Genomic DNA, 58,023 nt, shown 5'->3' on the forward strand with positions numbered 1-58,023 from the left:
AATTAGAACAACCATTACAAGTAAAACACAACTTCATGTAAAACAATTAGAATCAGTGAAGCATTACTCCTTGTGAAATAATTAATGCAACTAGAACAATTATTTCGTACAAAATAACAATTTCACACAAATGACAGTGAAAGTAATCTGAAATAGGTGGTAGAATTCATGGGTTACTTTCATATTGAGATGTTCCGGAGAGTTTGACTTGGTGGCTTAGATATGGAGGTAGTTAAGAGGTCTTCTTCTTAACCTTTTTTTGAAGTGTAAGTGTTTCACCCTCCTACCTTATTCTCGTATAGCTTTTTTCTTGTACTTGTTCACGTACAGCTTCTTCTTTTGTACCTGTTTATATACAGCTTTTTCTCTTGTACCTGTTCATATACAGCTTCTTGTTTTGTACGTATTCACGTACAACTCTTATTTATTAGCTCCTGCTCGAGAACAAGTCTTATTAAATATAATTACTTTAACAGTCACATAATAAGTTCCTAACAATTACTCAACATTAACTCTTAGTAACGGTTACGTAACATTAAAACTCTTTTTAATGATATTATTCATTACGGGTATTAAAGCCTTTTCTTGTAACCGTTACTTTTGACAATATATATAAAGCCTTCACGATTCAAAAAATGAGACTTTTTCAGAAAGACCTAACTCTCACTCAAAGCTTCTATCTCTAGCCTATTCTTACTCAGAACTCCTATTGTCTTCTTCCTGTCGCGACATTTAGTACTTTAAGAACTATTCCAATCTTCCTCTGTCACCTTTTGTACATCTCTTACTTGTTTGCAACGCTTCATTTTCTTATCACAAAAACCCCATCTACACATGTTATGTATAAAAATATGTTATACGCCATGTTAAAAAAAATATATTGTTGTTATACGTCATGTATAAAAACATGTTACACATTATAATTAAAAAAAGCTATTACACGCCATGTTGAAAAAAAATATTATTGTTACACGTCATGTACAAAAATATGTTACATGCCATGTTGAAAAAAATATTATTGTTACATGTCATGTTCAAAAAAATTTTGTTATACTTTAATGTCTAAAACGTTGTTGTTACTTACGAATCAAAACTTCAAATCCTTTCAACTCTCTTTATTTTTTATTTTTATAATTTGGCATCGATTAAAGTGTTTGTAACATATTTTCATAAATCAAAACACAAATTTTTTTATCTGAAACACCTATTTCGATTAAAAATTTTAAAAATTACCTTTAAAACTCTATGTTTATAAATTTCAAAATTTTGAATTTATTAGTATCTAAGTACCGAATTGATCAAATTAAAAACTATTTCAAACATCTGTGATCATTATATTATTTTAGCTTCATAAAAAATACTTAAAAATCAAATTCTCCAAATAACTACTTATTTCAAGCACATCAAAGTCATCGTTTCGCATCTTGAAAGTATGGGAGAAAGAGATTGGGAACATAATAAACGAATGTTGAAAAGAGAAATCGATAAAATTAGATAGAGTTGAATAGTGAGAGAAAAAAATCAAAAGCACAGATGAGAAGAAATTGTTATGAATGATTTAATTTTTTTTAAAATAATTTCAAGAGTATTTTTATTAAGTGATGATTAAATATAATTAAAAATAATTAAATTTATTTTAATAATTATTTTAAAATACCTTTATCAATCAATGAAGGTTATTCTTAACAGTTTCTTTTAATTTAAACTTTGAAATTAACTAGCCAGCCAGCCTATGACATTGGAAAAATATGGGAGACATTGGGTTTGTTTGGTTTGTGTCAAACCCAACTCTTAGACAATCAAGTGATCAATAAGTGTCAAAAAATGAAAAGGAGTAAATATTTCCAGGGGGAAGATATTTTTCATTAATGAAGAATAGTAACCGTGGGGGCAGCCGGAGGAGCACGAGGGTGACTTTGCGTATTGAGGCCTCCCTACCGACAATGGACAGCTTAACAGCCTCTTAGGCTTCTGTCAAGGCAGCAAGGGTTTAGCAGCATGCAAAAAGTTGTTCCTGAGATTTGAAATTTCATTGCATGAATTTTGGTGTTTGTATCTCCTATCCAAGTGGGTGACTTGACTTTTTCACTGTGTCCAGTGTACAAGGCAACGCCGAGAGATAGATAATACGAACAGGGTAGTACCCTGGAGAACCCGCCTGGCTTTCTGAGAAAAACGTGATTGATGTGATGGCCGTAGCCCTGAATTCATACATCATACAATAATTTCGCAACCCTTTTTTTCTTCTTCTTCATTTTCTTTTCGTTCGATAGTACATGAAATTTTCACTTCAAAGTTGACATGGTAACTTGAAAACTGTGCGTGGGGTTTGGTTCCATATCAGATTGAGATGACAAACTAAACTTCTCCTTTGTTGATCAGCTTTTTCCTGTACATATCCAATCATTGTCTGCACCAAAATGCGAATTTGTGGAGCCAAATGCATCTGCTAACGCATCAGCACTCAAGCCTCGTTAGAAATTTCTGCATGAATTATCTCAACCCATTGCCTTCCGGACAAGTTTCATTAAATGGCTTGAATTGAATCCTGAACAGCTTATCTCGTTGCCCTGAACGGATAAGCTGTCCTGATCATGATTAATCAACCTAATGATCATGCTAAACTGTTATAATTTCATATTTTCTTCCTTCTTGCCAATTTCCGTGCCCTTTTTTTTTTAACCGCAGGAGCCAATAGAAACTTCTTCGAGCGTCAGCAGGCCGTCACTTACACGACAAACAATTTCAGTGAAGTTGTGCAATTCTTATCTTCGAAAAATCATCGAGGAACTTTTGATTTGCTTGTAACGACAGGACAGGAAAGGTCTAGATCAAAGGGGGGGGGGGGTTTGTAATAAATAATCAGACCCCGTTTCTTGGTTTAAGCAAATGGGTTTTGGCATCCAAATCAAAACTGTTCCGGATTAAGGACAAATCCCAATTTACGGCACTCATCTCAGCCACAGACCTTCCTGATGGATGAGATAAGGTCTGCACCCTATGGATGAAAACATGGAATGCTTTCTTGTTAGAGCCTTTCGATCTTTTTTTTTTTTTTTTTGCTGACTGAAAACAACCATAAAACATGACATATAGAGGCAATACAAGTCTCTTTTAAAAGAGATAAAAATGTCTTTTTAGACAACAAACAGAAAATAAAGCCCCCTTTGTCCAAATTTATAGCCCCCATAACATCAGATGCTGATATTTCAACCCATGGCCTGGCCTAGCCTGTATCTCTAACTCCGTTCCAAGAGTTCAGCTATTCGATTTTCGACCACATTTCTGAGGATTTTTGCATGCAAGGAAGGAAGTTTTTTAATTTTTGGAAGAGTGCGGGGGAGGAGGGACATGCGACGGATGATATTAAACATTTGTCAAAGAATCAGAACAAAGTCCAATTTCAGACACCGACATCTGAATCTGGACTAGCATTAAAGAGAGGCTGTCATTAATATGACTGCTCGGAAATGGCATTTGACCTGTTTTCTTGAGGCAAAATGTGGGACCTCATATGCTCAAAATGCATTAAACTTCGACGCTGCAATATTGTCTCTGGCAAACACCGTTGATGGATTATATTGCAAGAAAATAGCAATGCCATGTTTAAAGTCTGTCACACATTCCACCACCTCTATGATACCGTTAAGGTTAAATTTCCAAAATTATCAAGCAAACTGAATTGCCTGACTTTTCCAATGTAAACTGTACAAGTAAGCGCATTCTAAGAACTATTCCATATAAAAAAACAAAGGTCATTCTAGCACAAGGTCTAATGACATCATCCAGAAGAAATTTGCCAGATTAATGATCATTATACAAATAATATATGGCCTGCCAAGTGACTGAATGACTGGCCTAATACAAACAACACCATTATTGACACATGCGGCTTCCACATGATCAACTGTGATTTTATGTACAAATAGATATCCATCTCTTCGGCCAAAAATAGATATCAAGAAGAAAAGTATGGTCTACTCTTCATCGTTTTCAGAATCAGGATTTCCATACACAACAGAGAAATAGAAACCCACTGTTTTAAGTGTGAGGCCTGGAAACCTGTGAGAACTACTGGGCCGCAGGTCTATCTTGATAAAAGGCCACTTCATGGCTTGCGCAGCTTCACACTCTTCCCATCCATCTCCAATTGCACAAAAACGGACATTTGGATTGTTAAAGCGTTCCTTGATCCACTCGAAACATTGCAGTTTCCCGACATCCCATGAGCTGTAAACTGAAGAAACAACTGATTTGTTAGTACCTCCTAGTTCGATTCTTTTCCTCTTTGCGATAAATGATGAGCTTACTAAAGAAAATCAGATTAGAAGCAACATGGGATCGATACAGTCTATATGAAAGGGAACAGGAAGGATGGTCTGGCTGCTTGATTTATCTATATTTACTGCAATTGTGGCAGGAGTCCAAGATTCCAATTCCACATTAACATATAATAAGATATTACACTCCTCGAATCATGCTAACAAAGATATCTATGCTGTGAGATCAATTGAGGGTAAGAGAAAATACAGTTTTTTTTTTTAAAAAAAAAGGAAAAAGAAGTTTGTTAAATGTCAACAACACTACCCTTATGATTGTCTAGTTGATGACTTCAACATTAATAATTAATTATAATGACAATATTTATTATAAAGATACCACTTGCTATGTGGAAAGCATGCATAGGCAGGCAGAATGCAGTAATAATGCCAATTAAAGTAGAGGCTGATCCTAACAGTTTCAACACAGAGTATGAAAACATTATAGTTCACTTCAAGTGAATAGAAGGGAGATAAAATCAGATTACGCACCATTTTCGTATGATATCAAACTGTCAAGTCGAAAAAGTAAACATTTAACAAGGCTAGGTATCAATGACCCAGAAGTCACCAAAACATTTATGTGTCTGGATCCCGTCTCATTAGAGTTGACAATTCCACCAGAAGCAGGAAGACAAAAGGTAGCATCCTCATTTCCAGATATACACTGCTCCAAGATTTCCCGTGCTATATTTGGAAAATGAAAAAAATAAATACTAAGCAACGTAAGCGATGCAAAAGAAAATATGAGAACTTTAGCTCAAAATGCAAGTAAATTCTTATATTAGAGTGAAACCTTAAGCTTCAAATGCAGATCCAATGAGAAGGACAACTCTCAGCCATGCATGACTCTTAAGAGGTAACCTCTTATTTGGTGAGTTTTGAGCCCAACCAAGAATGCCCTAAAAATCGAAAATGGCAAATAACTAAACACCTAAGGGAAGGCATACCTAAATTTTTCTGTTTCACATATCCCATCTAAATTGCATCTTTATTCAAAATGCTCAAGCAGATAGCCTACGAGATTGAGCTAACACCAGAAAAAGAATACCTACTGGTCAGATCAAACATTTAAAATGACCACATCTAATTGAAAAAAAAAATTCAGTAAAGATGTCTACGCTCAGGCATTCTTTAATTTATATTATCTCTACATAGACCTTGTGCTGATGATAAATAGGATTTATCTCTTACAAGATTGTAGTTTCTAGCACAAGGTTATATTCAGTCCAATTCAAAGGCAGGAAGGTTCCAGAACGTTCAATGAATATTTTTTTTTTGGTTTTTTACTAAATTAATTTTTTTTTGCAAAAGAGGTCCTATGACTGTTTCTGAAATTACTATGCACAATGACATTATGCCATTTTTTCACTTTTTTTTTTTGTCAAGACATTGCAATATTTCTCAGGGAAAAAATGCCAATAACAGCAGCAACAATTTATTAAGCATGTCGGACACAACCCAAATAAAAATGTCAGCTTTAGTCAAGGACAAAAGATGATTCTAGTTTTCCTTCCATTATACGTTTTTTCTAAAGGCATAAAGTGAATCTATTCGAATTTCATTAATTGTCATTAAATATTTCAATTTCCCTTTTTCATTTCAAAACTTTCTTGAAAACACCAAAATATGAGAAACAGTCCATAATCTGGATCGGCAATTAACCAAATGGCAGCTGGCAAAGAAAACAACAGAATGCCTCAGCAGACATATCATGGTCAGAGAATATACCTGAGGAAAGCCACCTATCTGTGTATTCATCAGTCATATTGTACAATGCATCCCAGAGATCCATCATCTCTTGGTCAAAAATATTGTGTAAACCCTGAAATGATAGAGAAAGGAGGACTCTCTCAAAAAATTAAACTTTGGTTTCTACATCTAAGATGCATTTTGCATTTTTCATTCTTACTTAGCCTTTGAGGAGAAACAAAAAAGAAATCACAATCAAGGGTGACCATTTAAAAACAAAGCTCTCTAAGGTAAGATACAAAGATGAAGTTTATACTGACGAATAAAGATAATAAGTTGTCTTTGTTTTTTTGTTTTTTTTTTTCTCAAATAATAAGTTGTCTATTCATTGAAGGAAAGTGGATGCGTTGGGAAAATAAGAGAGAATAGAGTGCCAGATTCCCACAATTTGAGCACAATTTTTCCTTTTATATAAATAATATATCTCAGATAAGGAACCAGCAGCTAATGGGTACCTCCATGAGATTTCTTTTTGCCATTTATATACCTTCTTCATTAAACAATAAGTTATACAAGTTTAGCTCCATCCAATGTAAACCAAAAGCTGCAGATTAAGCCAATATTATATTTTCTATAACAGTTTACCTCTAAATTCCAACTAACTCAGCACAGTGGTGCTTTTTTGTAGCTAAACACCTAACTCCATGCATAGGTTTGACAATAACTATGGCAAGGCAACTATAAACAGTGGGTGTTGGAGCATGCAATGCAAAATGCTGCAGATTTTGAATAAATGACAATGAGAAAACATGAAAACCACGCAACTAATTGGGCACACAATTTATATCACGCTTGAGAACATCAATTTCAAAACCTGTTTATACTTATTGGCTATAACTCGGTGTCTGTATGCTAGTTTCTTTTTGTTGAGATCATCATGTGGTGGGCCAAAACCATCTTGCTTAAAATCATAATCGGACAGATCCTGCCCATCATCATATTTGCTCAAGGCCTCGAGAAAAGGCTTATTGCAGTTTTCAGTCTGCATCACGAAACACATTCAAGATAGAGATATAAGACTGTAAAACTTGGGATATCTAAGTGGAAAAGAATGTAACATTAAAGAGGGTAAATGAGCAGAAGAACCAGCGTACTTGCTCATAAAAGAAAAAATCATCAGAAATTTGAAGAATATGTTTCTCCCACATCTTTCCAATTTCAACACCCTTCTGAGCATCTTTTACACCGCTGAAGGCCTCGGCGTATGTCCCATTCAACAAAGACTTGAGAAGTATAAGGGTTTCATCCATGTCCCATACATAAACATTTGTTATCTGATTCATATCTAGTAATCAGAAACCAAACAAAAAAAAATTAAATTGCATTCACAATTCTGTCAGTCCATAGTAAGAAATAAACATAGAAACTCATTGAATAAGGTAAACTATATTGATTGTTTAAACGTAACATAACTCGATTTGCCTTCTTTTTTTTTTATCATTACAGAAAAAGAAGAACAAGGTCAACGTCTCAAGGAAAATGGTAGCAGTGAAAATAAAAAAGACAGAAATGACCCAAAAATAGAAAAACTCAAAGGGTAAAGAGGATTTTCAGTTTACCTTCCTGGGTCAGTGAGTTCAATGGCAAAGATGAAGCAGAGAGAGTGTGTTGAGAGCTGCTGTGAAAAAATATTCCCGGTTCGAATAGATTTTCCCAGAATAAAACCGAAAAAGGGTAATAATGGCGTCGTTTCTGGCCCACGATGTTAAAATGGGTTGGGCCAGTGGCCCAGATTTAGCTGGTAATTATTCCATTACAAAAAGCATAATTTAACGCTGTGTTTGGAATGCTCGGCGAAATGGTTTTTAACATTTTTTTCATATTTAGAAGGAGAAAAATATAATCATAAATGTAAAATTTTTTTGAATCAATGAAATTAAATCTAATCCATTGATTTAGGAAGATTATCTTAAAATGGCATCTAATCACCATAAATTTTAGTTAATTTTTATAAATAAATAATTAAAAGTAATAAAAATTGTTTCATTTAAACATTACAAAAACAGTGCTTAAATAAATGTATCAATGGAATATTATAAAAATACATGGAAAGTTGAGGTATAAACTAATCCTAACTCCACTGAAAATTTATCCTCGTAAAATAAATAAAATTGATAAAATAACTTATCCGATGTCACATAATTAATTTTGTGAGATCATTTCAAGTAAAATTTTAAAAATTTGAACTTAATTTTTTGAAAAAAAATTATATACTTGTACCATTAAATCAAATAGTTGTATTTAATTTTTTTATTAATCATGGAGAATATAAGGTTTGGTGCTTTGTCAAACTTATGACCAATCATAAGACTATCTTTGTTCAAAGTTTGTAAAGATTTTGCTTTTTATGTTCTCTTTGAATATTCTCTAGCCCATTAAAAAATAAAAAAATGCTTGACTTGATTATAACTGTCACGGTCGGAACTTCAATCCAATCTCGTGCAATCTTAAGTTTTAAACTCTTAAAATAGAGTTTAAATAAGTTTATAAATCATTCGTCGATATTTTTAATTCAAAATACATGTTTGATAGGTGGTAGAAAATTAATATTTATATGTCCAAAACTCATTTCATCTTTTATTAATGTGGGATCCGCAACAATAATTAAGATTAAAAAGTAATAGTGCAATACAAGTTAAGTCATTTCTATGTTTTAGATTAAATTTGAAACTTTCTTGAGGTTTATAAATGAATTTCATGAGATATTGTGTTAATTAAGGCTTTGTTTAGTAACGAAGACAGCAAGTTTGGAAAGTTATTTCTCTTAATTTTCTGAAATTTGGACTAAAGAAATTATATCTTCAAACTTGACAATAATTTCAACACTATTGAACCCATCCTAGATAATAATACAATTTCTCCTTCTTTTTTTTTTTATCAAGCAATACTATGATCAGTTCTTCTATACTTTACCCTTAATAAATTTTATAGATTACAACGAGTTTTAACATATTTTGAGGAATTTTGTTCGATTTGGATAGTAAAAATCATGAAAGAATTTCAAGGATAATGAAAAATATGAATTCTTGTGATAATTTTTGTTTCATTCCGTTGATTTTGTATAGTGTACATTAGAAATTTTGTAACAACAAAAAAATATTGAAGTTAATGGAAATGCTGAGAATTTTTTTTCCAAAATAAATGTTGAGAATTTTTAAATTAGTAACTGTTAAAAATTTTTGTAAAGTTTTAATTGGTTGCCAAATGATGAAAAATATTTTTTTCTAGTTTCATTGAAATAATATAAAATATTGTCTTTTAAAGAAAATATTATCTAATAAAAATATTTTAAAAATTATTTACGAAATCTAAAATAAATTTTTAAAAATATTAATATCCATATTTTTAGTCACTTGATAACGCTGTAAACAAGGAGCATTTCGTACGGTGCCGTAATTAAAAGTGGGAAAAAAGTTGAGAAAAATTAGGAAAAAACAAAAAGAATGGAGAAGGAAAAATTGGGTACGGCAACATTTGTGTGTTCTTCCGAGACGGCACTTCCGCCAAATAAGTTGGAAAAACCCTGTTGCTTCCATTGAATCTTTTGAATAAATTATGTCAATTTTTTTTTTTCATTTCAGCTTTAATTTTTATTTTCAAATTTTATTTTACATAAAAAAACACCTTTAGATTTTAATATTAACCGTTTCTTTCAAGTATGAAATTTTTTTGTTTTATGTTTCGGTAGATTTGTGAAACCAAAACATATGAAATTAAAATATAGAAAATTGCATTATATGATTTTAATATTTGTATTAGTAATCGATGATAAGTCTTTTATAAAACATAGAATATATGCTTATTTCAAGACTTTTTCTCCTTTGGTTGCTTTTATTTGTTCATTATTTTATTTTAGATATTTGAAATTGTTTTTTTATATAATTTTTAGATACTTAATTTTCATATTATAAATTTATTTTTCATATTGAATAACATTGAACATCAATAATATAATTTTTTTTGCAAATAATATATAATTAAATAAAATTAAAGATTTTGTTTTTATTTTCGTAAAAATTAAAAAATAATAATCATTTTAAGAAGAAAAGAGTAGTAAGTAAAAATGATCGTCGAAATGAAGGTGTTTCTTTTTGCATGCAAATCAGCAAAAGTGACCTCTGTCCCAGACTTCCAGACTGTTGTGAACAGTTTGAACCCAAAGATTTTGTCCTTAATTTGACAATCCTAGAAGAAGACAGAAATGGGTTTGTCGAGAAAATTCCTGAAAAAGTCTGAAACTTTTAAAAAAGAAACCACGTAAGTGCTGACACCGGGTTGATTAAGCTCACTGTTTTAGATGTTGACATCTGAAAATTTTCCGCTGCTTCATTAGTCAACTTTTGATAACAGTTACCGACTCCCCGAGATGTTGTCCACAAGAACATTTGTTTATGCACATAAACTTTTGGTTTGTGTGGTGTGACAGTTATCTTGAAGAGCACAACACCTACTGTCCTGGGAATTTTTTAATCAGATGGTAAGGGGATATGAAACTGAAACTTGTGTTTTAAATGAGTTGTTCCCTCTTCGTGATTACCATTTTCGATCAGGTTGTGTTTTGGTTAAGTGATTCGATTTGTCAGAATATCGTGGGAGCCAAATATGTTGCCGGTTCAGTAGTACGAATGGAAGAAATCAGTTACTACAAAACTTTAATAGGTAAAAATGATGTTGTACAGCAATGAGCAACTTCTTTGAAAAGAAGAAAAAAAATATGCCCTTTTCCCTATTTTTTTTATCTATATTTGTTCCCATATTAATTACTGATGGAAATTCCGTTGATACTGTTCACAGATGCTTTATCATCCTGCAGTTCCTTTGTAGGACAGTTGCATCAGAAGAAAAATTTATACAAAAGCTAGAATTTGTTGCATGAGAATAGATGCCGAGAGATTTACAATACCAATGTTTCTCATTTCACTTGAATTTGAACCAAGTAATTGGACCATCTGCAGAAAGCTCTGCAATCCCACAAATAATTTACAAGTAATATAACTGATGCAGAACAAATCTTGAAAAGAAACCAAAACATTTCGAGCTATGTGCAAGAGGCTAAGGAAAACATTTATTGTTGTGAGTAGTGATTCACCAGTTAAATGGTCCTGGCATTTGCAGTCCGGAAATGCCAAAAAATTGAGCAAACCCTGAACCAAAAACCCTTCTTCTTCTTTGCTGGTGGAGACTTCGTACCCCTCTTAGCAACAAGATCGGCCATGAACTGAACAACAGCCTAATGAACGAAGAGGTTGAATAAGTTAGTATGTCTTAACTAATTAAACAGGCAAGATTCCAACAAGCTAATTTTGTAATCGCACTAGCAATACCTGAGCACCCAATTTGATTACTTCTCTTGGTGGTACTTCCAATGGAGTCTCATCAGCACGAAAAACTCTCAATTTTGACAATAATCCGAAAGAATCTGGTAGAACTCTGATCTGGTCGTCACTTATATCCAACTCTTCAAGCATCTCAAGATTTCCAATTGATCTTGGCAAGGCTCTTAGATCTGCAAAGTTCTTCCCCACATTCAATTTTTTGATACTTACTGCAAAACACAGGTTCTCAGGAATGGATTCAATCTCATTGAAGCTTACATCAAGCTCCTTTAAATTGGAAAGGTTACCCATCGTTGTTGGCAACCCTTTGAGCCTGTTATAGTGTGCTGTAAGAATCTCCAAGCATTCGAGCTTTCCAATTGCCTCAGGAAGAGCCCTTATCTGATTAAAATCTAATATTAACTCCAATAATAAGGAGCAATTTCCAATTGTGTATGGAAGTTCTTCAAGGTCATTTGTTTCCACGTTTAGTCTCTTCAAAGAGGTCAAATTTCCAATCGTCTCTGGCAAATGGGTGTACCCATTTGAACTCAAATCTAGATTCATGAGGTTTGTCAAGTTCCCAAAAGAAGCTGGCAATGACTTTAACCTGTTTGCATGGAGATCAAGCTCTATTAGGTTGACAAGTTCCCCAACTGAATCAGGAAGGTTAATAAGTTGGTTAGAGTGAAGATCAAGCTTTGTCAAGGCTTGAAGACCACCAATGGAGGGTGGCAGGGCCATGATACGGTTTTCAGATAAGTCCATTTCACTCACATCCTTCAATTTCCCAATTGATAAGGGAAGCCACTCCGTCTGGTCCATTAACTTGCCCCTAAGATCAAGAACTATTGCTCCACTTCTAGCAGTATTTTCAATAAGGGCTGCTGTCTTCATTAGATTTAGTTTTTCACTGCTATCTTCACCTGCAAATACACCAAAAGCCTTTATTTAGGACTACACTTCCCTCGCCCGTCAATTACATGCACCTATCTTGGAGAGTCAGGCTTTCAATCCATATAAAACAAAAAAAGAAACTATCCAGTATGAGAAAGGGAAAAGCATAAATCTGGGATTATAAAGATCAGCTTAATTGATGAAATATCAGAAATTTTCCTTTTAAAAAAACTAAATTCCAGCTTTCCAACCAAAACAAAACATACACCCTCAACAAATCTTCGCCCTGCAGGCTTGAAATCAAGGGAAAACGGTCATTCAAAACCAGAAAATAGAAGACTCAAGACAGTATCAGGGATATCTTGCCAGTTGAAATAGGAAAACTTGAAAATAATCTCTCATAAGAAGAAAAGCACTTATCGTTTCTCTAATTACAGAAGCAAATAAAAACAAGCAACAACATCTTTGACCTTTCTGATCTAAAGTTGAAATCACTATAATTAATGACTCCTTTCATTTCATCATATTAAAACATTCAACAATAGAAAGAACTTAAAAAAGGAAAAAAAAAAAAAACTTAACTGGTTTAAACTATATTCTTGAAATTGTATACATAATTCCGTGGTATATGCAAAATTTCACAAGAAACCAAAATTCCCCAACAAATATAAAAAGTTTTATGCTTTACCTGAAAAGAAAGAAGCCTTTGTAGAAGAACTTCTAACCATACCCTTTGCGTCATCTTTATTTAATTCACCACCATCTTCCTTTCTCTTCTCCAAACTGTCATCACTGATCAAACTTTCTCTCTCAAATTTCCTTACCTGTTCCCCAAAAGTACTCACTTTCTCATCCTGGGTACCCCCGGAAACCAGTAAAGATGCCCTTTGAATCAACCCATCAAAGGTCTCAAACATCTTGTCAGCTTCAACCAAGAAAAGGGCCTCTTTTTTTTGCTCATGGCTTTGAAACAACACCATGGTCTTCCTCACCTGTTGCAGAACAGAGAAGAGTTCCTCAGGGACATCTTCAGCGGCTTGTGCCTTTGAGATTTCCTCAAGCTTGAGTTTTTCTTCATTTTCCACAGTTTGGAGAACAGACTTGGCTGCTTCAACTTCTTCGATGGAAGGCCTTGGTGGAAGTGATCTGTAAAGTCTCATGATTTCTTGCACTGTCTCTACAAAGGCAGGTGATGGATCTTGCTTTGACATCACAGCCATGGCTATGGTGTTTTTTTCTTTTGTTAGTTTGGCTTTGGACAGGAAATTGAAATAGATAGTTTTGAAAGGTTTCTGAAGTATCTATGGGCAAAGTCTTCGTTGTTAACTGTAAACGGATTAGACTTTGTTATTTATAAATAGCAAAAAAGAAGAGTTGGCATTTCTCTATTTCTTATATAATTATTTTTATCATACAAATTCTAGGTTTTTCTTTATATCATATAAAAATTTTCCCTTGTAGTCCAAGGCTGCTAGATTGAAAGCTTGTTTAGAAAAGGCCACGAAAGACAAAAGCAGGATAAGGAATTCTTAAAGCATCTGTGAGAAAGACACTCAAGCTTAAGACTACCAAAAACCTTCATAAAACAATGGGCTGACCCGCTCCTCCTCCTCCTCCAAGTTTACCTTGATCTTTTCATCCTCATTGCCTTTCTTCTTTTCTAATAAAAGACTTTGTTTTTTTAATTAAAAATTAGTATTTCAAACCCTTTTACAAGTTACAACATACATTTGGGTAACTTCATTTTTACAGCTTTGAACGAAAAATGGATAAAGTAAGAATGCAATGAATTCTTCCAAATCCCCATTATTTTATGAAAAGAAATACACATTTTCTTAAAAGGTAAAAGATAATTATCAGATTTACATTTAATGAAGTATATATTTTTTTTTGAATTTGAAAAGTGAGAAAAGGAGATGTAAATCTTATTTTTTAAATAAAAATATCATACATTAATCAATAAATCAAATATTTAAATATCATTTAATAAAGTATATTAAAAAATAATAATTTCACATAAAAAAATACCATAATGTGCTCAAAGTAGAAGAAATAGTAGAATGCATAAGACACAAAGAAGTGATGAATAGCTTTTGTCATCAATGATGAAAAATGTGGTGGGAAGCTCTCTTACATGTTGTAAGTTTTACCAATAGCCGTCAAAAGCCGGCACTTATGTTTCTAGTTCTTTGCTATTGCAAATTTTGATTGGCACACCATTTCTCTCACTAATAACACTTGGAAAGTAATGTCTCCTTTGAATTACTTAACAATATATATCTTCATTACAAGCAGTTGTCAATGGAGTCAATGCATTGGGTTTGCTTTTCTTATACTCAATATTTATTTAAATGTCACAATCTCAACAAATCTTCGGTTTAGTATCTACTATTTGGTACAATTAACATGACCAATTCATAAATGATAATACGTCTAGTACATTTATTATTATTATTATTAAGATAAATTTCATTTACATTTTGTGGTGGTTTTTTTTCTCAATGAATATCTTGTGAATTTTTTTTTTTCAATTGGTGTGTTGTGGATGATTTTTATTTATAAAAGGTATTTAAATGTGAATAAATAAGTTAACTTGGAATTAAGAGTATGTTGATAATTTTATTGTACAAAATTAACAACTTAATCTTTTGGGAGAATAGATATTAAATAAAAAAATTAAAATGAAAAAGAGTATAGATAATATACTTGGAAAAGAAGTACCAGTGAAAATAGGCTTTGTTTGGTTTGGGTTTTTCCACCTTCTGATATCTGATGGAATATAAAGCCCAAAAACGTAGACAAGGAAGACGAAGAACAATGCAAATCCCACATCCTTGACCACACCAAAATGGCGGAAGGGCCGAAAAATGGCCCAGACCATACTTCACCAATCACACATTTGGCTGACTTCACTGCCACAAGGACCCCCTCCCATGTTTCACCTTTGAACCAAAATGGTTAATACTACTAATAAGCTGCATATTCCCCATTTCTCCTTGTGACTCACCCTCTACCTTCAACACTGAAACAAAACAAACCCATCTTCACCAAAAAGCCTGTAAGTCTCTCTTCTCTATCTCTCTTCAACATCCCCTTCTGATAATTTTCATTTCTTTTTACTCTCATTTTGATCTGCATGTAATATTTTCTTGCAGGTTTTGAATTTTTTTTTGTATTTTTAAATCTCAATTTGTTTTTTTTTTTTTAAATTCATCGACAAAAGAAAGCACAAAAAAAATGGGCTGCACTGTAAGAGAAAAGCATATCCGGTCGACCCGAAGGTCCCGATCGGTGAAACCCGAATTTGATCCTTGCTGTCTTCTTGATAAAGCTTCAATATCGAAATCCATACTCGAATCGGGTCTCAAACCCTTGAGCTACCCTCTGGGTCTAAACGATTCAACCCAAAGCCCTAATCCTAACCCTAATAACAATAACAATACTAATTTTGACGATCATGGTTGGGGGTATTGCACCGAGGAACAATTAGAGGAAATTTTATTGAAAAACCTGGAATTTTTATATAATGAAGCGATATCTAAGCTTGTAGCGTTAGGTTACGACGAGGATGTTGCATTAAAGGCGATATTGCGGAATGGGCATTGCTATGGTGGAATGGATGTGTTGACTAATATTTTGCATAATTCATTGGCTTATTTGAATGGTAGTTGTGGTAGTAGTAATGGGAGTAACTCAGAGGAATCGGAGCCTGGTTTTCCAGATTTGAGGCAGTTGGAGGAGTATTCGCTTGCAGGAATGGTTTGTTTGTTGCAACAAGTTAGGCCTCATTTGAGTAAAGGTGATGCTATGTGGTGTTTGCTTATGAGTGATCTTCATGTAGGTAGGGCTAGTACTATGGAGATTCCAACACTTCCTTCCCCGACTAGTGGGTGTAGTCCGGTGTCAAACAATGTGGAGAGTGTTGGCAATAATGGGGTTGGTGTTATGTCACCAGCTCTGTGTAGGTTTCATGGTGGTTGGGGGTTTGGGAACGGAGGAGCGGAGTTTGCAGTGAATGGATTTTTTTCGTATTGCACAGACATGACTCTGCAGAGGGATATTGAATGTCCGAAGAGATTTAATCTTTCACCTTCAATGAAGTCTTTGTTGAAAAAGAATGTTGCAATGTTTGCTGCTAGTTTTAGGGCTAACTCAAAACAAATGCAGACACAAAACCAGGCATGTGTGGGCACTTTGTCTAGTGGGGATGCCCCTCCGGCTGTTGCTGGGGGTGAGGTTCCTACTGAGAAATCTGAGGAGTCACAAAATTTGAAGAGCCAGGATGGGGTTAATTCAGTATTGAGTAAATTTCGTGATTTGAATATTGATGATAATTATGAGCATGTTGGGGAAGATCAGAAAGGTGAGATGATAATTTCTCTGCTTCATCAGATTAAGGATCTTGAGAAGCAAGTCAAAGAGAGGAAGGAGTGGGCTCACCAGAAGGCAATGCAGGCTGCAAGAAAGCTTAGTAGTGATCTAACAGAGCTTAAAATGCTGAGGATGGAGAGGGAGGAGACACAGCGTTTGAAGAAGGGGAAACACACAATAGACGACTCAACCATGAAGAGGCTGTCAGATATGGAGAATGCTCTGCGGAAGGCTAGTGGGCAGGTGGACCGCGCAAATGCAGCTGTGAGACGGCTTGAGAATGGGAATGCAGAAATCAGAGCTGAGATGGAGGCATCTAAATTAAGTGCATCAGAATCAGTCAAAACTTGTCTGGAGGTTGCAAAAAGGGAGAAAAAGTGCCTGAAGAAGCTTTTGGCTTGGGAGAAGCAGAAAACTAAGTTGCAGGAGGAGATTGCTATTGAAAAAGAGAAGATTAATGAGCTGCAAAGATGCTTAGCTCGAGTAGAGCAGGATCAGAAAGAAACAGAGGTACATCCTGTTTACTTATCGATGTACATGCATACATGCTTGAGATATCTGCTTCATCTCTTTAGGCCTAGGTTTTTTGTTATCTTGCTGTGAAATAAAGGGTGATCAATGGAGCATTTTCGATGTCTATGTGGCATGCCTCTTTTAGCACTGTTTATAAATTATTTAACTGACTTAGAGACCCCCTTGCGCACTGGCTTGTTTATCCAAAGTTCATTACTTAGACAACGAAACCTCAAAGCATGTGATCCTATCAGAAGCTGGAATTCACATTCTGGAGTTCTGCCTCATTAACAAATTCATTTATCCACTTGTTGTGATGCTCACTTGAAAATTTCCAGTAGAATATGAGTGTATGTGTGATGTTAATCTGTTGGAAAGAACTAGACTCATTATTTTGGGTGTAGAAATATCCAGCCTAAGAAGGTATCTTAGATCAAAAGCAGCCAAGGCAAGCTTAATACACAAAGGCACTCTCGTATGCGTGACTGTGAACTTGCTAAGATTCGGGCTGTGAACTAGTAACACTTAATGCATTTTCAAGTAGTTTGATGTCCCATTTTTCTTTTTGTAATTGATTAGAATTCACAAGTATGACTTGACTCACGGTGAGAGCCAATCTTTCCCTGGTTTCCCTTCTTTTAATTGTTTATGGGTGTACATTCATACTACTGGATATTTATGTCTGTCTCTTTTATTTTCTCTGTTTTGAGGTTTGATTTATTTAATTATGCAAGTGACCTTTTTATGCACAAATATTTTGTCTCATGTTATTCTCAACTGGAGTAGTGAGCTAGGCCTGAGTTATAATCTCATGATCTTTAATGTGTATGTGTATTCTAAATCTACTAATTGCAAGAGTGTAGCAATTATGCTGTGCAATATTCTTTTACAGTCAAAGTGGAGGCAGGAGTTAAAGGCCAAAGAGCTAGCCTTGGCTCAAGTGGAGGAGCAACGACGATCCAAGGAAGCAGCTGAGGTAAACAATAAAAGAAAGCTTGAGGCTTTGCGCCTGAAGATAGAGATAGACTTCCAGCGTCATAAGGATGATCACCAACGACTTGAGCAGGAGCTTTCTCGTTTAAAAGTCTCTGCACAATCTACCGAGTTGAATCATCAATCAAATAATTTACTCACAGGAAAGTCAGAAGGGGCAAAGCCACAGGGAGAAACAATTGCTAGGTTGCTTCATGAATTAGATAAACTAGAGGATTCTTCTGAGAAAGAAGTCAACTGTGATAGGGAATGCATAATATGTTCAAAAGATGAAGTCTCTATTGTTTTTCTGCCTTGTGCACACCAAGTTCTGTGTGCCAACTGCAATGACAGTTACGGGAAGAAGGGTAAAGCTACTTGTCCATGCTGCCGGATGCCAATCGAACAGAGAATTCGTGTTTTTGGTGCTGCTTCATAGTTGCAGTTTGGTTTAAGATTATACTTTGCTGCAAGTCTTTTGGCATACTTAAATATTATGCAGTTTTCTTTTCCTAGCAGTCAGTGGGCTGTTGGCTTTTGCATATACTTGCCTTAAAAGTAAACATGCTGCTGTTGCTTTAGCACAGTGAGTATGTATGTAAATAAACACCAAGCTTCTCCAGGCTCGTGCTGTAAGCCTCAAAATAAGTTAAACTCAATCTTTCTGTTGTTGCCATCAGGTTGAAAACCTGAATTGAGCAAGTGGTCTGTCATGCTTTGCTCATGATAGTGTTCAAATGGAGATATTTTGTTGGCCTAGACCTGTTTATGCTGAATCCTTACATAATGAAAACCATCTCTACGCACTAGCTGAGAATTCTTCTCATGTCCCTGACTGCAGTAGAATGGGTGACATGGCATCAATTATCGCGTATCACCCTCTTTAAAACCAGGGGGCTTTGTGCATTTAAGCACATGTATCTATCTACTATTCTAGATATCTCAAGATAGTTTCAGCAAAAAGCAGAAAAAAAAAAAAAGGATAGTCTAGATCATTTCTAGCCATAACAATAACATAGATCAAATATGAAGATTCTCTTTTTGTTGCTTCAACCATTTATCATATCATACATTTATTTCATAGGACAAATCAATCAACTTCATAATTTACTGGAAATTAAGATGGATTCTATTATTTTGAACACTTCAGTTTACTTTCATTTATTAAATTATATTCTTTCGGTACATATATATATATATATTATGTAGAGTACAAAACATGATGATGTTTCCCTTTTCCTTCTATTTGATTGACATGTCAAAACTTATTTTTAAGTTTTATACTACTATATGTATATATATTTCTTTATCATAAATAAATAAATAAAGGCACCTTTTATTTTATCATTTCATGATTTATTGGCAGAATTAACCCTCTCTCTCTATGTATATGTATATATTTTGTTTCAGGAAAGAAAAAAGAGAGATACTTTGATGCATACAGAAGCTTTTACAAAAAGTAACAAAAAGTGAGAAAAAGAATTCAGAAACCAACCTTTAGTAGATGGCCAAATGTAACAAGACAGAAGGAAACATATGGCAAAACCTGAGCTGCAAATCGAGAAGTTGAGAATGCACGAGAACTGTGGCTTTCGTTGATAATCAAAGCACAGCTGTTGGACAGCAACAGACGTACAAAATTTTCACACGACGTTGATGTTAGGTTAACAACAAAAAGCCTCCGCTAACCCTTCCTTTTCCACCAAGTTAACTTTCAACGCCATTATTTGCTTAGCTAGCTGCACATTGTCCGTGACCAGGAACTATCTCTCTGCCCCTAGCTTTACCAATTTTTCATTTTATAGCAAAAGCGACTTCCCTTCACTCTCCTGACTCTAATGTTGTGGTCGCCGCTCTCGATCAGCTTGGTCAACCGGACAGTAGACTGTTGATCGAACCACAATTTTTGGTGTCAACGATGGTACTGGCACGAGAAGAACAAATGCAGGTCGACTTGTAGTTTGGAAAATGACAGTTGTAAATTGACATTGGGATCCTGCTCTTATGTTTTGCGTGGTTGTAAACTGAACTTTGACCATCTGTTGAATAATGCCGGATTCTTGGGAGTTCATTTATAGTTTTTCACATGGTAGTTGAGGATCTCCACCATGGTTTTAATTAAAGTTTACTAGATTTGATGAACATATTGATCAGAGTTCGAAAATAATTAAGTCAGCATTGTTTGTTAAAAATAATGTAAGAGCATTATCAGATAAATACTAGGAAAGATAGGCTCGGCAGTGTTCTGTTCTGATTAATATGGTAACTTCTGTCTTGTCTGCTATAAATCTCTAAGGATTCATAGCTACTTCCTTCAATTTTTTACTGCCTAACTCATCATCTGATTCAATGAGATTTCACTTACTGCTAAGATTATAAAAAACCCACTCTAATCAACCTCATTACAAAAAGTAATAAACAACCAAATATCTTTCTTTAGCAAACTTGGTGTTTCTTTTTTTGTTGACTTTAGCCCTTTGAAAATGACAAGGTTTCAATTTCTTATTTTGTTTGTACACTTTATAATGGAAGGCATGTGACTACAGAAACAACATCGCCTCTCTCCATCCCTCCTCATATAACGTAACATTGCATCCTAAAGAAGAGAGTTGGGGTTCTCACAAGCACACCAAAAACTCCCCACCAGCCACCCACAAAAATATCAGCATTTTTTTATGCTATGCTTCTTTCTGGTCTGTGTAGTCTTAATTTCTTTAACTAAATACATCTCCCTTAATTAAGGATCAAATAAATTAACTCTGCTGTGTTGGCCAACTATTTCCTCCATTTATCATAGCTTGTTTCCTCTCAAGAAATGGCTACCAAAGTTCATGTGGGAATGGAGACGGAAATGAATGGAAATGGTGTGCCTGAGAAGGTTTTCAACAACTGGAAGAAACGCATACATGATTTTTCTGGGAAAATGAAAAGATTTCCAGGTTGGTTGTGCCGAACCATTTGGAAGGTTGGTCGAGACGACCCTAGAAGGATGATTCATGCTTTCAAGGTCGGGTTGTCCTTGACACTAGTTTCCCTGTTGTATTTGATGGAGCCATTGTTCAAAGGGATTGGACAGAATGCCATTTGGGCTGTCATGACAGTGGTTGTCGTGCTGGAATTCACTGCAGGTTTGGTTTTCTTGTTAAATTTTTTGTTACCATGCATTAGCTTTCTTGATGAACAAACAATGTATTTATTTATTCAATTTTTTCCTGTTCTAACAGGGGCAACTTTATGCAAAGGCCTAAATAGAGGATTAGGGACAGTGTTGGCTGGATCATTGGCATTTTTCATTGAGTTTATTGCAACTAAATCCGGAAAGGTTTTTCGAGCTGTTTTCATAGGAGCAGCAGTTTTCCTGATAGGTAAAATTTCTAGCTTCAATAGAAATTCTCTTTTTCCCATCCAACCTCTTAAGCGTGTTCTGTATATTTTCTCACTCTTCACCCATTTCTGAATTCAACAGGAACTGCAGCCACATACATGAGGTTCTTTCCCTATATAAAGAAAAACTACGACTATGGTGTTGTGATATTCCTCTTGACCTTCAATTTGATCACTGTGTCAAGCTACCGTGTTGAAAACGTATTAAAGCTTGCACATGATCGCTTCTACACCATTGCCATTGGCTGTGCCATATGTCTTTTCATGAGTCTTCTGGTATTTCCAATTTGGTCAGGTGAAGACCTCCACAATTCCACTGTAGCCAAGCTTGAAGGGCTTGCTAAATCCATAGAAGGTAAACGAATTTGAGAACAGTACTCAATTTTTCCGTTCTTTGTTGTGTTGACAAACATTAATATAACTTTATTGCAAAATGATGCAGCTTGTGTCAATGAGTATTTTGATGATTCTGATACAAAAGAAAAACAAGAAAGATCATCAGAGGATCCCATCTACAAAGGTTACAAAGCAGTTCTGGATTCCAAATCGACTGATGAAACTCTGGTAAGTTCTTTGCTTGTTTCTTTAATGTACTATCTAAACTTAGCCCTTCAATATTGTTTATGGCTAATTGTAACGATTAATTTTGTTTTGTGCAGGCATTATATGCAAGTTGGGAGCCAAGGCATTCGAGGCACTGTTACAGATTTCCGTGGCAGCAATATGTGAAATTGGGAGCTGTTCTTCGCCAGTTTGGATACACTGTTGTAGCTCTGCACGGATGCTTGCAAACCGAAATTCAGGTAGTCTTCAAATACAACTTGTTTACTGTTTTGGCGATGCTTTGTTGGACAGTGTTCCATGTGATACCCATTAATGAAATAAATAAATTCACCTCCAAACAATTGGGTTTTTATGGGAAGCTACATCAGAAAGCAGGAACTAGCTTTTGTCAGTGGCCACGACATTTTTTACTGCAGAAATAGGCAGCTTTCTTATTAATAGGCCAATATTTGACTCTTTATTATGAAGATATGATCACCAATAATTTCGTATAATACTAAATATTAAATAACAGCAGACCAACTGTTGTATCAGAAAAACTATGATACTCCTTTTTTCAGTTCATTTCATTGATCATTTTCCTTTTTAGACCCCACGATCTGTCCGTGCCCTCTTCAAAGACCCCAGCATCCGACTTGCTGGAGAAGTATCCAAAGCACTAATGGAACTTGCCAACAGCATCAGAAATCGCCGCCATTGCTCCCCTGAAATACTCTCTGATCATCTCCATGAAGCCTTGCAAGACCTCAACACTGCCATAAAATCCCAACCAAGGCTCTTCCTGGGCTCCAACAGTAACCAGGCCACCAACATGCTAGCATTAGCAGCTGCACATGCAGCTCGCCAAAAGCCTGAAAGGGACCTCGGAGTTTCATTGTCAAGTGTAAAAACGGACTCATCTGCATTGATGGAATGGAAAACCAAGAGGGTTAGTGAACAAACCAAAGAGAATGAAAGGAAGGTCTTGAGACCGCAGTTGAGCAAAATCGCAATCACCAGCCTGGAGTTCTCGGAAGCACTCCCTTTCGCTGCTTTTGCATCTTTGCTGGTGGAGATCGTGGCAAGGCTTGATAACGTGATTGAAGAAGTTGAAGAACTGGGGAGGATAGCATGTTACAAGGAGTTTAATCCTGACAATGAAATTATTGTGACATGCGAAAAACCACCGGTAGATGTTACCAAGAGTCAGCTGCCATCCCATGCAGCATCAGATTAATGGTAGACAGGCCTATTGGGAGATCAGTTTTCTTGAGACGTGGCTGGTTTCATTATCATGTGAACATGTTAGAACAGATTATCAGCGTATTGGTAGATTGAAATTTTCATTTATGATGAAGATTTTAGATGAGATGATGCAAGTTATAGCTTTTGATCTTTTTTGGGTGTGTATCGTTATTGGTTGGCTCCAATAGAATTATAGTTTAGAATTGGAGGAAACCGAAATACTTGAGACAAAAGTTCCTAATTTGTTAAAGTTATTTAGTGAAATTGCAATAAAGGTGAGAAACTAAGTTATGATTGAAGAACAATTAATAAGATGTGACCAAATTTCTATAACTTTAGTTTATTACGCAAAAAAAAAGGAAATTGCACGACACGCACAAACAAAAAGTGGGGAAAATTGATATCTCATTAAGGGCCCAACCGGGTTCGAACCGGTGACCTCTTGATCTGCAGTCAAATGCTCTACCACTGAGCTATGGACCCTGTTAGAGTTTTTAAGTTGCAAATTTATGTAATTGGTTAATTCACATTTACTTTCAATCTTTTATCCTACAAACAGCGATCCAAAATTCGCGTTTCAAAATTGAAAAAAATTCAGTTAAAGAAATATGAATTAATATGAGAAACATGTAAAATTAACTTTCAATATTTGTTGGCTTGTCCCAACAACCAGCAGGGGAAAGAGACAAATACTGATGAAAAGATAGGTCACTCAGATATTAGATAAGGCACCGTTCTTGTGGAATTTGTGAGGATGTCAGTGAATGAAAGATTAAATGGCTTGTTGCATCTCAAACACAGTGTTCCAGCAGGGCTGGAGGAGAAGCCCTTACAGCTTATTTGGTTGGCACATAGGTAAGAAGAAAAATGCTGATCTTAAGCCACAACCCAAGTACCATGACGTTGATCTCCCTTTCTCTCCATCCCTGGTTGACAAAACATTCTTAAGAGGTACTCTCTCACATTCATGCATCATTATCAGAAACATGAACTTTCTAGGCAGACAAAAGCATATAATGATATAAACCAAGCTCTTAAGAAGCTTTTCTGGCATAGCAAAAGTTAGTAAAAATGCAATTACAGGTGAATTTCTGACATGTTTATGAGCAGGTAGGGAATTAAAATGCTGCTATAAGGCTATTATTGATGGATTTAGCGCGACCAATTTTCATGACTGCTGTGATTTCAAGGGACCCTGTGTGATAATTGGATACACAGACAAGTCCTTCAAGTTTGGTGCATTTAACCCTGAAGGCTATAGGAGCACAGATGATTACTACGATACATTCGATGCGTTCCTCTTCTACTGGACAGGCAATGAGGGAAATGATCCTATCGTACTGCCCAAAATAGGGGGCAGTGGTGCAGCACTGTTTGATTATGCTCGAGGGGGTCCCCAGTTTGGGGCTGATGGGTTACTCATTGGACCTCCCCTGGCGCCAGTCATGGGCGGATTTGCAGGGCCTGATACCAATTCCGGGATTGGAGACTTGAGGCAGGCGAAGTCTAGATTGGGTTTGTCATATGCTAAGAGGAAGGATGGTAAGGAGTCCATCTTTGGGGACGAGTCTAGGGCTACCCTTGAGGAAGTGCAAGTTTTTTGCAGTCCTCAAATTGCTAGCTTATACTAATGCCAGCAGGAACTTGTAAATTCTGATTTAAACAACTTAATGAAAAGAAAGTTCTTTGTAGCGCATATCTTTTGCAATGAAAAATCCTTTAAGCAGCATTTTATTTAAAGATAATTGCTTTGAGGCAAGAAGTAGTTAAATGTATGTATTTATAATTATTTTAGGTAAGAGTCATCACTATTTGAGAGTTTACTCTTAAAGCAAAAAAATATTTGTTTCTTTGAGATAAATGCATGTAATTCTTTATTTAAAGAATGTAAAGAGTTGAGTTTAAAGAAAAAGGAAAGAAAGAAAGAAATATCCACTTATTTTCATGTATATCAAATTATGGAAACCTCCCACAAGGGGAAAAAGGATACAAACTTGTTACTTTCTTAAAGTTCATGACCAATTTACTCAGTGGAGGACTTTTCTTTGGAACTTCATTTTCAATTCTTACGGATGGGAGCATATTGTTAAAGGCGAATTTTCATGAACCACGAAATCAAGTGTTTATTTGGTGAGGAAAGAGGCCACACGCTGATGCCAAGGGGCAACTGAAGCAATAGGGGTGGGCGGCAGAATCTAATTTTAGAGAATATTTACTTTGTTGCATTAAAAAGAGTTTAGGGACATTTGGCCTTTTAAGGAAGCATCCTCAAAGTTATGTTATTGTAGTTTCTTTACCAATATTCTAAGCAAAGTGAAGAAAGGATGGGGAACAACTTGTGTCAAAACTTAATGGATGTCTCTTTTTTTTTTTTTGTTGTTGTTGTTCTCATTGAGTTTGGTTTTGGCTTTTAGTTCGCATCAATTTGGTTTATCTTTTATGGATAATGTTTGTTTAACTTCCAAGATCCACTGCCAAATTTTGTTTCATGTTGAGAAGTTCTTCCCTACTACGTAATAGATCCATATCGAAGAAATGAATCTTGATTTTATGTCAAGGTTTGCGTCCAAGTGTCATTTTTTTTATTGATAATTTTTCAAATTTAAATTACATAACTCTCAAAAGTTTAATATCAAGTTATTACTAATAATTAACTTTTTTAAAAAAATAATAATAATAATTAACTTAAATTCTTATATAAATCTCAAAAATCATATTCACATTATTTCAATAAGAATGAGACTTGAGATGAGACAGGATGTGTAAATACTGATATCAGTATTTCAATTACTGTTCTCTTTTATATTGAATGAGTGTCATGGTTCATAAAAGCAAAAGTTAATTCCCCTTGTTTTACCGTGACATTATCACTAGCGTGATTTGGAAGAACTTCAAAGAGAGGAAAAAATTTGAAGGTCAAAGGATCAATGTCGATTGTAGTCATATAGCTCCCTTGGAATGGCCCTTCGGGAGCAGTAGAGATTACTTGCTTCTGTTAGCAATTACTGTAACTACATTATTGCTTGAAGTAGTTCTTCGGAAGAAGATCCTTGAAACAAACGAGGCTTAGGGAAATTTTTCAGTGATGGGATCCGAAAAGGAAATTTAGCTGATAATGACTGATCTTGACTTATTTCAGAACCTGCCAAGCCAACCCTAAAGCACAAAACGTGGAGAAAATGGCGACAGGACGATGTTGATAGCAGTGGCAATAACTGGTGTAAGTCACATTCTCATAGGGTGGTATTTTTTGGAGGAGTTCAGCCGATACACAGATATCATGCCGCCTACGCCCTCCAAAAGTGTGTGAGTAATGCAATTGAACTGTTAGCAAACTCAGTCCAGATCAAGTACCCCACTGAATTTGATAGAATGCCGACCAAAAATAGAAAGTGTTTGTCTAAAGTTAAACCTCTTGATGGAATGGCGTATGACATATGACTAAAGTTCGATCATTTCTAAACTTTAAATCTCCAGTTAATTTTGCATTTTCAAAAGCTTCAAGCGATTTGACAGCAATGGTGAAGTTGACAACTCTGCTTGATGATTAAAGTTGGAAAAAGGAGTAAAATCTCCCCCGTTTAAACATTCATCCATTGCCAAATTATTTGCCTTTCACCTGGTTTTTCTGTTCGAAGTGTTCATTTAGCATTTGTAGAAGATTCATTCCCATAAAAGGCGTTATCAGAAAAATATGAAATTTCAGCCCTTGGAATATACACAAACAATGAATAGATTCCATGAAAGAAGCTTATTTATTTCATAAGACCATGTAGGTAAAATAGTTAAGTTGCCATTAAACCAACTCCAGGTGCAATCGTTAAAAGTGATTACCTCCAGGGGGTCATTTTTTGCATCTGAAAACATAAATAAGAAACTGAAACAGATACTTAGCTGCTGCCATTGCAGCTCCAATACAAAATACTATAACAAAGACACAGTAATCTTGATGGAACCTGATAGCAGAGAAGGGATTGTGCTTATTAATTTGTTACTCCAAGAACCAACATTAAAAGGCGTCGTCTTAGAGACCCCTTCTGGATAAGACAAACTAGGTACTGCCATTCTTTAATCATAGTACCTCCAACACATCACAATCAGCAAATTGTATTCTTGCAACCAAATTCCCATCTCTACTAGCTTGCCTGCGAATTGGAGCTTGGTCCAAAAGTGTCAAGCCCTTGCATTGAGAAAAGAAGAGCTTCCTTGGTCTTTCCTTCCTTTTTTCAGAAAGGGTTCAGATAGCTGAATGAACCAGACTGGTCATAGCCTTCATTGCCATAGAAGTCCATGTAATTTGCATGTCCTGAGTAAGGTGACATGCAGTTCATGCGACTGAGATCATCAACATGTTCAATTTCCCCAAAATTTGAATATGATGAACTAGGGGAGAATTCGGTCTGGTCGTATTGTTGCCATGGGGTCCCTGAGCTTGGAAACTCATACTGAGGAAAGTACTGGGATGCTGTTTCACATATTTGTGGATAATCCTGCAATAAGCCAAAGGAGAATTGTTAGAGAAACCTAAAAAAACAAAATGAATCTTCGAGTTCCATTTTTCTTTCTCCAGATCAGGTTATACATATACACCTTGGAAGAATCAAGAATTAGATCAGGTGAGACCCAAACGCTGGCAGGATCAGTATCCACAGAAACAGGCTCAAGTGGTTGCATTTGTGTGACTTCATAAGGATAAGGAGAAGTGGTAGGGCTTGAACAACGACTCTCGTTGTTAGGGTAACTTGTTTGACACGAAATGTCACCAATGCTCAAGGACTCGTTACAGATCCTTGTCGAGGTAAGTTCCACATTTGTGGAATTGCTTCCGACCCTTGTGGCTTTTGGTTCTCCATGCGCATCAGTCGCCTTCTGCTCGTTCCTTTTCACAACCCGGCACAAGGCAAAAGCACCCTGAAGAGTACAAAATATAATTGGTTGGTTGTTTTAATGAGTCAAAGTGCAAAAACAAACAATCATATATGCTTATGTCTTCACCTGGTTAGTTGATCCTTGAGAGGGCTCATCAGAGAGCCTATACTCATGCATAACCCAACCCGTTCGATCTCCTAAAGGGGCACGTCCCAGGTAGAAAACCAGGGTCTTACGATAGCCAGTCACAGCAGATTGACACACCACTTTCCTGTCTTTTCCTGTAGCTTTCCAATAGCCAGCTTTGGTGGCTCGGTTTGTTCGCGAGCCATTTGGGTACTTTCGATCCCTGGGACAGAAAAAGAACCACTCCAAATCTCGTTTTGGAAGGAACGACTTCTCTGCAAAAGCAATTCAGATTTTTTTTTCTTTTTCAAATTCTCTATCATAGCTGTGATAATGAAAGTGAAAACAACAAGACCAAGAGCTTCTATTTGCATTTTTTTTTCATTGAAAAGCAAAAAGAAATCTGATTGAACGAGCTTTTAGTTGGAAAAAAGAAAAAGTTGCAGGTCCCATGGGAATAAAGAACTGTTCTGATATAAAGAATTGCAAAAGAAAGAACACCAAACTACACAAAACAAACAAAAAAGTGCTTTCCCAACAATTAAAAGAAATCCATGTTCACATTACTACATTAGCCTGAACCCGAAACTCCATTCTATCACCTGAAATCACACTAATTCTATCATCTGGTGCATCTCCTATAGCCTTTAACAGATCCACTTGTCACCGTGACATTTCTTCAATTCGGAAGGTTTTAAGAAAACAATGTTCAGAAGGGTACCTGGCAACTCCCACGGATCAAACTTGTACAAATCGATCACGGGAATAACTTCAAGCTCAAGTTCTTGTCCTTCAGTTTTTCTTTTCAGGTAATATCCTATCAATTCCTCATCAGTTGGATGGAACCGAAAACCCGGTGGCAGTGATGCTCCACCCATTGTCTCAGTCCCCAGTTTGATTAACTCTACTCTAGTACTTTAATTTAGAATATATTTAAGGAAATGAAAAAATAGATTGGCCAAAATAGAAAAGAGGGAAACAGAACAAAAAGAGAATTAGAGCAGAACAGAAGCAGAGCCAGGACAGCTATGAACTTTGCCGCTAAGTGCCAAGGCTGTATCTATTAAAAATCTGGAAAATCCAAAAGTAAAAGCTTTTGTTAACGCTAAATTTTTTCTCAAGAACCGAGTACAATTTCCACAGAATGCACCCAGTGAATGGCAGAATCATTGTCTTTGAAATGTGAAGTTGTTCTTCCAGTGAAACTCGCACACCCCTAGCCCACCCCCTCTGAAATTTTCAATCCTAAAACAAAAGCTAGATTGAACAAGAGCTTTGATTACAAACTGCACCCAGAAACCAAAATGGATTCAATTCTACAATTAGCTTTGTTAATTGAACAAAAAAGAAATAACTTCTCTAAAACCTAATTAGAACTTCCAAAATTGGAACCTAACCATTCAAAACCTCTAGTAAAATTGGAAAATTTTGAATGGGGAGAGAGCTTGGAGTTGTATCCTTGAAAGCAAAGTTAAGCTTTTACTATGAATCAAGCAAAAGTTGAGAAGAGAAGTAAGCTAGAAAGAAGAGAATTTGAGTAGAGTAAAACTAGAGGTATGTGGGATGTGTAATATATAGTGCTGAGAGAAGGGCACCAGTCCAAAAAAAACACACCGAAAGTGCAGGGATTGCTTGTCTGAAGCTTACCACGAAATTCCACAGGCTTGGTCCCACCTGCTTGAACTCGCTTCACACCTAACTAGTTCCTTCCCGCCAAATTCATTTCTGACCGTTACATAATTATTTGCCCAGCATTTTCTTTTTCTTTCTTTTCCTTTTTACTTTGCACTGTCCTCTTTTGCGAGACCAATGAGAAATATCTTAGAGAGGATGACCATACGGTAATGTTTAATTGCTTATTTGGTATTTGTTCTGTACGTAAAATTGTACGAACAAATCACGTATGAATCACATGATTATCGAACAAATATGATTAATTTTATCTCTTTTTAAAATATTTTAAAAATTTTTATTAAATGATGTGATCTTTTTTATTTCATCGTATCAACTTTTTAAGTTTGTGAAATTTGACGACTCGGGCGGACATCTAATCTTGTACTATCCTTTTAAAAAAAACAAACTCCAAACTATAATCAAACTCTCTTACAATGATTTAATTCTATGAGGCATAGTGTATTATTCACAACATAAAGATTTAAGGGCTGAATGGCTGAATTTATTTGTACTGTTTTCATGTTATAAGTGCTAGGCGATGGAATGCCGCCATAAGAATTGAAAAAAAAGAAAAACAATGGGAGAAAGTTCACGGCAGGGTACTCAGAGGGAAGAAGGCAATGGTGATTGGGGGAATTTGGGGTTTCTTGGTCACGTCCTACAGGTCTAAGCACCTTCCATGTCATCCTGAGTCAGACAAAACCACTTTTTCTTTCTTTATATAGATGATTATGTCATCTGCCTAGCCCACCCCTCAAAAAATAAAGCCTCCCAAAAAAGTTGATACCCAGTTTTTCAACATTTTGGGAATGTCCAAACACACCTTAGTGGAAGCTCAATTCTCTTTTGAATGCCCCTTAAGAGGCGAAAACTGGGCACTAGGTTATCTCCCATTTAGTGGGACCGGTTAATTCAATGTTTTAGCAAAGAAACTAAGCAAGTGGTTGATGGGAACTCATTGTTTTGTTTATTAGTAAAAAGGGAGAAAAGAGGCATTAAAGCCTTGCTTTAAGGCTTAAGTAGTTGTATGGTTAAGGATATCTTCTAGCTATGTATATAGTTTTATATAAGAGCTAGTTAGTGGGACTTCTTGCTTTTCACATTGGAGGACGAAAAAGGTGAAAAAGAGACCAACCTGATTTCATACTTGAAGCAGTACTTGGCTAATCGATTTATGTCAATTTTTATGATTCTTTTTAAGAGAAATTTTAAGGGGAGGGGGAGAACATGTGGTGTTATTAGAATTTTCAAATAAAAAAAAAAGGTGAAAAATCTCATTTAACAGAATGAAATTTTAATTGATATATATATTAATTCTTTTATGATTTAATCTTTAAAAATCTTGCTCTTGTCTTCAAAACTGCAAAATAGCATAATTGTAAGCAATTAACGCTAATGAAAACTTCTTTCGAATCTTGTTGAAAACATTAGTATTGTTTCTGTCTGAATGAAAATTGACCACCCTAAAAAAACAACCTTTTACCCCGCCAATTAAACTCTGGTTAATCATTTTAGGTTATTCAAGATGTTTCTTGGTACTTATGTTTTGCCTTTAATATGATTAGACAATTTGTCTTGTTATACACTTGAACGAGCTTTGGTTCTCCTCGGCCTCAAGACCAAAAACAAAAAAATGAGGTATGCATAATTTAAAAGGAAAAGACAAAGAATTAAGTTAATCTTTTACTTTTAAGAGTTTGGTGGCAAGAAAAAGGTTACTTTGTTACTTGCAATCATGACCAAAACAGAAGCCCCAAAGAGTGGAGTTGCAAGCTAAGAATATTCACTTCGTCAACTCCATCAAACATAATGGTGCTAATATTGTAATGCGATCCGACGTTATTATAGCACAATTTTATCTGAACATTAAATCAAGGGTTATATGCAGTCCAATGATTGGTGAGTGATTCAAAATTTTTCAAGAATAAAATCCTTGCATCGATCTACATTTTACATCATCACATAATTAATTCTTGGAAAGGTCGTGGAGAGGAGCCGCCCCACAGTACTTGATCATATCTCTTTTTTTCTTTTTTATTTTATCTTCACGTTGGCAACGATTGCAAAATTTCTATGTACCAAACCAAGTAGAATTATTTCTTTTGCGTAATTTAGGTATTGGGGAGGGTTGTATACTTGAGGGCAGTGGCTGGAAACAGTGCAAGTTTGGTCATTAGCAAAATGTATCCACACTTCATGGCCCCCAAAAAGAAAGTGCAATCACCCCTCTTTTTTTTGCTTTTTCCTATAAGTTGCATGTTAAGTCTTTTATTTATTTATTTAAACTTTTTAAATAATTCTATACTACATTATAGATATCTTTTTATAACACTTTATAGAAGAAATTTATGTTTTAAGATAGCTAGAGTAGGTTTATGTGCAAAATTGTAGCATTTTCAAAACATAGATGGTAAAAATTAATGTTAATGCATAATTTTATAATGTTCTTTTCAATTTTTACTCAATTTTTCATAATGTTTTTGCCTTTAAATATGAACAAGACACAGAGAGATAGATTTGGCAGGTAGCTTAACTACTTTTCACTAAGTTGAAATAAACAATAAGCTTTACGAGATACACGGAAAGGAATTTTTTAACCCCAGTTTGGAATACTCTAAAGGTAAGAGAAGAAAAAAGGGCAAACCCCTAGTATTCGCGGCAAAACCGTGAGCAAAACACTTGTGGGTATATAGATATTAAATTTTTAAAATGAGTATATAATTTAAAATTAATTAATAATAAGTTAAATTTTAAAAATATTTTTTTAATTTAATTGATATGAAAATTCTTTTATCACTATTTTGATATCTTTTTTAAAAAAATTAACAATAAATCATAAAAGCTAAATTGACCAAAAAGAAGAAATTGCTGTTGAAATCTAATTGCTGAGGTGGAATTTGCTCAGCCTGGGAAGAAGGTCAAGTGTGAAATGAATTAACCAAGGAAAGCAAAACGAAACGATGGTCATGGTCGTGTAGTTGTTAGTGAATGACAACTGCAGAAAAAAGTAGAAAAAAACATTACAAGGAAAACACAGCAAGGGAGAGAATGATTTCCTTTTGTGGGGAATTGGAAAGATGGGAGCCTCGCCCTTATCCTTGTCGTTGTTTTGTCTTGTGCTTTCGGCCCCTTTGTCCCTTGGCGAATTCGGAATTCGCTAGCCCTAGCCCCCTTCGGAAATCAACGGCTCAACCATGGTGCTGCCTTCGTCTGTGAGGAAAAGAGTGGAAGAGAGTGGTCAAAAATGGTTGCAATTGTCAGCGATGGACGACTTTTTCCAAAATGAAAACCATGCTGTGTTCATTTCATAAATAATCATCATTATAATAATGAAATCAATTATGGTCATTTTTATTATTTAGTTCATTGATTGATACATGATTTCATGCTTAAAGAATAGAGTTTGAATTCTCTCTCCCTCAATTATAAAAAAAAAACTATAACCATTTTTATTATTATTTAAAATAATAATAAAAATTTTATTTATTAATGAAGAAATTTTTACTTTCTTTACATATTTTAAATTTTAAAAGATATTTAAATACAATCATTTTATGAAATTTTTTATAATTATAAAAAAAAGTATACATGTAATTAACGGTTTAAAATTATCACTCGTGAAATACACCATGTGTATATAATATATGACTAATAGAGATTAAGTTGGGAGTTGGGAGTTGTGTTTAATGCTCCCACTTAAGAAAAGAAGCAAATGGTTTTGGTCTAATTAAGTCTTCCTAAATGGATTGGTTTAGGGTAAGATTGATGAATGACGAGTCAAGCTTGCTTCAATGGACGGGGATGCGACATGTTGCTTTCCTCCATGGGAGTGGGGGTTAGAGATCTTGGGGAAAATCTGAGTCGCGGAAAAGATAAAAAGGAAAAGGTTCAGTGTTAAACAGTGCACCCACCTAATCATGGACTCATTGATGAGAGAGAGAGAGAGTGCTGTGGACTCAGATTGGTCGCATCTATCAAAGTGGTTTTGTGGGGATGGGACCCTAGTAATTTGGTCCTTTGGAAATTAACAGAAAAGGCAGCGGCCTCCAAGCAGTGTTCCTCATTGAAGCAAATCAGACAAAACAAGTCAACTTTGGACTCTCTTATAAAATTAAAGCATGGTATAATCTCTCACAATTATCACAGATGTTATGTTAGAGATATCTATGACCATGGGATTGTGGAAAACTAAAAAAAAAGAAAAGAAGAGACTAATTAAGGATTCATGTACCAGACATGTTGCAGCATGAAAGCAGAAATGGCTGACAGGCCAAATCCCTTAAGGTTAGACTAAATCATCCACTTCAACATTAAACAAACTATTAGGAGTTTGAAAGTAAGGAGATTTGCTTTTAGAATTTTGTGGGTTTTCTGAGTCTGCAGACAAGATTCCTCTGGTCAAAATATGAATGGGTCTAAGCAGACAAGATGAAGATTTTAAATATGAGGGAAGGATTTTTGATTTGAAGTATGAATAGTCTTACCATTTTGTTTTTTGCTAAAAACGTAATCATCAAACATGAACAGGTTTAGGCCTCGTGTTCTGCGTTTCCCACAAATAATTAAATGGGTTTACCTTTTAGGTAAGAGTTTTTTAATAAAAAAAAAGTACTATTCCTTGTTCTTCTCCTTCATAAGAGGATAACCTAATCATTATTCTTTTGTTTTAGTTATTGCTGCTTTTACCCACATCAAGGAAGTATACCTCAACTTCTTTTAATCTCGACTCTTAAATCAAGTGAATACTCATACCATTGAAATTGGTACAATCGAATTAATTTATTTTCATTTTATTTAAAAAAAATTAAAAAAGTCTACTTATTAATAAAAAATCACTTATACATACCTATGATGTATCTTTATTTTGATTTATATCTCTTTCTTGTGTGTGTATGTTAATTATAGCAATTTAAGATCTATGTTTGATTAATAATTTTAAGTATCTAATTAATTTTCGTTGAAGAATTTAAAAATATATGAAGAATCTTATGTATTATTTTAAATTTAATTCAAGTAGAAAAAAACACCTAGGCGTAATAATTCAAGGACTTCAATGTTGAGAAAACTCCAATACAATTGCAATTTCATCAAAACTAATTGAGGACATTCTGCAATTACAATAGGAAAAGGGGCGAAACTCTAATTTTCCTATTTTGTGTCGGTTTAACTAAAAATACAAATTTTCTAGTCCGAAGGGCCGCAGCTCTCAGCCGCTCGTCAATGGCTGCCTTAGCATTTACTCACCAAAATTTTCTTCAGTTTACTCCGAAACTCACGCCTTCAAAACCCAAACTCAAACCCAAAAGAACCAAAACCAAACTCTCAATCCAAACAATTCCAACTTCCCCACAAGCTTCGTTTACTGACCAATTTGTTCTCCAATTAGCTGACTCATTGGAAGACTCTCTCCCTTCTTCCTCTTCTTTGCCGCTTCAAAAGCTTAGAGACAATTCCTCGGAAACCCTTGTTTCAACCCAATGGCCCTCTCGAAAAGACGAGTCTTTTCGCTTCACAGACACTTCTTTTATCAAGAATTCAGATATAAAGCCAATTTCTCGCCCACCTGAATCCCTAGCTTTTTTGGATGTTTCGAGTGATGCCCAGTTTAAAAGTTTTGATTTTGTTGATGGGTTTCTTGTGGATTCTTCATTTGATTCATCAAATTTTCCTGATGGGGTTTATGTAGGTAGCTTGTTAAAGTTGTCTTCAGAGGGAATTCTTAAAAGGGTGTGTGAATTTTTAGGTGATTTTGAATGGGGTGATTTGTTTTGGTCTGTCAATGGATTGGGAGCACCTGATGTGACGGTTGTTTATGTGCCTGAAGGGTGTAGAGTTGAGAATCCTATTTATTTGAAGTACATTTCAGTTGAGGGAGGTGATGGGGGCTCTAAAAAGATGCCGGTTTCGAATCCGAGAGTTTTTGTGTTGGTTGAGAAAGGAGGGGAGGTTGGGATAGTTGAGGAATTTGTTGGTAAAGAAGGGAGTGAATGTTATTGGACGAATTCAGTTTTGGAGGTGGTGGTTGGAGAAGGAGGGAAAGTTAGGCATTCTTATGTGCAGAGACAGTCTTTGAGTGCTGCTCATATCAAGTGGACTTCCGTCCAGCAGGTAATTTTCGTGTTATTGCTTCTTAAATTGATATATTGGTTGCTTGTGATGTTTGTGTGTAAGTTGTTAGTTAAGTGAATGAACTTTATATATGCTTGTATCGGGGTCAGTTGATCTTTAGGGAGGAAGTATTTTTAGGTGAAAAATGAAAATTTTGTTAGGAGAACAACCAAAAAGGTAGTAACACAGTGGAACACAACTTTGGAAACTCAAGTCTACATGACTCCTATAGTTATCTCTAGAAAATTGACTAAACATCTAGTCAATTTCCTTTTTCCAGTCTAGGGGCTCCCTGAAGAGTGAAGACTTTATTTTTGTTACGCTTTGTCAATCTAGAATTTGGAGGAAATTTATGTCTTCAATAGGGTGAACTTGGCTCAGGGGGATCTATATTTGGGTAGAGATTTAGATTTGAGTCATTGCACTCACTTGGTCAACCCTCCAATAAAGTGTGTCATTGAATCATATGGCATGGAATGGTATCTTTAATTAGACAAAGAGTTACTTGCTTGGATCAACTAATGATATGATTTATCCCTTTGAATAAACTAAAAATTGATTTAAATATCACGTGAAAAGGTGAACAACATTTCCTACATTTTTATGAAGATTCAATGCTAAGGTATAAATGGAGAGTGAGATTGAAAGGGAAAGAGGAGATGTGAATCCCATGCTAAATTTAGTAAGAGATAGAGAAAGGGTTGATCAAATCCTTTGAAAGGTCATTTGGATCATATACACCTAGTTATAACCTGATAGCCAAGCACTTGTGGCTCTAATCCCATCTCAATTACCGTTCACGATCCAATCCCTTTACAAATGACTTCGGCCTAGTCGTCAAGAAGTCTGCCACCCAAATATCATTTCCTAAAGCCTCTTTTTCTGTTATGTAAATTGAATTTAAATATACATTTGGAACTTACTGAGCAACAATATTCTCATAAACTCACTGACAATGTGTAGGAATCAACTAGTACCTATGAGCTTGTGGAGGTAAGCACTGGTGGAAAATTGAGCAGGCATAATGTCCATGTTCAACAAGTGGGCTCCGATACAGTAACTGAGTTAACAACGTTTCATTTGTCTGTTGGTGATCAAACCCAAGATCTACATAGTAGAATAATTTTGGACCATCCAAGAGGTTATTCTCAACAACTTCACAAATGTATCGTGGCTCACTCTTCAGGGCAAGCAGTTTTTGATGGGAATGTAAAGGTCAACAGGTAACTCTGTTGTGTTTCATTATTGATAATTCTCATTGTAGGGTTATCTGAAAATAATTTGATATGAATGGGAGAAGATAATGTTGGGTCTCAATGTGTTAGGATTATCAGAGAATGAGTTGCTGAAAATTGAAGTTTTAAAGATTTCTATTTCTTCCCCCCTTGCCCCTCGAAGTCCTTTTTTTCTTCCCTTCACCCTAGTATCCTGGAAAATCTCTTGCCCTTGTTTTCGTCTGGATAATGCCTAAAACAACAGTCGCTATATAGTTATAAATTATAATTGATGCATGATTACTATAAGAGCGTGGATGTTATATTTCTATGATCTCATTCACTTCTAATCTTTTGCAGATATGCACAACAGACAGATGCAGGGCAACTAACAAGGAGCCTCCTTCTTGAGCCTCGAGCGACTGTGAATGTCAAACCCAATCTTCAAATTATCGCGGATGATGTCAAGTGCTCCCATGGAGCTGCAATAAGTGACCTCGAAGACAGCCAACTGTTCTACTTTCAAGCACGTGGGATTGACTTGGAGACCGCTAGAAAGGCTCTTGTCTTTTCATTTGGGGCTGAGGTTATCGACAGGCTGCCTTACGCTTTTGTCCAAAAGCAAGCAAAAGATCATGTTAAAGAACTGCTCGAATCCACAGGAAAAGGGTCTTCATAAGGAACGATAATTGATGGTGTATGTATCCAAATTATGATATTTATGTATTTGTTGTCATTGTTTATCTCCAAAATAATGATCACTCAAATGCAAACAAATTTTGATCTTGTTTGGAAATGAGTGGATTTTGAGGCACACCTTACGCTTACACTGCTCCATTGAGAGGAAAGTAGCCCGTACTATCAAATAAAACATTGTAACTGCTTGATTGCTTATTTTGTTGAGAAAAGATTATTGTTTTTTCTTTTCTAATTGGTTTTTTTTTTTTTTGGATATAAATTTTGCCCAAAACCCACATCTCTTAGGCAAGAAAAGTCTATGTAATATATAATAATGCTCCTGAGTCGAGTGGACCGTGTTCTTGAAAAGGAGAGATGGTTGGCATCTCCCCTGGCAGGGACGGGAGCAGCCTTCGGGCTTTCCTGTTATCAACACATGCGGTAAAGGCGACCCCCCATCACGGTGGATCTCTGACCCAATTTGTTTCCTTCTTTATCTTTGGGCTTCATCCACCCAATTTTTTCTTTTTTCTCTCTGGGCTTCATCCACCCAATTTTTTTCTTTTTTTCTCTCTGGGCTTCATCCACCCAATTTTTTTCTTCATTTCTCTCTGGGCTTCATCCACATTCCTTCACCTACTGAAGCACTCACCCAGATAGAGTAATTTCTCTTTCTCTCCCTAATCAAAATTATTTAGGAGTTGGGATTCAATCTCATTTACCCATTCATTTTTATTTGGCGTTATGAGAGCTACCCTTCACCTACTGTAGCACTCACCCAGATAGAGTAATTTCTCTCCCTAATCAAAATTATTTGGGAGTTGGGAATGTCCTAAAGGAATTCAGATAAGGAAACCAAAATATCTACTGCCACTATAAATACACAAGGCAGACCTGTCCAGATTTTTTGTTTCTTCACTCGAAACACTTACCCATGGCTGCTGCTCTCTCCACTGCACTTGATGTCCATTTTCCTATCGCTCAATCTGATACAAAAAGACCCATTTTCTTCACCAAAACAAAAACGCAAAACCCCAGAAGAAAATTCACCATTTCTTGTAACTCCTCCAAGTCTTCCTCAAAACCTCCCAAAAACCCACCAGTATCACCCAAAAAAACCCCATCTTTATCTGAGCAACTCCAGCCTCTTTCCACAACCACACTTCCCAAAAAGGACCAAGCTTGTCTCTTGTCGAAGCCAAAGTCCACATGGGTTAATCCCACCAAGCCTAAAAGATCTGTGCTTTCACTGCAAAGGCAAACGCGTTCTCCTTATGCATACAATCCGAAAGTCAGAGAGCTGAAACTCTTTGCAAAGAAACTGAATGATTGTGAAAATAGTGAAGATGCTTTCTTAAGTGTTCTGGAGGAAATTCCACAGCAACCCACTAGAGAAAATGTACTTTTGATACTCAACAGCTTGAAACCATGGCAAAAGGCTCACCTTTTCTTCAATTGGATAAAGACCAAGAATTTGTTTCCCATGGAAACTATATTCTACAATGTCACAATGAAGTCTTTGAGGTTTGGGAGGCAGTTTGAGCTCATTGAGGAACTTGCTAATGAAATGGTAAGCAATGAGATTCCACTTGATAACATTACATATTCAACTATTATTACCTGTGCCAAAAGATGCTATCTCTTTGATAAGGCTGTAGAGTGGTTTGAGAGAATGTATAAAACTGGTTTGATGCCTGATGAAGTCACTTATTCTGCTATTTTAGATGTTTATGCAAAATTGGGTAAGGTTGAGGAAGTACTCAATTTGTATGAGAGAGGGGTAGCTAGTGGTTGGAAACCTGACCCTATTGCATTCTCTGTATTGGCAAAGATGTTTGGTGAGGCTGGAGACTATGATGGTATTCGGTATGTTTTGCAAGAAATGAAGTCTTTCGGTGTGCAGCCTAATTTGGTTGTTTATAATACTTTGTTAGAGGCTATGGGCAAGGCAGGGAAGCCTGGGTTGGCAAGAAACCTCTTTGAGGAATTGCTTGAGTCTGGTTTAACTCCAAATGAGAAGACTTTAACTGCCCTTGCCAAGATATATGGCAAGGCAAGGTGGGCAAAAGATGCATTGGAATTATGGGAGGAAATGAAGTCTAAAAAGTGGCCAATGGATTTTATTTTGTATAATACTTTGTTGAATATGTGTGCAGACGTTGGTTTAGTTGAGGAGGCAGAGAAGCTTTTTGCGGATATGAAGCAATCAGAGCATTGTGGGCCAGATAGTTGGAGCTACACCGCAATGCTAAATATATACGGAAGTGGGGGGAATGTTGGTAAGGCGATGGAGTTGTTCGAAGAGATGTCCAAGGTTGGTGTTGAGCTCAATGTCATGGGAAGCACTTGTTTGATTCAGTGCTTGGGCAAGGCCAGAAGAATGGATGAGTTGGTGAGGGTATTTTCTGTCTCAGTTGAACAAGGAATCAAACCAGATGATAGACTCTGTGGATGCCTGTTGTCTGTTGTGTCGCTGTGTGAGAAGAGGGAGGATATGGATAAAGTCCTTGCTTGCCTGCAGCAAGCTAATCCTCGGTTAGTTGCATTCGTGAAATTGATTGAAGATGAGAAAAGTAGTCTTGACACTGTTAAAGAAGAGTTCAAGGGTATCATCAGTGACACTAAAGATGATGCCAGAAGACCATTCTGTAATTGCTTGATCGATATATGTCGAAGTAAGAATCTCCATGAGAGAGCACATGATCTGCTCTATCTGGGAACCGTATATGGGTTGTACCCAGGTTTACACAACAAAACCGTGAATGAGTGGAGTCTGGATGTCCGCTCGCTGTCTGTTGGGGCAGCACAGACTGCCCTTGAAGAGTGGATGGGGACTTTGGCCAAAATTGTCAAGCGTGAAGAAGCATTGCCAGAGTTATTTTCAGCTCAAACTGGTACTGGAACTCATAGATTCTCTCAAGGATTGTCCAATGCCTTCGCTTCTCATTTGAAGAAACTTGCAGTACCATTCAGGCAGAGTGAGGAGAAAGCTGGTTGCTTTGTGGCAACAAGGGAGGATTTAGTGCTGTGGCTGCAATCGAGGATCCCTTCACCCGCTGTTACAGCATAAATGGTTAATCGTCTGTGATCACTAGCCCGACTCTTAAAATACCCTTGTTTGTCACATTCGTTTACAGGATAGCTGATTATCAGCAAAACCAGTTGTGTTCTGCATCTGCTTTCAATCGAAGGAATTCTAGAAAGTAAGCCCTGAATTTTTTTTTAAGACGGATCTTCTTTGTTGTTAATGGTATATAGTTTCCAGGGGAGATAATAATTATGCTCCAGGGCTGGAAGAATTGTTTGCAGGAGCAAGAAGATGAACTCAGAAAAAGGACCAGGGAACAAATTCCAACTATTGTGAACCGCATTGGTCGAAATCCACCTTCAAAATTACAGATGCTCACTTTGGACGAGGAAATGCTCAACTTCAGTAACTATGTCTAATATTTGTATCCCCCCACCAAATTACAGAAACTATTTTCTTTTTTAGTCTTTTTGGCTCTAAAAGAGAGAGAAGATAAAGAAGAAGGCATCTAGAATTGAAAGAGCCTCCGCCTATGCAAAATCCTCTTAAGGAAGAAAATGTCTTTAAAGGAAAAATAAGGAAAATGCGAAAAAAAATTTTATCTCCTTCTTTTCTGTCCCTAAAGAGCATTTCCTGGTGACGGCATCTGCAGATTTTCGCTTTCTTTTATCCTGAAACAAAAATTTCAGGCATCTACTCAACTCCTGATGACTACCTAACATTAGTCTTCGCTGGTATCATCCGGACTTACTGCTATCAACTGTGTAAGCTTGTGATGTATGACCGAAATAATCCCCTTCAGACCCACGAAAAATGGGCCAGCACCCACTTTCCCCAGTGCTTTGCGAAGAACTGGACTTCAGAATTTAAACTTCTGAGATCTCAGTCTCTTGGTGTAAGGAAATTGCTTGGTGTGAGTCCAGCATGTGAAGAGTTTCATAAGTACTTTCCTGATGACTTCCAAATTCTTCCCTCCAGCGATATCACCATGACAGTAACATCATCATGGTACTTTCTTCGATCCCCTTGCGGGATGTCCAGTAATTCATGGAAATCCATGCCTGCAGAAATCCAACCCAAGATAAAATTCAGTCCCGGAAAAAGAATAACCAACATGTCAGATAAACAGAAATAAATTGTGATGAATCTATCTTTTGTGTCAACCACCATTTATAGTTGTTAAGTTTAAAGAAAAATAAGCATTTGCGAAAATTCATCCACAAGTGGCAATCCACCAACATTATACACAAGGTTGTAGAAATATGAAGAAAATTATAGAAACGATGTTTACCAGCTTTCTTGGCTGCACGGAAAAGAAGCTCCTCTATCAAGTGTTGTGCAGGGTCTCCATCCGGAAACTTCTCCATAAAACTCTCAACAAGAGAAACCACTTCCTGATTGCTCAGATACTGATATAATCCATCAGAAGAGAGGATTAAAAATTGATCCCTTGGGCAAAGTCTATGGTGACAAATAGAAGGTGAGCAGGATATATATGGTGCAGTACCAATGTACTCATTTCGAAACATCTCCAATAATGCATCATTCAACTTGGGCTGCAAAATGTGAACATCATGTTATGGCATAACCAGGTTATATTCTTAAATATATTAAGTTTTTAGCATAATATTACATGAGTGAATGCCCTTTTCCTCCTAGCTCCTAAGGCCCCTCCCTCATCCAAAAAAGAGGCATGCATAGTTTGTTATTTGTGACATTGGAAGACAATCACATTAAAATGTTGGATAACTGAAATATTCTTTCGTCTGAAACTAAATTATTTTTTCCCCAGAGAAAAGACAAGTAAAATTTGTACTCTTCTTAACCTTCAGAATTTCCTTTATAACCTGTTCATAGTAAATAATTGATAAGCCACTCCATGCAATGCCTTTATTGAACACAAACTATTATAGATAGGATTTAAGACTTCAATAGTGAAAAGAAATGTGAAAGAACCTTTTTCAGAAATCCTGCACCAAATGCTCTAGTTACTTTAAGTCGACCTTTCACTCTGTCATTGACAATGCAGTGGCTGTCATCTGGATGCTCATTCTTTATTCTTATGACTTCCTGCACAAATCAAAAGTGAGATTCAGCAAATGCAACGTATAAATTGGGAGGACTATATACAGTTTCAACTGAAAACCTTCCATGTCTGAAACAACAATCACCAAAAAACCTGCAATTTTATGTACTTTTGTTGACTGTTTAGGGAATATTATCATTCATCATTAGTTGAGGACATCCAAGGCAATATTACCATAGTAGATGTGCTTGATACAAGAGAAGACCCTCTTCAACCTGAACTCACTAAAATCCAATATTAAATGTGTAAAGGATCCAAATTTTGAGAAAGAGCAGGGAAAGAGGTATATACAAGAGCCAAATCATTGTCCCTGGTAATCCATGAAATAATGATCCAAAGAACACCATTTCAGGTTGCACAAGGAGATCACATCCAGGAATCTCGCTGCTTCTGTCATTCCAAATGCACCATATCATGCACTATTAACAACTGTCGAGCTGGAGTGTTCCTTATTATCCTAATATTCCAGATCAATGACTACATACAAAGGTGAGACCAAAGTTGTTCCAATAAAAAGTACAGAAAGACCTGAATTCTTCTAGCTGCAGAACAACTCCAAACATAAAGCACAGAATGGTAAATAATCAGGTTTTTCTTAAAGCTTTAAGAGCTAAGGAGCCCATTTGTCTGAATTAGTATCATCCACCAAAAAAACAAACACTTCCATTTACCCCAAAACACCCATGTCAGCATGAAAAGCATAAAGAGACAGATCTGAGCATGGCAATCTAAACTTACCTAATTGATTGTATCCTGTTAAAAACGAAAAAGGGATGACAAAAGATAGCAAATAAATCTAGTCTTTCATCAAATGGCAAATTTTATTTCACCCTATCAAACACCAGTTTTCAGAATATCCTTATAATTTTATTTGATTTCTTGTAACTCAGGGTTCAACCACAATAACTTAACCTGCTGAACAATTTTTGGAATACCAACCAATTTTCTGATATATTTACAAACACAAACGTGCAACAAGTTGTTGGACACCATAACACTGCCCCTATAATCTGCTCCTGAAGATCCAACTCATCTCAGGCATAAACAACTCTACCCTACATGATTACCTTAGTCCATAGGAGCAAAGCTAGTGCCACTTACTAATACCATTAAGTTGAAATAATTTTCTTCAAAACCAAGTGGTTCGCCAGCAATATCAATGAACTTTCCCTGTACACAAAACTGGCATTCACAAAATTGGGTGTTCCAACGATTTAATGTTTATCAACTTCCTTATGATCCTACAAGACATAGATCCATCTCCTTATCCAACTCCACATTCTTGTTGAAATTGTGATCAGATATCCTCTAAATTATAGAAATTTGTAGTTTATTCTCCTAAATAAAATGCAGAGTTAATCTCAACCATTCTCAAAATCTTCACCAAAGAGATTCGAGGCCTTTTCTAAACTGTTTCATATCCAACTTTCCAACTTATTTGACTACCCTCAAATCCAAAAAGAACCAGGAGAAGTGTAAATCCAGAAACAAGGGGTTGCATATGCAAACTTATTGCAGGAAGATAAGATTACAATGTGCAAAAAGTAATTTTACAAATCACTTCCAAGTCAAGGACAAATGTCCACATTAAAAAAAAAAGATAATTAAACAATACAACCTTGCAAGACAGCCCTCTAAAGGAATTAAAACTATGGGGAAGGAGATAAAACTGTGTAACTTAGTATATATACTTGCAAGATCTCATAAAGTAAATAATTTGACTCAATTAGGCAATCAACAGAAAACCATCACCTAGATCCTGCATAAAAGAACAGAAAATGTATACCCATTAGGGAGAAAATTTATCCCCAGAGCAACTAGCTAGGAGATACGAATAAAAACCTGCAAGGAAGCTTCCATGCATCAACCATGTTCTCTTATAAGAGGTAAAATGACAGGAACCAATGACAAGATGCCAGGAAGTAACTCGGAAAAGGAAGCTTCCTGAAATTTCCAGGCACCTCGAACACAGATTTTTGAGGTGCATCAAAGAGGATTGGGTGCATGGTACACCATTTCACTAGCACACTACAAACTGTGGCTAAGCTAAACAGTTTAAATATGCAATTATAAGTTTTAAAAAACAATATAAATGACTTAAACAGGCTTGTCCGAGGTCTACTATCCCTTAGCTAGAGCCATTTCCAGGAAAAAAATGATGATGGCTAAGGTATTGTCTCAAGGACCACATAAGAGATGCTTTTACAAAATGATCTGCATGAATTCATCTATAAGACTCCTCTCCAAACACATCTTGAAGCACACAGATATCGCACAGGCCATTCCAGAGTAAGAACCTCATCTGCTCAACATTAGACTCCCTAAATTGTCTTTCCTAGCAGATCAAAATCATAAGAGAGTAAAAGTAGAATTTGAAAAACTTAAAATGTGTAAGCAATAGCAAAAATAAAGTAGCTCAAGGCAATCCTGAGGTTGATGGAACTATTTGGCTAAAGTGGTAAACGATGGAAACCTGATAAAATTATGTTCACAAGAAAACAATAGCATGCCCAAAAGTACAACCATATCCACAAGACATTCCTTTTAGTTCACTTAGAATTTTGCTGAAGCTCTTACATAAAAAAATACAACTTAGCAATCCAGGAGTTGTAATAAGAGTTGTCAAAACCACTATTTTCCTAATTATCCAAGACAGGAATCAGCCTTAAAGCAGAACTGAAGTCATATAAAATCCAAACCTAAGCAACCCAAAAGATGTAGCTTGCCAGTCTGAAGCAGAGAAATTTGTCAAGCCACATAATTCATATTAATGAAGGCTGTAATAAAGATTCTCAACACTCAAAGATAAAGGCAGAAAACAAGAAAGTGAACACAATTTTTCAATATTCAGAACTTACTTCTTCAATGCTTGTGCTATGATCAGTTGACAGCTGCAATGCAGTCAATCTCATGGGCTGAGGAGGAGCCTCGCTCACTGGCTTAATTGCCTTTTCACCAATTGCCAGTGTCTCCTCCACTATACCCTCCATGCTTGATCCATTTTCCTCTCGCTTTCTTCCCTCCATACTGGAACCAACTTCCTCCAGTTCATACTGTGCAACAATTGCCCTACTATCCCCCACATTCATCACGTACACATCTTCATCCCTCATCAAAACCACCAACAAACACGAACCCATCAATGCAAGCTCTGGATTCGTTCCAAGCACCTTATCTGTCATATCCAAATATGCTAGCTCAGTCACTTCCAGAGCCCTCGACAACGCCCTCAAAACCAATTCATGATCAACCGGACCTTCTTTCCTTCTCCTCCCAGTTTCTTGAACCCTCTCCTCCACTCTATTACCTACCTCCTCAACCTTCTCCTTCTCTTCCAACCCAAACCTCCATGGAAACAACAAACTCCCTGACCCATCTCTATGCTTCGACAACCCCTGCTTCAATTTTGACAATAATAACCACCTCCTACTCACCGCAGTCCCCTCTTTACTTACACTAATTGCATCATCCACGGAAAATGCAAACCTATCAGACCCTGAAAGATCTAACCCATCTTCTGGATCATCCTCAGCTAGAAACTCCCACAACCTCCTCCTCCTAATCTCAGTCCCCTCTGATTCAAACGTTACCCTCCTCGTCCTCTCTTGTACCACTCCACTCGATTCATTCTCCCCAATTAAACCCTCCCCCGCACTCTTAACCTCCTCAACAGACTTCTGCTGATTCTCAGTTTCAGTATCAGTTTTATTTGAACTATCTGTAGCAATTATTAAGTCAGGTGCGTTCGTTTTATTTTCACCTTCATTTTCGGTTTCTTCATCAAGTTCCCAAAAAAGACCATGGAGTTCATGGAAAACAGCTCGATAAAGATTACCCATTAAGAATTCGGGTGCATCCGGCCCATTAAACCCGTCATAAATCCCAACGAACAACCACCCTTGCTCCTCCGAAACAACGACGTGGACCCGATCCTCCCCGGCCTTCCCCAACGCCCACTGCACATCCCCCTCGGTCTTCCCCTCCACCACTGCCGCCGCCTCCGCCTCCTCGGAATTCTCCCTTCTTCCGACGAAATTCAACACCGGAACCACCCACGGCCGTTTCTTCTCGGAGAAATTTCTCAAAATCCCCGTAATGCCTTTCTTCCTCTTCTTTTTCACATAAATGCCACCCAACGGTGCCGAGAAATGTACTCTCCCTTCGGGACCCGGGTTGGCCTCCAGTGGACCTGACACCGCCCCGCGCTCTAACGGACCCGACATAAAGAACCCGCCCCGCTCCATCGGGACATGAGCTACGCCACGTGGCACCGGCTGCAGCGGCAAGGCACTAAACGAAGACGTGCTCTCGAAGCCATTCCCGCTAACAATACTGCTCTTGACGCCGTAACCAAGGGTATTCTCAGTGGCATCGTCGTAAATATTGTCAAGTTGGAGAACAGTTCTGGGAGTCGACGTATTAGCACTCACCGAGGCTCCGGATATGGCTTTGAACAAAGTTTCGGGTCCGGTTCGGGTTTTCGGGTCGTGCGGCGGAGAGAAACGTAGAGAGTGCGAAGGAGAAACGAAACGATCGGAAGGAGTCGGAGAGAGGAAACGATTGGAAGATCGAACGTAACAAAAGGAGTGGCCTAGGGTTTCATCCAACGGCTCTGATGATGCGAAGATCAAGTCCGGTTGATTGTCCGGCTGCCGGTTCGACCGGCTTGTCACCGGATTAAAGCAAGGGCAGAGCGTGGAAACTCCACTTCCCATCACATTTGATTCATTTCACTCCCCTCCCCACCCTTTAAGATAAAAAAAACTTTATTTCCAAAGAAGCAGAGAAAAAGAAAAAACAGAGTTTCTAAAAAAATGAAAAACAAAGGAAAAGAATAAACAAAAGAGAGTTGCTGCTGCTGTTTCTGGCTTCTGCTGCTTCGCTGCTGCTGCTGCTCTTCTCTTGCTTGCAGAGAGAAAGAGAAAGAGAAAGCAAACAGAGAAAATGTATTTTGTATTTTTGCTTTTTGTTTTTTTGTTTCTTTTTTATATTAGCTGAGTGGACTTTGGGTTTTTTTGCCCTTTTCAAGTTTGAAATTTCTTTTTCTTTTTTACTTTAAATTCTCAGCAGTTGTTTGTTGGCTCTGGCCTGACGGTTACACGTGGCGATCGCCAAATGCGTGAAGAGGGGGGAGGGTCCAAATTTGATGCCAGATGGGAAAATAGGAGGTCCACATCGATTGCCAGGTGGGAAAGTGAGGTCCACTGGCGGGCTTTTTCATTTTTTAGTGTTTAGTTTTGGCGGTTTGCCGGTTTCTGGGGCTGGGGCTGGGGCTGGCGTTAAAATTAAAATGACGAGGGAGTCCTTGAGGGGGAATGGCTTTAAAGAAAGTGGTAGGGTCAAATGCGGGAAACCGAGGTGGGACGTTGGAGTGAAAGGGTTGTCATTTAGGGGGGGCTTTTGTCCGTTTCGTTGTTTGGTCAAATAGGGCACTGACCCTCCCCTTCAACCTCAGGCCCAACCGCCCAAGCCAGAAGCAGCTCTTTTTTCTCTTTTCTTTTACCGAAATTAGATGTCAATTGACCATCTTGCCCTTTTTAATGCTTTTATAATTTTTTTATGATTTTAACTTCTACAAATCACCCATATAAAACATATTTTGCGGTCTTTTTGTTTTGCCAACAAATTTTGATAAAAAATTGTTTGGGATTTGTCAATATAATTAACCTTTTCCTCGTATTTTTGGTAAATGTACAAACCGTTTCAAACAAATAAAGTTATTTGTAAATTTTAAACGTCTTTTTAAGTTTTTATAGAAATGAAACTAGTGTAGTAAAAGACTCCGGCTTTTGGATTTAATATTTAATATTTTACGTTGACAAATGTAATAAATTCAAAAAGATAGATTCCTCATTTTAATAACTATTAAATGTATGCAGATAATATTTTTATTTCATTTTGTCTTGTCGAAAAGAAAACCCTTTTCAAAAAAACCAAGTGATTTGAACAAATTTATTTGTCGCATTAATAGTTCTTACTAGACTTTGACATGATGTCATCACAATTACAAATTTTGTTTTATTAAGGAAAAGTTCATTGAGAGTTTAACTATTCATTTTGACATATATATAAATGCAATTCATCCTTTAAAATCTGAAAGATATCATAGACTAACCGTTAAGTCAAATATTTGATGTTATAAAATAATTTATCTTCTAACAAACAAAATGTAAACAAATACATAAAAAAGAAAAAGTACCGGAAAATCAAGGACATTTTCGTCATGTAATTAGGGGCAAGAAATCCTTCGAGTAATTAAAAGGGAGGGTTTGACCTAGAAATAAGGCCCAAAACCCAGAAGCAACGACTGCCCCCGATGGATCCTGGTCGGGTATCTTTCACGCCTTCGTATTCCGCCACGTCACCCGGACAAGTATCCCAATATCAAACTCTTAACCGAGATAATATTGGACGGCCCTGATTATTTCGATCCCACAAAGGGAGAGATAGAGAGAAATAACTTTGTTCGCGTCTTTTGCATGACTCTGTCTGATTAGTCAAACGGCACGAATTCCTCCTCACTCTTTGTTTGTCGTAATCCAAACTTTTACACAAAAAATAAATATTTTAATTTACAGCTTCGTTTTCATAATTTTTATTTAATTAAATAAATATCCAATTAAAAATTTAATGCTTGCTTTTGAAAGTCGCACTGTGAGCTTTTCACACTTTCGTCAAAAAAATAAAACCCCACTTCCATTAATTATAAAGAAAAATAAAACAAACAAATAATATTTTTTCACAAGTACATAATTAAAGATACTTTCAATTAAATTTGGCTTTAACTTTTTTGAACACAGTATTTTGGAATTTTTTTTTCCAATAACGTTCTGTGAATAATTTTTATTTTTTATAAAGAGTTAAATTATTAATTTTTAATAAAATTACAAAAAAACTCTTAATATGAATAAATAAATTATCTTTCGGTTTAATATAATTTGATAATTTTGCTAAATATAATTACCAGTTTAATTTCTGTAACGACCGAATATAATTCGAGTTTATCCTATATTTAGACCAGAAAGGAGGAGAGAGACATGAAAGAGAAAAGGAAAGGAATTTGGCATGTGAAGGCGGGAAAATCTCAACGTATTTTCTCTCTCATTGATTGTTTCTAAGCTGTAAGTCAAAGAGTTTGTTGGTTTTGAGAATTTTATGGAGCAAAACGACAAAAGCGCATGTAATGTCACATGATACGTGTGAATGCCCACATTCTCTCTCTCTCTCTCTAAAATCCATAGTTTTACTTAAAAGATTTTAATTTAGAGTATACGTACCAAATATTCAGATTCTAAATTTTTCTTTTGATTCTTTGGCAAAGGGTCAATGACTGATTTGAATATGGATTAGAATGAGTTTGATAAAGAGTTATCATTAATATGGAGGAGAATATATGTAAAGTTCGCTTACCCAAAAAAGTTGTAACTTCTATGGTTTTCTTCTTTTTTTTTTTTTAAATGTGGAGATTTATTTAGATACTTTTTTAAAAACCCTTTGATCATTGTTATGACTAAATGGTTTGCAATCAGTGATGTTGATTGTTGGTAGATTTCAATGTTTGTTTTTTTTTTCCTTTTTTCTAGCATTTAGTTGAAAAATTGGGTTGTCATTTTATTTAATTAAATTTTACATGAATAATTATCTAAAAATATATTATGAATAAATTGGTATAAGTAGCAAAAATAATATTTTAAATCAGTTAAATTATACTATTTATATTCTAATAAAGTAATGAATTTAATCTCTATATAATAATTTGTAAAAATTAAATCTTTATATTTTTTAAAATTAATAACGTCAATTTAATTATTAATAGTATTAAATTTTTTCTATTATTTCTGTTTACACATATTTTTTTGTTAATGTGGTATTAACTTTGATGATCTATTAATGATGACATGATATATTTTTTATATATTTAACAACACTCTTTCACTTTTTTAAATTATAAAACACATAAATTCATTTTTTTTTTGTTTCACAACACTATTTCATTAAATCTTGAAATTTTATTCGTAATTTTGATTTGTTTATTTTCCAATATTGTTTAAAGTTATTAACTCACATTAGATAATTTTATATCCACATTTATAAAATTCATATTAACATTTAGTCATGTTATATCGATACTACTATTACATTATTCGTAAAATACTACATCATCATTTATATTATCTAATTTAATGCGAAATCAATAATAAAATATCATATCAACACAACTAAGCGCCATATTAATATAGTTAATAAAAAAATTTTAACACATCATACTGACATTATAAAATTTAAAAAATACGATATTCAATTTTTATAAATTATTATATAAAAACTAAATTTACCATTTTAATAGAGTATAAAAATTAATTATATTATTTGACATTTTAAATCCCATCTATTAACCCATATCAACACATCTTTCATTTTGTTGTAACATCATTTGGAACAACCACAATGACCATTCTTTTTTATACAATGACTTGTTGGGTTTGGATAAAAAATTTTAAATTTGAGTTAAGACATTCATTTTGTAAAAAATAAATAAAATCTCTTTTATGCTATCATATAATTGAATCCAGATAAGAAATCTTAAATTTAAATAAAATTTTAAGAAAATCTCTTTTATTTTATCATATAGCACACTATGAATTCAACGTTACATTTATTCTTAAAACTTCAATATATTTGATTTATAATTGTAATTGTTAAACTAATTGATTTTTTTTAGGTTTTTTAATTAATTAATTGATTTAACTCAGCATAGTTGGCAAATATATTAGACCCTCCACCATTACAGAAAAAGGAAAAAGACATTCTGTTGTTTAAATTGGCCTTCAATTCTTCTTTTTTTCGTACATACAAGCCAACGACTAAAGATAAACTGAACGTGGCGGAGATGGTGAGATTTAGGGATTAGGGGGCCCGGGCGTGGGGTCCATGATAAATCTGTTGGTCAACGACCAAAGACAGAGTCCCCGATATGTGGGGTCCACACAAGTGACTCTACCTTTGATCTGATGTCATCTTTGTCGGATTTCCCTTTTCAGCTTTTATCGACACCTAATTTTTTTTTTAATTTTGTCTCAGCTCGTACAAATTATTTTTACTTTAAATAGTACTAATTCATTTTAAATATTTTTTCATACATATATAGGTTTTATATTTATTTAAGTAATTAAACAAGTGCTACTTATAGTTAAGTCCTTCGTACAAGTTTAAATATGTTATATAATTTATAATATAAAAATGTGCAAATTTATATATTTCATTATGAGTCAATGATTGAATATGAAGAAAATCTTGAAAAAATGCATAACGTTGAATTTTGAGCTAATGATCATATTTTTTTCCCTAATTTGAGTTCAACTCATTTTAAGATATTTAAAAAAAAATATATTCAATGCATCGTCAATATAAACTATCAATGAAGTATCTCATAAATATATAAAAATAACATTTTTAAAAAATTAAAATTATGAATATATTTTTTAATTTTTAACTTTTAATAATATTTTATTCTCAATTAATGCATAAACTTAAATTCAAATAACAAATATATGTATATTTATTATATAATATGGTTGAATTATTTGTGGGAAAAAGGTGAGGGGTTGGCACGCTCCCTTTGGACAAACAAAAATTTGTCTTGTTGAGGCGAATAAATAGGCAAGTTGTGGTCTTTTTCTCGCATTTGAATTGATTAGTTGCGTGATGTAGACACTCAGCAGCAGTCTACTAAAACCCTTTTTCTCCCCCTTTGTTTTCTTTCGGAGCATCTTTTTTCCATTTTCACTACGACTCCTATCATGCACCAATCAATGTTTTTCTTTCTTTTTATTTTATTTGACCTTAAAGCAATGTCACCTTCTTTTCATTCATTGCAATAATAGACTATACGAGATTATTAAGTTTGGATCCTCCAAATCGTAATCTCATATCGTGACGCTTCATTAACAACTCATCTAAATTTTAATACAAATATATGTTCTAACACAATTAAATAAATATACTTACACAATAAATAAAAAATTTAAATAATAAAAAATTAATTATCTAAATTGTATCAATTTATTACTTTCACACAAACTCTTAATTTTTAACAAAAAATTGACAGACATTAGATTTAATATCAATTGATATTTTCTGTTCATATGATAGTCCAAGTGGCCATTATATCGTAACCACGTCATATGCCACGTGATGGGTGTGAAAGGGAAAAAAGAAAAAAAATATTTCTCAATTGTCACATTATCACATTATTATGCCTTATGAATTGAAAATATAAATTAATGTTGAGTTTGACGATTATTAGTTTTTGGTTATAGATTAAAAGTCACGTGGATACAATAAAAAATAATTTTTTTATGCAAATCAAATGATAAAGATTTTTTTTAATATAATAAAAAAAAAACTCCATTGTATACTATTATATAATTCATGGGTTTTTTTTTTTGTTATTTAAGTCAAAACAAAATGAGATGATCAAAGTCATGTGTCCAACTTGAGTTCTTGAGTTTTATTCCTAAAACTTTTAGAAATTCTATTCATTGAGAGATATTATAGTGGAATAATTACTTTCTTTTAGAGATTATTCAATCTCTATTTCATTCAAATGTCAAATTGATGACTTGGTATCTAGTCTATATAACGAAGCATCAACCTGTGAAAAAAGAAAGCAAAGAGAATATTTATTTATAGCAGCACCATTTATAAATTAAATAGTAATTTAGTTTAAGCAGACTCTTTATTTTGATGATAGCTTTTTTAAAAATAAAAATTCTTTAATTTTATTCCCATTTTATTTATTTATTTTGTGTGGATTCGATTAAGGTCACATCAAATTAGTGCAAATAAAAGGATTTTTTTTTCTTTTGTAAATTACTTATAATGGATAAACAAAACATAACTTATCTTCAAGTGAAATTGTTATTTTATTTAGACTAAGACAAGTCTCCTTAAAAGACAACAACTTTTTGTCAATCCAATTGGCTTTAGAGTATTCCTCATAGGCTCAAACTCGACTCGATTACTACGCCAACAAGTTAAATAAATAAATGTTTAAATATACTTAAAAAATTGGCAATTTGCAAAGACAAAGTCTTGAAAAAAGTTCAATCATGAAGAAATATAAGTTCCTAAATTATTAGAAAAAAAAAGCATCAAAGATCCCCAAACAACACATGTACCTTTGCATTAGTTGACGGCCAAAACAGTTTTTTAATTTTTGATTAAGTTAATATAACATGATATATTTAATAATAATTCATCGGTTCTCACTTCGAGGAATAATAAATTTAAATTTTATATTTTTATTATATTTAGATTTTTTGAAGTGAAAATTAATTGTTTAGTTAAAAAAATTAAAATGACTAAACAATTTAAAAAAAAAAAAGTGATTTAGAAGCTGAATCTTTGAAAAGTGATAAATTTTTTTAAAGTTGTATTTGCATATAGATTACATCTCAACTACCATGAATTTGTCAATTACATATATAGAAGAAAACATGGCTTTGATTTGATGCAAATATATATATTTTTTATACGAATTGAAACAGCTTTAACTTTAATATTACGTAATTGACTCAACTCCAAGAATTATTATTTTTTACTTGTCAAAAAACTGTATTTTTCCAATATTTAATTTAGGGAGGCACCATCGATCGTACCTTAGCTTTCTTTATAAATTACACGAATTAATTGGATTTTTGGTTTTGGATTATCTTTCAAGTCTTTTTCTCATGCATGGTAGCGACCACAACAATCTTGACCTGCCACCAAAGGAAAAAATCTATTCTTCTATTTTTTCAAATTATTTTAACTAAACAGCTACTTTTCTGCCACAAAATAAAATAATGTCAGATCGTCAAATGGGGGAACTGATGTTGAAAATACTATAATTTATTGTGTAATTTAATCAATAGATTTAAAAGTACTAATATGGTTAGCCAATTATATATTTTTTCCATAATACTATAATACCATTTTTCTTTAATTTAAGATTAAAGAAACCCGTTAACCTAAACCTAGAACCGATTTAATGATACGTGTATGTTTTTTTATATATGAAAAAAATGGGGTTTCAATCCTTCTTCAATGTGAAATATTCAAAGACAGGATGATTTTTTTATAATATGTATGTGAAACATGGACAACTTGTTCTTTAATTTCTCTGGGTTAACTGCTAGTTGACTCCTGCTGGTTGAGATCAGTCTACCACTTTGATTTTTAGTTGTTTAAACAGCGATCACTGTTTTTAAGCAACGCATATAAGTAAAGATTGTAGAAGAAGAATAGTTTTAAAACGAAGATGCAGAAATTGAGTGATTGAGACTTGAGAGAGATAGTAGGTGAAGGATGGGGTCAAGTGCATCCTACGAGAAAGAAATAAACAGGCATTGACTTTGTTTTCAATTACGTGCCGTTGAGGATTGGGAGTGCATTTTACCACTAATAATAATATATTTTTGCTTAACTTTATTCATCAACTCTTTCTCTCTCTCTCTTGCACTCAATTAATAAAGAAAAGAAAAACCCAAAATAGAGAAAAGATTTGGGAGAATTTTCTTTCTGCTTCTTTGAAATTTTCTATCTGCAATTTGATTTGGTTGCATAATCACTTTAATTCCTGGAATCTCAAATAGAAGTTGGACCTAAATTTTATTTGAATATTCCCATGTCAAAGCAGTGGTATTTGAACCTATCAAAAAGGCCCCGTATCTCCATGTAATCTCAAAATATTTTAAAAAAATTGCAACGTTGATTGAGATTCTCAACCTAAAACATATTAATTAATTCAAAATTTACAGCAAATTTAGCTAAAAAATCTCTATCCTTTTAAACTTATAATCATAAAGGGTATGATGCAAAATACATGATACTGAACAAAGGGATGGATATTGGGAACGATGATTATGTAGATCACTTTGGAACCATAAAATTTAGAAAATTTAAGTTAAGAGGGGATCAAGATGAACAGTTTGTTGCTTGATTGTCAATTGCCTAATGTGGGATGCTTTGACCTAGGATTTTTAGGGTTTATATATATATATATATATATATATATATATATATATATATATATATATAAATAAAAGAAGAAGGGAGCAGAGAAACTAAAATCATTGATTACTCATAATTAATAACTTCTCTTCAAGTACATTATGGTGAGCTCATTGACCCCATGAATTGATTAGCATGCTTGATTAGGTTTTCTTCTTTTTTATGGGTATTTGAATTCAAACTTTTGATAAGCACACGGTCGCCACCTAACCCACCCTCCCCAATCATCAAAACTTTTTCTTGGTTCTGTACAGTGGCCTTCCTACATGGGTTTGGGAGGCATTTATTGATTCAAATTCGAATCATAAAATCCATTGAATTTGATTATCTCGGATCGCTTTTCAATTTTAATAAGGAAAAAAAAATTCGATTATTTCGATTAATTTTTATTGTTTAAAATTTATAATCTAGTTGGTTGAAAATCAATCATTAATAATTTTTTATATGACTATAATTAATGTTTTTTAAATATACAAATAAAATATCTCAATCTAAATTGAAATAATTAATCTAATAGGTCAAGATAATTTAGTTTCGATTTTTTTTATTTTCTATTATAATTTAGACAGTTTTGATTATTTTTAATAAAAAAATCAACTGATTTGATTTTTAAAATTTTAAAATCAAACCGATCAAATATTTATGTTTAGACATCGATATGATTGAGCATAAAAAGTTCATTTGTTCCAGACATTAATAAATTCAGAACAAATCTGGTTCTAACTCGTAAGGTCATCCAAACTTGAGTGAATAAATAAATTATGATTATGATAACGGGGAGATATATATATAAAAACTGGGGACTAAAGGCTAATGGGCACATGCCTTTATCGAAAGTCAAAAACACAGCAAAGGTCAGCATCGCAAAGAGCATTGCAGTGTAAATCCCTAGCCCAAAACAGATTGAGATTGACTAACAAGGCACTTAGATCCTAAGAATCTAAAGAAATGGAGAATAATGGACCTCCTTAGAGTCCATGGACTGCTGCACTTTTGATCTTATAATTAGACCTTGTCCGGTTGTTCCCGTAGGACTTATCAAAACCGACCATTTTGACTATCATCAGAACGATTTTAAGCAAACCCAAAGTTTTGATTGAATTTGACTCTGGAAGATTTGAAACTCGATATAGGTTTAAGGCCTCTGCCAGAGGTCGGGAGAAAATGAAGAAAAAATATTGAGTGGACGGCAACTGCCCTCTGCCCCATGGTTGAATCAATTGTCAAAACCAACTAAAGCTTTGCTTTCATGTTGACATGGCTTCTTTATTCCAGAATCTTGCAGAGGCACAAGTCAAAGATTACGTGCCCATGGATATTTTCTGGTTCACTATCCGCATGCCTTTGACAAAGCAAAATCTAGTAATGTCTGGCATCTTATTCAAATATCTGTTTTGCATCTTCCTTTTGTTTTTTTTCACCGTATCAGCAAAGCTTCCGCCAGGAGGTTACCAGCAATTTTCAGTTGGATTAGATTGTTTTTCAGGTTCTTGTTCGCCACATAGCAACAAAGGAATATAAACACTTGGTAGCAGGACAAAATGTGTTGAAGCCCTTTGTTGTTTTATGACCGTAGAAGGCAAATTTTTATGCGTATTTCTCAACCAATTGTCAGGTAGCAATTCCAGAGTCGTAGCAAAAGGATTCAGGGGTCTATCAAACGTTTAAGGTTCTAAAACTGCAGAACTCCATCACATGATACTGCAAATTATTCCTGGAAACTACATGAACCATCACTACATCCTTTGTGTTCATGACTAGATGTAGATGATCGTTGTCAAGATTATTGTTTTTTTTTCCCTTCTTAATGGTTTGAATTAAAGATCTCTACCTAAACCCTTACCCCCCCAAATGACAAATGGAAATACTCTTGAAT

General features: G+C 35.1%; 9 protein-coding genes and 1 non-coding gene across 11 annotated transcripts; 5 read left to right on the plus strand and 5 right to left on the minus strand.

Moving 5' to 3' along the window:
* LOC18606065 (eyes absent homolog 2) lies at positions 3,715-7,725 on the minus strand. The gene is made up of 6 exons (XM_018118150.1): positions 7,631-7,725; positions 7,166-7,356; positions 6,886-7,053; positions 6,051-6,144; positions 4,812-5,006; positions 3,715-4,237 (listed from the first exon to the last, which is right to left on the minus strand). Exons 2-6 carry the CDS (start codon positions 7,352-7,354, stop codon positions 3,978-3,980), a joined length of 906 nt encoding a protein of 301 aa, XP_017973639.1. The 5' UTR covers positions 7,355-7,356; positions 7,631-7,725; the 3' UTR covers positions 3,715-3,977.
* Positions 10,963-13,691, minus strand: LOC18606066 (plant intracellular Ras-group-related LRR protein 5). The gene is made up of 3 exons (XM_018118149.1): positions 12,972-13,691; positions 11,396-12,312; positions 10,963-11,301 (listed from the first exon to the last, which is right to left on the minus strand). Exons 1-3 carry the CDS (start codon positions 13,501-13,503, stop codon positions 11,164-11,166), a joined length of 1,587 nt encoding a protein of 528 aa, XP_017973638.1. The 5' UTR covers positions 13,504-13,691; the 3' UTR covers positions 10,963-11,163.
* LOC18606067 (MND1-interacting protein 1) lies at positions 15,223-18,900 on the plus strand. Its single transcript, XM_007039477.2, has 3 exons — positions 15,223-15,341; positions 15,439-17,164; positions 18,060-18,900. Exons 2-3 carry the CDS (start codon positions 15,521-15,523, stop codon positions 18,576-18,578), a joined length of 2,163 nt encoding a protein of 720 aa, XP_007039539.2. The 5' UTR covers positions 15,223-15,341; positions 15,439-15,520; the 3' UTR covers positions 18,579-18,900.
* LOC18606068 (aluminum-activated malate transporter 12) lies at positions 20,704-23,602 on the plus strand. Its single transcript, XM_007039479.2, has 6 exons — positions 20,704-21,267; positions 21,364-21,504; positions 21,606-21,878; positions 21,966-22,087; positions 22,183-22,326; positions 22,677-23,602. Exons 1-6 carry the CDS (start codon positions 20,955-20,957, stop codon positions 23,301-23,303), a joined length of 1,620 nt encoding a protein of 539 aa, XP_007039541.1. The 5' UTR covers positions 20,704-20,954; the 3' UTR covers positions 23,304-23,602.
* Positions 23,723-23,794, minus strand: TRNAC-GCA. Its single transcript has one exon. It is a non-coding gene; the product is annotated as a tRNA-Cys (tRNA).
* Positions 23,993-25,134, plus strand: LOC18606069. The gene is made up of 2 exons (XM_007039480.2): positions 23,993-24,262; positions 24,422-25,134. Exons 1-2 carry the CDS (start codon positions 24,088-24,090, stop codon positions 24,940-24,942), a joined length of 696 nt encoding a protein of 231 aa, XP_007039542.2. The 5' UTR covers positions 23,993-24,087; the 3' UTR covers positions 24,943-25,134.
* On the minus strand, positions 27,044-29,836 carry LOC18606070 (NAC domain-containing protein 86). The gene is made up of 4 exons (XM_018116834.1): positions 29,028-29,836; positions 28,307-28,581; positions 27,902-28,222; positions 27,044-27,801 (listed from the first exon to the last, which is right to left on the minus strand). The coding sequence occupies exons 1-4, from the start codon at positions 29,182-29,184 to the stop codon at positions 27,538-27,540; spliced, it is 1,017 nt and encodes a 338-aa protein (XP_017972323.1). The 5' UTR covers positions 29,185-29,836; the 3' UTR covers positions 27,044-27,537.
* LOC18606071 (protein ABCI7, chloroplastic) lies at positions 35,158-38,222 on the plus strand. Its single transcript, XM_018117732.1, has 3 exons — positions 35,158-36,088; positions 37,052-37,311; positions 37,663-38,222. The coding sequence occupies exons 1-3, from the start codon at positions 35,201-35,203 to the stop codon at positions 37,979-37,981; spliced, it is 1,467 nt and encodes a 488-aa protein (XP_017973221.1). The 5' UTR covers positions 35,158-35,200; the 3' UTR covers positions 37,982-38,222.
* On the plus strand, positions 38,569-41,595 carry LOC18606072 (pentatricopeptide repeat-containing protein At5g46580, chloroplastic). Its single transcript, XM_018117731.1, has 2 exons — positions 38,569-41,183; positions 41,269-41,595. Exon 1 carries the CDS (start codon positions 38,915-38,917, stop codon positions 41,048-41,050), a length of 2,136 nt encoding a protein of 711 aa, XP_017973220.1. The 5' UTR covers positions 38,569-38,914; the 3' UTR covers positions 41,051-41,183; positions 41,269-41,595.
* On the minus strand, positions 41,328-47,896 carry LOC18606073 (protein phosphatase 2C 29). 2 transcript variants are annotated; one of them, XR_001927169.1, is made up of 5 exons: positions 45,953-47,896; positions 42,965-43,078; positions 42,516-42,564; positions 42,300-42,417; positions 41,328-42,069 (listed from the first exon to the last, which is right to left on the minus strand). XR_001927169.1 is itself a non-coding variant. In XM_007039485.2 (4 exons), the coding sequence occupies exons 1-4, from the start codon at positions 47,807-47,809 to the stop codon at positions 41,945-41,947; spliced, it is 2,361 nt and encodes a 786-aa protein (XP_007039547.2). In that variant the 5' UTR covers positions 47,810-47,892; the 3' UTR covers positions 41,337-41,944. The 2 variants fall into 2 exon arrangements, 1 of the variants encoding a protein (XP_007039547.2); XM_007039485.2 differs by having other exon boundaries at positions 41,337-42,069; positions 42,300-42,564; positions 45,953-47,892.

The sequence above is a fragment of the Theobroma cacao genome, chromosome 3 (genome assembly GCF_000208745.1).
Source record: "Theobroma cacao cultivar B97-61/B2 chromosome 3, Criollo_cocoa_genome_V2, whole genome shotgun sequence".
Classification (NCBI taxonomy): Eukaryota; Viridiplantae; Streptophyta; class Magnoliopsida; order Malvales; family Malvaceae; genus Theobroma; species Theobroma cacao.

Excerpts from the sequence above, each read along its gene's own strand:
- LOC18606065 (XM_018118150.1), bottom strand. The coding sequence starts at position 7,354 with ATGAATCAGATAACAAATGTTTATGTATGGGACATGGATGAAACCCTT. Across the intron at positions 6,145-6,885 it reads TAGCCAATAAGTATAAACAG|GGTTTACACAATATTTTTGA; the intron begins GTTTTGAAATTG and ends CTATCATTTCAG. Across the intron at positions 5,007-6,050 it reads AGATAGGTGGCTTTCCTCAG|CACGGGAAATCTTGGAGCAG; the intron begins GTATATTCTCTG and ends TTCCAAATATAG.
- LOC18606066 (XM_018118149.1), bottom strand. The coding sequence starts at position 13,503 with ATGGCTGTGATGTCAAAGCAAGATCCATCACCTGCCTTTGTAGAGACA. Across the intron at positions 12,313-12,971 it reads AAAGGCTTCTTTCTTTTCAG|GTGAAGATAGCAGTGAAAAA; the intron begins GTAAAGCATAAA and ends GTGTATTTGCAG. Across the intron at positions 11,302-11,395 it reads TAATCAAATTGGGTGCTCAG|GCTGTTGTTCAGTTCATGGC; the intron begins GTATTGCTAGTG and ends TTCGTTCATTAG.
- LOC18606067 (XM_007039477.2), top strand. The coding sequence starts at position 15,521 with ATGGGCTGCACTGTAAGAGAAAAGCATATCCGGTCGACCCGAAGGTCC. Across the intron at positions 17,165-18,059 it reads AGGATCAGAAAGAAACAGAG|TCAAAGTGGAGGCAGGAGTT; the intron begins GTACATCCTGTT and ends ATTCTTTTACAG.
- LOC18606068 (XM_007039479.2), top strand. The coding sequence starts at position 20,955 with ATGGCTACCAAAGTTCATGTGGGAATGGAGACGGAAATGAATGGAAAT. Across the intron at positions 21,879-21,965 it reads GCTTGCTAAATCCATAGAAG|CTTGTGTCAATGAGTATTTT; the intron begins GTAAACGAATTT and ends AAAATGATGCAG. Across the intron at positions 22,327-22,676 it reads GCTTGCAAACCGAAATTCAG|ACCCCACGATCTGTCCGTGC; the intron begins GTAGTCTTCAAA and ends TTTCCTTTTTAG.
- LOC18606069 (XM_007039480.2), top strand. The coding sequence starts at position 24,088 with ATGGCTTGTTGCATCTCAAACACAGTGTTCCAGCAGGGCTGGAGGAGA. Across the intron at positions 24,263-24,421 it reads TGACAAAACATTCTTAAGAG|GTAGGGAATTAAAATGCTGC; the intron begins GTACTCTCTCAC and ends GTTTATGAGCAG.
- LOC18606070 (XM_018116834.1), bottom strand. The coding sequence starts at position 29,184 with ATGGGTGGAGCATCACTGCCACCGGGTTTTCGGTTCCATCCAACTGAT. Across the intron at positions 28,223-28,306 it reads CTCAAGGATCAACTAACCAG|GGTGCTTTTGCCTTGTGCCG; the intron begins GTGAAGACATAA and ends TGTACTCTTCAG. Across the intron at positions 27,802-27,901 it reads TAATTCTTGATTCTTCCAAG|GATTATCCACAAATATGTGA; the intron begins GTGTATATGTAT and ends GGCTTATTGCAG.
- LOC18606071 (XM_018117732.1), top strand. The coding sequence starts at position 35,201 with ATGGCTGCCTTAGCATTTACTCACCAAAATTTTCTTCAGTTTACTCCG. Across the intron at positions 36,089-37,051 it reads AGTGGACTTCCGTCCAGCAG|GAATCAACTAGTACCTATGA; the intron begins GTAATTTTCGTG and ends GACAATGTGTAG. Across the intron at positions 37,312-37,662 it reads GGGAATGTAAAGGTCAACAG|ATATGCACAACAGACAGATG; the intron begins GTAACTCTGTTG and ends AATCTTTTGCAG.
- LOC18606072 (XM_018117731.1), top strand. The coding sequence starts at position 38,915 with ATGGCTGCTGCTCTCTCCACTGCACTTGATGTCCATTTTCCTATCGCT.
- LOC18606073 (XM_007039485.2), bottom strand. The coding sequence starts at position 47,809 with ATGGGAAGTGGAGTTTCCACGCTCTGCCCTTGCTTTAATCCGGTGACA. Across the intron at positions 42,565-42,964 it reads GTGCAGGATTTCTGAAAAAG|CCCAAGTTGAATGATGCATT; the intron begins GTTCTTTCACAT and ends CACATTTTGCAG. Across the intron at positions 42,070-42,299 it reads CCGTGCAGCCAAGAAAGCTG|GCATGGATTTCCATGAATTA; the intron begins GTAAACATCGTT and ends GGATTTCTGCAG.